The following is a 62,365-nucleotide window of genomic DNA, read 5'->3' on the forward strand; positions in this document are numbered from 1 at the left end:
GACCTTAAGCGACTGTTTGTGGTGTGTGTGCAAAAGTGGCTTCTTTCGCATTACTTTCCCATACAGCTTCTCCTTGTGCAAAGTGCGCTGAATTATTGAACGATGCACAGTGACACCATTTGCACCAAGATGATGTTTGAGGTGGTCTGTGGGCTGATTTTGGCTGTTTTCCCTATCCTTTGCCTCTTTAATATTTAATATTTAACTTGCCCGGCCGCTTCTGGCATTAATGAGTAAGTCTCATCAAAAAAACTTTTTATATTTTATAGTTCAATATCTCTAGATTAATTTTCTAATTGGGTTCTATTTTAAAAAAATGTATGCTTTTATGTGTTTTTTGTGTTTAAACTTTTGTCCACTAGGGGTCTCCCTAGGAGTCCTTTTTTAGTGATTTCGGACTCACGCCGGCCTGGCGGCTGAGTCCGAAATCTCATACTCAGCGCAGCTCCCCGCCTGTCAATTAGACAGGCGGGAGCGAGCGCTGTGTGCGCATCACTGCAGGGCACGCTCCTGACTCTGCCGGCCAGCAGCGCTGACAAGGAGAGCCGGCGCCTGCTGGCTGAGAGTCAGTTGAGCGCAGCTCTGCAAGATTTTCCGACATATATGTTATGTATATATGCATACAGCATAGAGGAAGAAGGGTGGAAGCCGCCCGGCGAGGCCTCAGATGACGTCGCGCCTGCCGGGCCACACCCACTTCCTCCCTTCTCAGATACTTCTCTCTGAGCTACCAAAGATGAATATGAAAAGGTAATTTTAAGTGGTTTTTAATTCAAATAAACGCTAGGGATAGATAGAGTTAGAGACAGGGACAGATGGGGAGGGGGATTAGGGAAAGTTTAGATTGATAATAGGTACTCTTTAAAGAGTACCTTTCATTAACTAAACTGTCCCTAATCTCCCCTCCCCATCTGTCCCTGACTATCATTTGTACCCAAAACCACCTATGAAAGGAGATTTTTTGTTCTTACCCTAAAATCCTTTTCTCAGAGGATCCATTGGGGGACACAGACCTTGGGTATATGCTGTTGTTGCTAGGAGACTTGACACTATGGTAACCAAAAAGGTTGGCTCCTCCCAGCTGGATATACCCGCCTACAGAGCCTGAGCTAATCAGTTTATTCACAGAGCAATAGGAGAGGACCGAAGGCAGAAAACCAAGACCAGACCAAGGTAAACACAGAACAAAAGTAACTGAACGCACCCTCGGACAGGTAACAAAACCAGGAACACCAAAAAAAAGGGTGGGAGCTGTGTACCCCAATGGATCCTCCGAGAAAAGGATTTTACGGTAAGAACAAAAAATCTCCTTTTCTCTATCGGTTCCATTGGGGGACACAGACCTTGGGACGTACCAAAGCCGTCCCTAGGGTGGGCACAGAAACCAGTCAAGGGGCAGGCTGGACCACCGCCGCCTGCAACACCTTACTGCCCAGACTAGCATCAGCAGATGCAAAAGTATGAACCTGGTAGAATTTTGTAAAAGTGTGCAAGGATGACCAGGTAGCCACCTTACAGACTTGTGAGGCTGAAGCCCTGTTACAGAGAGCCCAGGAAGCTCCGACAGAATGCGTGGAATGAGCTGAAACATTGAAGGGAGGGGTCTTCCCTTTACAATGGTAAGCTTCCGAAATGGCAGACCTGATCCACCCCAAAATGGTGTCCTTTGAAGCAGGTTGTCCTTTATGTCGACCGTCCGTAAGAACAAAAAAGGAGTCACATTGACGAAAGGAAGAAGTGATAGAGGGGTAGGTTGGTACAGCCCGCACCACATCCAGTTTATGGAGCAAACGCTCCTTGGGATGAGATGGAGCGGGGCAAAGGGATGGGGGGGAAGATGTCCTCATTGAGGTGGAAAGCGGAAACCACCTTAGGTAAAAAAGGTGGAACCGGACGAAAAACAACCTTGTCCAGGTGGATGATCAGAAATGGAGAGCGGCCGGAGAGAGCCGCCAACTCTGAAACCCATTGAATAGAGGTAATTGCAATAAGGACTGCCACCTTCCAGGAAAGGAGACAAAGGGAAACCTCCCTGAGGGGTTCAAAGGGAGCGCCCTGCAGGGCACCAAGGACCAAGTTCAGATCCCAAGGAGGTGTAGGGGACCTGTAAGGAGGGGCCGCGTGGGAGACTCCCTGAAGAAAAGTCTGAACATGAGAATGGAAAGGGACAAAACCTGACCTTCAGGGTGCTGAGAGCTAATCGTTGTTCCAGCCCCGACTGCAAAAAAGAAAGGAGTTGGGGAGGGAGAACACAACTGGAGAAAAAGACTTAGATTCACACCAACAAAAATAAGACCACCAGGTACGGTGGTAAATCTTCGCCCTGAGCATGGTGCGAATCCCCTGAGGTGATAAACCTCGGGCCCTCAGAACCACGGTCTCAACCGCCACGCTGTCAAATGCAGCGACAGTAAATTGGGATGGCACAGGGGACCTCGAGAGAGAAGGTCTGGACGAAGCGGGAGGCGCAGCAGTACGTCGTCCAGAAGTCTGATCACGTCGGCATACCACGCCCTCCGAGGCCAGTCCGGAGCCACGAGAATGGAGGGAACGCCTTCTGCTTTAAGCTTCCTCATGACCCTGGGAAGGAGAGGAAGTGAAGGGAACAGATAGGGCAGGGCGAAGCCCAACCAAGGAATTACCAGAGCATCCACGGCTAGAGCCCGGGGGTCCTGGGACCTCGTCACAAAGAGGGGAACCTTCTGGTTGTGGCGGGATGCAAAGAGGTCCACGTCTGGAGTGCTCTGGAGGTTGCAGATCTCCGCAAACACCTCTGGATGAAGGGACCACTCGCCGGGGGCGGCTGAGGACCAGCTGAGAAAGTCAGCTTCACTGTTGTTTACTCCCGGGAGGTGAATTGACGAGATGGCTGGAACTCTGAGTTCTGCCCAGAGAAGAATTTTGGATACTTCGGCCATCGCCGCAGAGCTGCGGGTGCCTCCCTGGCGAGTGGAGTGGAGTTGTCCGACTGTACACGAACTGGGCGGCCCTGGAGAAGGATCTCCTAATGTAACAGGCAGAGATAGATTGCCCTCAGCTCCAATATGTTGATTGGGAGAAGGGCTTCTCGGGAGAACAAAAGGCTCTGGACCGTCTGGTCCCGGAAACCCCCCCCCAACCCGAAAGGCTGGCATCCGTCATAATGACCTGCCAGTGGAGGGGCAGGAAGGAGCACCCCTGAAGAAGTAGGGGGGAGCGAAGCCACCACAGAAGGGACAGGCGAGACTTCCGAGGAAGGACAATCCTGAGATTGAGAGACAAGGGAGACCTGTTCCACCAGGATATAATCGCAAGTTGAAGGGGTCGGAAATTAAACTGAGCGAACGGAACAGCCTCCATGGCCGCCACCATCCGACCCAGGACTTCCATGCAAAAGCGAAAGGAAACCGGGGTGGGGTTCCGAAGTGTCCGAACCCCCAACAGGAGAGTCAGCAGCTTGTCCGGCGGGAGCCGAATCCGAGCAGATGTTGTGTTGAACTGGAGTCCTAGAAATATCAGGGACTGGGTGGGAGAGAGGTTGTACTTGTCCTGATTGACCATCCAGCCGAAATGAGACAAGGCCTGAAGGGTGAGACTCTCCAGATTCTGGGCTCTGGTCAGAGCCCAGATCAGGAGGTCGTTCAAGTAAGGAATCACTGAGACATCTCTGGTCCGTAGAAAGCCGATCACTGGCGCCAGGACCTTGGTGAAGACCCTCGGAACAGAGGCAAGGCCGAAGGGAAAAGCCAAAAACTGAAAATGGCAGAGGTACCGCTGGTGTCCTGGGAAGATTGGAACGTGGAGGTTGGCATCCCTGATGTCCCCTGAAGAAAGAAACTCCCCTCGATCCATGGTCGCCACGACCGGAGAGACTCCATGCGGAAATGGCGAAGGAGAAGATGCTGGTTGAGGCGCTTCAAATCCAAGATTGGGCGTACAGAAACCCCTTTCTTGGGGACCACGAAAAGGTTGGAGTAAAAACCTCAAAAACGTTTCCTTGTAGGAACCGGGACAATGACTCCCTGGATGAGGAGGGACTGTACCGCGCCCCGAAAAGCCTTTGCCAGAGAGGGGGACCGGGGGGGGGGGGGGTAAATCGGGAAAGAAAAAAGCGATCCCTGGGAAGGGAGGCAAACTCAATCCGGTAACCATTGGATACCACGTCCCTGACCCAGGAGTCCTGTAAAGGCGCGGTCCAGATGTCCCGGAAGAGGAACAGACGACCTCCCACCCGAGAAAAATATTTTGAGGTAATAAGGAACTTTCCCCCCGGGTCGCCTCTGAGATAATTTCCACTAGGCACTTACCAAAGAGCCGAGAGCCAGTAAAGGGAAGCTCTGTGAGAGACTTCTTGGGAAGCGGCATCCGCATCCCAAGCTTTAAGCCACATGGATCGATGGTGGACCACTAGGTTGCCTGTGGTAAAGGCAGCACAGCGGGCCGACTGCATGGAAGCAGAACACAGAAAGTCTCCAGCCTTGGAGACTTGGAGAGCTAAGGCAGCCAATTCCTCCGAGGGGGATCCAGGCGGATTTGAGAAGCCCAGACCGAAAGGGCTTTTGACACCCATGCAGAAGCAAATGCAGGAAGAAGTGAAGAACCTGCTGCTTCAATGGCAAATTTTGCCAAAGTCTCCACCTTTTTGTCCACCAGATCCTTTAAGGAAGCTGCGTCAGCCAATGGCAAGTTAGTCGCTTTTGATAGGCGGGAGACTGGTGGATCCACAAATGGAGGGGAGGTCCACCGAGCAATGATATCTCTTGAAACTTCTTGTCCGGATGCCTCAAGGTGGACTCCAGCAAGGCTTCAAATTCAGCTTGAGAGCTGAAAACATTGGGTGCCAGTCGGGCATGGTGAAGGGAGACTTCTGGAGTTACGTCCAAAGTTCCTGGGTCCTCTAAATGGAAGGTGTCCCATATGGCTGAGACCAATGTGTCCACCATGTTGGCCGAAACTGGTCGGTCCTCTGAGTCTGAGGCCGAGTCAGAAGCCTCCTCTACCAGTTCTCCGGGAGAGTGGGAATGGGTGGAGGCAGCCCTAGAAGAGGGAGGCACTGACCTGGTACACGGTTCCGGAAATCCAGAGTGGCGACCAGGGGAGCGACCTCTTGCAGAGGGACGCTTACAAAAAGCTGGAGCAGAGGGGCGATACTTGTGAGGGGAGCGCCTATGTCTGCTCGAAGCCTCTGGGGATGAGTCAGAGGTAACACCCCTATTACGCTTGTGAGAGCGTTTAGCATAGGGAAAGCAGGTCTCTCTGGAGGGTCGGTGTAAGGAGGACCCCTCCAAGGCAGTCACCACGGAACAGGAGACCTGTGTCAAGTCGGAAATAGACTGGGAGAGGGGGGATACCCAAACTGGAGGGATAGCAGAGTCCACAGGGTTTGGGGGAGCATCCTGGGTACAATTACCAGGAGGGTCGGGGGGGGTGGGTGCAGGCAGAACAAGTGGGTTCAGCAGAACCCGACATTTTTGCATTACAGCCCTTGCAAGTATAATAGGTGACCGGGGCTCCAGGTATCTGTCTAGAGTGAGGGACAGTTCTGAGTTCGGACATAGCAAAAAGAGAATGAAACAGTCTCACCCAGCGTCTGTGTCCCCGGCAAAAAACAGCAGCTGAGAGGAGAAGAGTGAGGAAGCGTAGGACCAATGAGAAGGAGGGGCAGGATGTGAGGTCAGAACGCGAGGTCAGGTCTCATTGGAGGAAGGACGCGCTGCTGCACGCGCATAGTGCTGATTGGCTGGAGGAGCCGGCTGATTTGCGGGCCTGTACCATATAGAAGAATATCCCGCCGAACATGGGGGGGGGCGGAGCAAAGACTGCCGGCGAGAAGGAGCCTGCGGCTATTATAATAAGAATAAAACCGTCGGCCGCGCATGGACTCAGTCCGGCCATCAAAGGCAGGAGCCGGTGGCAGCCCGACACTTAAGGGAAGCTGACAGACCCTGTGTCAGCGGTGCGTGGCCGGCGAAAGTGAAAGTAAATGTGTGCTGGTAATAGGTACCGGCGTCTGCATACAAGCAGCGCCGGTAGGAAGGGGAGAGAGGGAGAACAGTCCTACACCCCTTCCCCCGTGCAGTATACAGAAGGGTTCCCCAGATGTATAAACAGGGTCCCTATAGCAGAAAAGAGCAGTGGGCACCAGAAAGGGGTTCTCCAGCAGTTGAAAATCTTGAACCCTGAAAAAAAAAAAAAAAAAAAAAAAAAGGGGGAGAAAATACTCATCTTAGTCTGAAGAACACACCTAATGAAGTCTTCAGTCAGCTTTTAGTCACCTGCATCATGCCGGGCTGTAACAGCGAGACGAGCAAGGAAAAGTGGGGGACCCGGACCCATGAGGTACAACCCCAGGCGCTGACCATTGGTGAGAGGGGGTTGACAGTACATCCACGATGCCTGTGCCCCCTAAATCACAAATGGGGAAACAGTGAACGCTATATTCCTGAGTCCCCACCTAAAAACAGGAAAAGAAAAAGGAATAAAAAACTAAACATCCCTAATCTGGAAAATAATATATTTTTTTAACCAGGTCTGGGAAACCCCAGACCAGCGCCTGTCTACTGCAGACACTAAGCTAAAACTGATTAGCTCAGGCTCTGTATGCGGGTATATCCTGCTGGGAGGAGCGGACCTTTTTGGTTACCATAGTGTCAAGTCTCCTAGCAAAAACAGCATATACCAAAGGTCTGTATCCGCCAATGGAGCCGATAGAGAAATACCTTTTTTTCATCCCCTGTGGCTGCTAAAATTCCTGCTGTGAGCTAGGGAGGAAGGGGGCGTGGCCCGGCAGACAACTTTACCTGATGCCTGCCAGGGCGCACTTCCGCCCTTTTTCCTCTTCACACAGATTATATATATATATATATATATACACAAAAAATATAGGATGCAGCACACCACAAGTTGCAATCAGGAGTGTAGGTTTATTCCATAACGTGCAGAGGACATATATATATATATAATGCCCATTACCTTCCAGCTCCCTGCTGAAGACCTCGATCTGACTCTGGAGAGGCAGACCCGATCATCTTCAGTGCAGCCGTGAGTAAGACCTCGATCAGACTCTGGAGAGGCAGACCCGATCCTCTTCTGTGCAGCCGTGCACTACACTGACATTTGGCCAGCCCGTGTCGGCTCTCCTTGCAAGGGGGAGCAGCCTAATGACGTGGCTGGCCAGGTCAGGAGCATCCATGCTGCGGTCACAGTGCTTGCTCCTGCCTGTCTGATCCGCCTGTGCTCTTCAGTGTCCGGCTGTACTGAGATTTTGATTCATGCTGCCAGGCCGGCATGACTCCGAAATCTATGCGCCAGGGCATGTAGGAAGACCCCTAGTGGTCTTTTTTTAAAGTAAAAAAAATTATTAAAATAAATTTTTGTTTATCACATGTAATTAGAAAGTCGTTTTGATTAACAAAATAGAGAAAGTTTTTTTGATGAGAAAAACTGTGCCATTTCCTCACTATGTTTCTCCCTGACAGCTTAAATTTTTGTGATAGCTCATTATAACTTTCCCCTAAACCATAATGTTATAAAATCTTTTTTTTCTGGTCATTTGAGAGTTGTTTTGAGGCCACATGTTGCCACTCTTCGGAGTCAAAGAGAACTGCAACTTGCAATTTGCCTCCTTAACCCCTTAAGGACCGAACCCATTTTCACCTTAAGGACCCAGCCCTCTTTTGCAACTCTGACCATTGTCACTTTAACCATTTTGATTCCAAGATTGTTTTTTTGTGACATATTCTACTTCATATTAGTGGTAAATTTTCGTCAATGCTTGCATCATTTCTTGATGAAAAATGCCAAAATTTGATGAAAAATTTGAAAATTTTGAATTTTTTTTTAACTTTGAAGCTCTCTGCTTATAAGGAAATTGGACATCCCAAATAAATTTATATTTTGATTTACATATACAATATGTCTACTTTATATTTTCATCATAAAGTTGACATGTTTTTACTTTTGGAAGACATCAGAGGGCTTCAAAGTTCAGCAGCAGTTTTCAAATTTTTGACAAAATTTTCCAGGGGCCAGTTCAGTTTTGAAGTGGATTTGAAGGGCCTTCATATTAGAAATACCCCACAAATGACCCCATTATAAAAACTGCACCCCTCAAAGTATTCAAAATGACATTCAGTAAGTGTGTTAACCCTTTAGGTGTTTCACAGGAATAGCAGCAAACTGAAGGAGAAAATTCAAAATCTTCATTTTTTACACTCGCATGTTCTTGAAGACCCAGTTTTTGAATTTTTACAAGGGGTAAAAGAAGAAAAATCTTCCTAAAATTTGTAACCCAATTTCTCTCGAGTAAGGAAATACCTCATGGGGGGATTCATTAATCTATATAGAGCATTTTTAAGTGTATTTTCTCACGCAAAATCTTGCGCAATTATATTTTCTGCTTTCTTTTTGTGCGCTTCTTTTGGTGGAACTTTTTCTAACGATGTCACCCATCGAGTGTACCGTAGAGCTATTTCTCCCGTACACATCGATTTACTAATTGCGTTTTTTTTTTTGTGACGCACAAAAAGAACGCAATTTTTTTGTGCAAATATACACCACCTCGGAGGACATGTACCAAAGGGTCTATTTTCACACAGTAAGGACTGCATCTCCCATCATGGACAGACTCTGCCCATGATGGGAGTTGTAGTCCAGGGGCTGAGGTGCAGATCACAGCAGGTCATTATCCAGAGACCCTCTCCGATCCGCATTTATTAACTGTATAAACCGGCGGTACATGCAGCTACACTGCGCTGCCGCCGGCTGTTGTATACACTGTCATACTTCATAATCCCCGCCGCCGGAACACGGGAGCTCTGATTGGTCAATAGCTATCCACAAATTAGAGCTCCCGGCGGGGATTATGAATTATAAGAGCTGTATATAGGAGCCCGCGCCAGTGTAGTGTAGCCGCATGTACTGGCTGCTTGTATAGTTAATTAATGCAGATCGCAGGAGAGTGATCTGCCCCTCTGCCCTTGGACTACTACTCCCATGATGGGACAAAGCCTGTCCCATGATGGGAGTAGTTGTAGTACTGCAGCGCTGCTGAGGGATGGCACTTGCACATCCCCCGGCTGCAGGACTTTTAGGACTACTAATCCCATCATGGACAGACTCTGCCCATGATGGTCCAGGGGCTCAGGTGCAGATCGCACCGGGTCATTCTGCAGAGACCCGCATTTATTAAAGGGGTATTCCAGGCCAAAACTTTTTTATATATATCAACTGGCTCCGGAAAGTTAAACAGATTTGTAAATTACTTTGATTAAAAAATCTTAATCCTTGCAATAGTTATTAGCTTCTGAAGTTGAGTTGTTTTTTTCTGTCTAACTGCTTTCTGATGACTCACATCCCGGGAGTTGTGCAGTTCCTATGGGGATATTCTCCCATCATGCACAGCTCCCGGGACGTGATATCATCATTGAACAGTTAGACAGAAAACTTCAGAAGCTAATAACTATTGGAAGGATTAAGATTTTTTAATAGAAGTAATTTACAAATCTGTTTAACTTTCCGGAGCCAGTTGATATGTTTTAAGGCTGATTTATCAGCCTGTATTTGTGGGAGGGGCGGGATTTCGCTATAAGAACCCGCGGCAGTACCCGAGCTTGACGCCGCGGGTTCGTCACGTGATGTCAGCAAGTCAGCTGACCAGAAGTAGGATGTAGCATTAGTGCGGGTGGTGAGTATGCCTGTCGGGGCTCCCGGTCCGGCAACTACGGGCGGTGAGTATGTGGCGATGCGGAGACCGGGAGCCGGGGCAACTACATGTTACGAGCATATTCCACATTGCCCGCCGCCTCTGTTACTATGCGGGCACTCGTGACACGTGACACGCAATTAACGGCTCAGTCGGATCTGAGGTGGACTACAGGGTAAGTGTAATTTTTCATAGCAATGGTATGGATTCGGCTTGCTGCCGGCACGTTGGGAAGTTGCCACCGGGCGGGACTTCACTATATCGGTTCTTCAGTACACGGGGAGAGCTCTTATCATAAACGCCCCATAACCCATCCTGGTGTCTGCACTGGGTCATTTGGGGAAGCTGCTACGGTTGTTTAGGGTATTTACTCCCAGGAGCTGTTTCCTCATGCACAGGGGGACATGTTTTCAATGACCTATGGGGTATTGTGAGTTCATAATTGTTGGTTATCTGTACAGCATACTCAGGTCACGTGTTTACATTTAAATCCAGGGTGCAGTCACTTTGTGCAATGTGAATCGGAGTAGCACAGGGGATTGCAGTCTCATAAGTTCGGGGGTCTCCTAATCTTATTGGTATACATTAGTCGTCAGTAGCAAGCACACACACACACACACACACAAGAATAAATTTATTATATATATACACACATTTCTACAAATTGCCTTATAAGTACGCTCTTATAGTAATTCTGTGCACCTAGACGGTAATGTAGCTGGGCACACGCTTCATTATTCTATGCTATATGGTCATATAGTCGTCGGTGTACACGCTCTTATAATTCAATCTTCGTACACGGTCATATAGTTGGTCACTGCATATGTTGTTGGTCACTGCATATATCGTTGGTCACTGCATATATCGTTGGTCACTGCATATATCGTTGGTCACTGCATATATCGTTGGTCACTGCCTATATAGTTGGTCACTGCATATATAGTTGGTCACTGCATAGTTGCTTTTGTGCATACTCATAATTTGTTCGCTCCAATAATTCTGCGCATACGGCCATATAGTTGTTCTGTGCACATGCCCTCATAAGTGCTGTACACACGTTCGTAGCATTCATACTATACACACATTTGTAGGATTTATACTGTACACACGCTCGTAGGATTCATGCTGTACACATGCTTGTGGCGATTATACTGTTCACTCGCTCGTAGGATTTATACTGTACACACGCTTGTGCATACTTTTAAGATTCATGCTTGTACCATTTATACTGTACACATGCTTGTAGGATTTTTGCTGTACACACACTAGTAGGATATGCTGTACACATGCTTGTAGGATTCATACTGTACACGCGCTTGTAGGAATTGTACTGTACACACATTTGTAGATCTATAGGTTTCTCACGCTCGTAGGATTTACACTGTACATGCTTGTTGGGTTGGATTATTTGTGTGTTCATGGGGTTCATGCTGTGCGTGCGCTCGTGACATGTGTGCGGTACGTGCACTGTGGGTTTGTGAGGTTCGCGCACTCGTGGCGTTTGTGCCGCGCACATGCTCGGACAGCGCGTGGGGTGTTGCCCTGTGCGCAGGTACGTGGTCTTAATAGTTACTACATATTATAGTTACATGCATATTATTTGTCATTGGTTGTGATTGGCCACATGTGCGTTTGCTTTGATGGTGCATACACGCATAGTTGGCCTGAGTATACGGTCATCTAGTTTGGTGGTACAGCCACGCAAAGCTGTTATTCAACAGTTTCGCACATAGTCATTCTGTACATCTGTATATAGGCAGGGAGATACATGGTGTAGTTGTTACTGACACGTCTTCAGAACAATAACTCGTTACAGGTGGTGTATACCCATTTTGCCTGCCACGCCAGCAGGGGGGGGTACGTTGCATTATTGTTATCGACACGCCTTCAGCACAACAATAACACGACACATAGGTAGTGTATACCCATTATACCTGCCACGTCTGCAGGGGGATACATTACATAGCTGTTATTACTGACACGTCTTCAGAGCAATGACATTACGACACATAGGTGGCGTATACCCGTTATGCCTGCCACGTCTGCAGGGGGGTACGTCGCATAATTGTTGTTACTGACACGCCTTCAGAACAACAATAACAAGACACATAGGTGGTGTATACCCATTATACCTGCCACGTCTGCAGGGGGATACGTTGCATAGTTGTTGTTACTGACACGTCTTCAGAGCAATGACATTACGACACATAGGTGGGGTATACCCATCATGCCTGCCACGTCTGCAGGGGGATACATGGCATAATTGTTGTTACTGACACGCCTTCAGAGCAACAACGTTACGACACATAAGCGGTGATATACTCATTATTCCTGTCTGTGCGGATAAGTTGCTCTGTGTATCTGTTTATATAGTTTGTTCAGTGCATATGCTCGCTTGTGTAGTCTTTCTAGCCACACGTTTATAGTCTGTTCGGTGTACGCGCTCAAAGCTTTATACATATGCCCGTATAGTTTTGACTGTGTATATGGTCGTGAGTTGTTTGAGCATGTGGTTGTAGTGTTAGTGAGGTGCATCTGGCCTTGATGATTATGCCGGGCTCACGTTATATTTTATGGTCTGCGTGTAGATCAAGAAGTCATGCAAGGCATATATTTTTGGGGCAGGATTGTTCTATTCGGTATAGATTCATAGGTTTATTAGGTACTCGTTTCATGATATTTTGTTGTACTATGTTACGGTATTTAGACCATACACCCGTGTCTGTGATACTGCGCGGGTTTCATGGCTTTGGGAAAATCTGCACAGATAATTCCATGGGTTACCATTTTGTTAACATGGACGAAAATTATAGCTGGGGTTCGGTTTATTACTTGCTAAGTCGACAGGTCAAGCAGGCTTATGACCTGTCTCTGCTTCAGGTTGATGTCGATACTTATAGTTATGTACATTGGTTGAGGCTTTTTAAATTCGGCTGGATCAATCATATCTACAGGTCAGTCCGGGTACTACCTGACACGATTTCAGGTTGGCGTCTATGTTATTATACGTAGTGTTTTTCAGTTGTGGGGTTATGCACAGTGATATAGCTTTATTTTCCAATATGAGTTGTCACGGCTATAAGTCAATCGTGGTCACAACCTGTCTTGGTTTCAGGTGGACATCGATACTTGTAGTCATATATGTTGGTTGAGGCTTTAATTCGGCTAGATCAGTCACATCTGCAGGTCAGTCTGGGTACAACCTGACACGACTTTGGGTTGGCGATAATATTTTGTATACATTATGTTTCTTCAGTGGCTGGGTTATGCTACAGGGATAGCTTTATGTTTCCATTCTTAATTGCCATGTCTATAGGTGTATTATGGTTACGACCTGTTTTGGTTCAGGGTGGCGGTCATACTGTTAGTTACAGATTTGGTTGAATCTTTTATTCATGTTCCGGCCTGTCTCGTTTACGGATTGGTTCAGTTGCGACCTGACACAACTTCAGGTCGACGGCAACGTCATCATGTGTCCATATGTTTACTTAGCACTAGGGACATAGCTTGGTTCTGTGTGCTCAGTTTTGTTTGTCTTGACTTAGGTTGACGATGATAGTGGTCACATGTTGGTTGAGTCTCATCATCATGTTGCTGCATAAGTGGTTTCATTGCCGTTAACGTCCACAGGTTGGTTACAGTGGTAATCTGACATGATTAGGTTGGTGATTACGTAGTCTTTTGTGTATACACGTTGTTAGCACTTGAAGTTGTGTATACGGGCATAGGGCTGTTCTCTGGGACTTTTCACGTCTGCAGCTCATTGAGAGCTTCCAACGTGTAGCCTAGAATACTTTCACAATGTTTTACATTAGATACTTAAAGGATGTCTCATGTGCCATTTTATTCCTATTTGCATTTATCGGGTTTTGCCACTCTTCTTTGCATCCAGCATAATTCTATCAAAGTATTTCTGTCAGGTATCCAGCATAATATCACGTGGTCTTGCTCTGACGGGGCGTCATTGTTTGCATTCCATGCCATCAAATCTGCCCTGGTGAGTGCACAAGAGGGTGGTTCGCAAGCCCTCCAACCGTCGGCTGGGTTAGTTGCTTGGTTAGTTGACGCTTTAGGTAGTTCCCCATTGGGACATCAGGACAGCTTAACATCAGAGGCTGCGTTGTCCTTCAGTTGTCATGGTTTCCTAAGGTTTAGGGGAATTACATGCAGGTGCATGGCCGTAGTTACAATAACTTTGCAGGGATGCGAATAGTTACGTATTGATAATGTATAGCAGATGAAGGTTATTGTCAGGTTATCATCGTTCGGTATTCTCCCGTGTCCCACAAGTGTTACTCAGCTCGAGTATTGCAAGCTTCGCTTCCACATGTCAAGGATCCAACAGGATCAGCCGTTGTCATTGTTAGGGGGCGGCACTCACTGATAAGTTGTCTAACATGTACGTATTCTTGTTAAATTCTTTATAGCGATTCGTCCACTATATCTGGTCATTCCCGTAGCATTGAGGCTGTTGCACCAATGTCACATTGTGGTGTGCCAGCATAGGTGGTTAGGAAATAGGGGTGCTGGGAAGTCTGTGTTATGTGCACTGTACCCCCATTCCGTAGTATGTATGGCACGATGCATTGCAGTCATTGGCCACAGGGTTATTGTGTGGGTTGATAGCGCTTTGTTCTCATTATGAGTTTTGCCCTCTATTTTTCAGGTGTACTCCTACGCGGCAGTATATGGCATAACTCAGACTGCCTAGATAGGTTACAGGATGTAGTAGGGAATAGGAGTTTAGTTAGAGGTTAGTTAGGTAGGCTCGCTATACGATTGAGCACCGACCACAAGTTTTAAGGCTGATTTATCAGCCTGTATTTGTGGGAGGGGCGGGATTTCGCTATAAGAACCCGCGGCAGTACCCGAGCTTGACGCCGCGGGTTCGTCACGTCCCACCCAACCCTCCCTCAATATCATTCTCACTTCATGATTGTCATTACACATCAGGGTATGCCCTCTATTTTTCAGGTGTACTCCTACGCGGCAGTATATGGCATAACTCAGACTGCCTAGATAGGTTACAGGATGTAGTAGGGAATAGGAGTTTAGTTAGAGGTTAGTTAGGTAGGCTCGCTATACGATTGAGCACCGACCACAAAAATTATATATATATATATATATATATATATATATATATATAGAAAAAAAAAAAAAGAGTTTTTGCCTGGAATACCCCTTTAACCCCTTAACGCCGCGATCCCACATCGCGTCGGTCACGGCGCTCATCAACGGCCGGGACCCGCGGCTAATACCACACATCGCCGATCGCGGCGATGTGCGGTATTAACCCTTTAGAAGCGGCGGTCCCTTTAGAAGCTGACCGCCGCTTCTAAAGTGAAAGTGAAAGTGACCCGGCTGCTCAGTCGGGCTGTTCGGGACCGCCGCGGTGAAATCGCGGCATCCCGAACAGCTGACAGGACACCGGGAGGGCCCTTACCTGCCTCCTCGGTGCCTGAGATCCAGGCAGGAGCAGTCAAGCGCCGATAACACTGATCACAGGAGTGTTAATACATGCCTGTGATCTGTGTAAAAGATCAGTGTGTGCAGTGTTATAGGCCCCTATGGGACCTATAACACTGAAAACAAAATGTAAAAAAAAAAGTGTTAATAAAGGTCATTTAACCCCTTCCCTAATAAAAGTTTGAATCACCCCCCTTTTCCCATTAAAAAAATAAAACAGTGTAAAAAAAAAAAATAAACATATGTGGTATCGCCGCGTGCGTAAATGTCCGAACTATAAACATATATCATTAATTAAACCGCACAGTCAATGGCGTACGCGCAAAAAAATTCCAAAGTCCAAAAAAGCGTATTTTGGTCACTTTTTATACCATTAAAAATGAATAAAAAGTGATAAAAAAGTCCGATCAAAACAAAAATCATAACGATAAAAACTTCAGATCACGGCGCAAAAAATGAGTCCTCATACCGCCCTGTATGTGGAAAAATAAAAAAGTTATTGGGGTCAGAAGATGACATTTTTAAACATATAAATTTTCCTGCATGTAGTTATGATTTTTTCCAGAAGTGCGACAAAATCAAACCTATATAAGTAGGGTATCATTTTAACCGTATGGACCTACAGAATAATGATAAGGTGTAATTTTTACCGAAATATGCACTGCGTAGAAACGGAAGCCCCCAAAAGTTACAAAATGGCGTTTTTTCTTCGATTTTGTCGCACAATGATTTTTTTTCCGTTTCGCCGTGTATTTTTGGGTAAAATGACTAATGTCACTGCAAAGTAGAATTGTCGACGCAAAAAATAAGCCATAATATGGATTTTTAGGTGGAAAATTGAAAGGGTTATGATTTTTAAAAGGTAAGGAGGAAAAAACGAAAGTGAAAAAACGGAAAAACCCTGAGTCCTTAAGGGGTTAAGATAACAAGCCGGCAGTACATGCGTCTACACTGCGTTGCCACCAGCTTCTATATACACCGCTCATAATTCATAATCCCCGCTGTCGGGAGAGGGGAGCTCTAATTGGTCAATAGCTACTCACCAATCAGAGCTCCCGTGTTCCGGCAGGGATTATGAATTATGACAGTGTATATAGAAGCCGTCAGCAGCGCAGTGGAGACGCATGTAAGGCCGGGTTGTATAGTTAATACATGCGTATCGCAACAGATCTCCAGAGAATGATCTCCTGCGATCCACATTTAAGTTAAAAAGCTAAAAAGCCGGCGGTACATGCAGCTACACTGCGCTCCTATATACACTGTAATAATTCCTAATCGCATAAATCAATAGCTATCCACCAATCAGAGCTCCTGTGTTCCGGCGGCGATTATGAATTATGTCTGTGTAGGTGCGTTTCCGACGGCTTTTTAACTTAAATGCGAATCGCAACAGATCATTCTCTGGAGATCTGTTGCGATCCGCATTTATTAACTATACAAACCGGCGGTACACTGCGCTCCAGCGCTCTTATATACACTGTCATAATTCATAATCCCCACCGGAACAAGGGAGCTCTGATTGGTGGATAGCTATTGACCAGAGCTCCAGTCTCCCGGCGGCGGGGATTATGAATTATCACAGTGTATATAGGAGTCGGTGGCAGCGCAGTGTAAACGCATGTGCCGCCGGCTTGTTATCTTAATAAATGCGGATCGCAGTGAGTCTCTGCAGAATGACCCGGTGCGATCTGAACCTCAGCCCCTGGACTAAAACTCCCATCATGGGCAGAGTCTGTCCATGATGGGAGTAGTAGTCCTAAAAGTCCCGCAGCCGGGGAAAGTGCAAGTGACATCCCTCAGCGCTGCGGTACTACAACTAATCCCATCATGGGACAGGCTCTTTTCCATGATAGGAGTAGTAGTCCAAGGGCAGAGGGTCAGATCTCTGTTCACATTATGCGTTTTGCATAATGGGAACAGAGCCTTTCTGGCAGTGTGTTCCCAAACAGGGAGACTCCAGCTGTTGCTTAACTACAGCCCCCCATTATGGGAGTTGTAGTTTAGCAACAATTGGAGGCTCCCTGTTTAGGAACACGCTGCATTATGTGCGCTCTTCCCAGGGGAGAGCAAAAAAAAATTTACTAACCCATGTTTCTTGTTTTTCTTTTATTATCATTTCAGATACGTGAATGCGGAGGACTACGTCCGATTCGGTGGACTTCGACGATGACCAGCGTTTTTTTTATTTCAATAAAATGGTTAACGAGGGCTGTGGGTGAGTTTTTTTTATTTTTTTTATAAATTTTTTTCAATGTGTCTTGTTTTTTTTTTTATAATTGAATTTTCAGGGTTAGTAGTGGAAGCCGTCTTATAGACAGAATCCATTACTAAGCAGGGGCTTAGCATTAGCCCCAAAATCAGCTAGCGCTAACCCCCAATTATTACCCCCGTACCCACCGCCACAGGGGTTTCGGGAAGAGCGTCAAAAATGGCGTTCCTGGGCTTAGGAGGTAAGATGCTGGCGTTATTTAGGCTGGGGAGGGCCAGTAACAATGGTCCTCGCCCACCCTGGTAACGTCAGGCTGTTGCTGCTTGGTTGGTATCTGGCTGATACTGAAAATCGGGGGAACCCTATGCTTTTTTTTTTTTTTTTTATAAATAAAAAAAAGTTCCCTAATTTTTTTCAGTATCAGCCAGATACCAACCAAACAGCAACAGCCTGACGTTACCAGGGTGGGCAAGGACCATTGTTATTAGCCCTCCCCAGCCTAAATAACGCGAGCCTGTTACTGCCTAGGCCCAGAAGCGCCATTTTTGGCACTCCGGGCCTGTTGATGCCAGCTCTTCCTGGAACCCCTGTGGCGGTGGGTAATAATTGGGGGTTAGCGCTAGCTGGTTTGGGGGCTAATGCTAATCCCTAGCCTAGCAATAGATTCTGAAAATTCAATTATAAAAAAACACAACACATTGAGAATTTTTTTATTTAATAGCCATCGTTAAACCTTTTATTGACATAAAAAAAAGGCTGTTCATCGTCGCAATCCACAAAATCTGACATAGTCCTCTGCATTCACAAATCTAAATTTCGAAGAAAAAAAAAAAGAAAAAAAGGTTTAGTAAATTTTTTTGTTTCCACACACCAGCAAAAATACAAGAAAAAAAAACACACAAGAAAAACTGACAAAACGCAGGAAAAAGCTGGGACAGTTTTTCTGGCGTTTTTTATGATGGAAAAAAAAACACAATGGAATCCTGACCTCAAAGCAATAGAACAAAATCCTTACGTCCACTTTTCCTGTGAGGTAGGGAAGGAGTGTAGGGTAGAGCGAGGGGGGGGGTTCCATATTTGCACAAGATTCATCAAAGTAGTGCACAGCCTTAGTAAATTCTGAGCAAGAGTGTACAATAGACAAGAAGTGTAAAGGGGTAGAACTGTGTCTACAATAGACACATATTGATGAATTCCCCCCCCCCCCCCCAATATGTGTATGTTAAGTGCTCTGAAGGGCCCAGAAGGGAAGGAGCGACAATGGTATTTTGGAGAGGGAGTTTTTCTGAAATGTTTTTTTTGGGGGGGGGACTGTCACATTTAGGAAGCCCCTATGGTGCCAGAACAGCAAAAAAAAAATAAAAATAAAAAATAAAACACATGGCATACTATTTTGAAAACTACACCCCCTCAAGGCATGTAACTAGGGGAATACTGAGCCTTAACACCCGACAGGTGTTTGACGACTTTTCGTTAAAGTTGGATGTGTACTTTTTTTTCCCCTCACTAAAATGCAAATTTTCCCCAAAATTTTACATTTTTACAAGGGGTAATAGGAGAACATGCCCCCAAAAAATTGTAACCCCATTTCTTCTGAGTATGGAAATACCCCATGTTATGACGTAAAATGCTCTGCGGGAGAACTACAATGCTCAGAAGAGAAGGAGTCACATTTGCCTTTTGGAAAGGAAATTTTGCTGAAATAATTTTTTGGGGGGTATGTTGCATTTAGGGAGCCCCTATGGTGCCAGAACAGCAAAAAAAAAAAAAAAAAAAAAAAAAAAAAAAACACATGGCATACTATTTTGGAAACTACACCCCTCAAGGAACATAACAAGGGGTACAGTGAGCCTTAAAACCTCATAGGTGTTTGACGACTTTTCGTTAAAGTCGGATGTGTAAATAAAAAAAAAATACAAAATGTATTCACTAAAATGCAGTATTTTCCCCAAAATTGAAAATTTTTACAAGGGTTAAATAGGAGAAAATGCCCCCCAAAATTTGTAACCCCATTTCTTCTGAGTATGGAAATACCCCATGTGTGGACATCAAGTGCTCTGATGGAGCACTACAATGCTCGAAGAGAAGGAGCGCCATTGGGCTTTTGTAGAGAGAATTTGGTTGGAATAGAAGTCGGGGGGCATGTGCGTTTACAAAGACCCTGTGGTGCCAGAACAGTGGACCCCCCCACATGTGACCCCATTTTGGAAACTACACCCCTCACAGAATTTAATAAGGGGTGCAGTGAGCATTTACACCCCACTGGTGTTTGACAGGTCTTTGGAACAGTGGGCTGAGCAAATGAAAAATTACATTTTTCATTTTCACGGACCACTGTTCCAAAAATCTGTCAGACACCTGTTGGGCATAAATGCTCAAAGCACCCCTTATTACATTATGTGAGGGGTGTAGTTTCCAAAATTGGTCACATTGTTCTGGCACTATGGGGGCTGTGTAAACACACGTGGCCTTCAATTCCGGACAAATTTTCACTCTAAAAGCCCAATGGCGCTCCTTCTCTTCTGAGCATTGTAGCGCGCCAGCAGAGCACTTTACATCCACATATGGGGTACGTTCTTACTCAGAAGAAATGGGGCTACAAATTTTAGGGGGCTTTTTTTTCCTATTTTCCCTTGTAAAAATAAAAAAAATTTAGGGTAAAAGCAGCATTTTAGTTAAAAAAAAAAAATGTTCTTCATTTTCTCATCCAACTTTAACGAAAATTCATCACTATACCCCTTGTTACGTTCCTTGAGGGGTGTAGTTTCCAAAATGGGGTCACACGTGGGTATTTATTTTTTTGCGTGTGTCAGAACCGCTGTAAAATCAGCCACCCCTGTGCAAATCACCAATTTAGGCCTCAAATGTACATAGTGCGCTCTCACTCCTGAGCCATGTTGTAACATAGTAACATAGTTCATAAGGTTGAAAAAAGACCAAAGTCCATCAAGTTCAACCTATATCCCTAATGAGTCCCTACTGAGTTGATCCAGAGGTAGGCAAAAAACCCTCATACTAGTGGTAAAAATTCCTTCCCGACTCCAATATGGAGTCAGAATAAATCCCTGGATCAACGTTCTGACCCTATAGATCTAAAATCCATAACCTGTAATGTTATTACTCTCCAAAAATGCATCCAGACCCCTTTTGAACTCTTTCACAGAGTTCCCCATGACCACCTCCTCAGGCAGAGAATTCCACAGTCTCACTGCTCTTACAGTAAAGAACCCCCGTCTGTGCTGGTGTAGAAACCCTCTTTCCTCTAAACGTAGAGGATGCCCCCTTGTTATAGATACAGTCCTGGGTATAAATAGATCATGCGAGAGATCACTGTACGGTCCCCTGATATATTTATACATAGTTATTAGGTCTCCCCTAAGCCTTCTTTTTTCTAAACTAAATAACCCTTATTCTGATAATCTTTCTGGGTACTGTAGTTCTCCCATTCCCCGTATTACTCTGGTTGCCCGTCTGTGAACCCTCTCCAGCTCCACTATATCTTTCTTGTACACTGGTGCCCAGTGCTGTACACAGTATTCCATGTGTGGTCTGACTAGTGATTTGTACAGCGGTAGGATTATTTCCTTGTCGTGGGCATCTATGCCCCTATTGATGCACCTTATGATTTTATTTGAATTGGCAGCAGCTGCCCGACACTGGTCTCTATAGCTAATTTTACTATTAACTAAGACTCCCAAGTCCTTTCCCATGTCAGTTGTCCCAAGCGTTTTCCCATTTAATACATAATCCCAGCCCGGATTTTTCTTCCCCATGTGCATTACTTCACATTTATCAGTGTTGAACCTCATCTGCAACTTCCCAGCCCAAACCTTCAACCTATCCAGAACCATTTGTAATAGTGCACTGTCCTCTATAGTGTTTACCGCTTTACAGAGTTTAGTATCATCTGCAAAGATTGCTACTTTACTATTCAACCCCTCTACAAGGTCATTAATGAATATATTAAATAGAACAGGACCCAAGACGGACCCCTGTGGTACCCAACTAGTAACAGTCACCCAATCAGGATAAGTACCATTAATAACCACCCTCTGTTTCCTATCACTGAGCCAGTTACTTACTCACTTGCACACATTCTCTCCCAGCCTCATCCTTCTCATTTTATGCACCAACCTTTTATGTGGAACTGTATCAAATGCTTTGGAAAAATCCAGATATTCGACATCCAGTGATTCACCCTGGTCCAGTCTGGAGCTCACCTACTCATAAAAGCTGATCAGGTTAGTCTGACAGGGCCGGTCCCTCAAAAATCCATGCCGATATGGGGTCATGCATTTATTTTTATTAAGATACTCCAGAATTGCATCCCTTAGAAAAACCTCAAACAATTTACATACAACAGAGGTCAAACTAACAGGTCTATAATTCCCAGGGTCACCTTTTGATCCCTTTTTAAATATTGGTACCTCATTTGCCATGCGCCAGTCCTGGGGAACAGTCCCTGTTACTATAGAGTCCCTGAATATTAAAAATAGGGGTCTGTCTATCACATTACTTAATTCCTTTAGAACACAGGGGTGAATGCCATTTGGACCTGGTGATTTGTCTATTTTGATTTTTTGTAGGCGGCACTGTACCTCTTCCTGGGTTAGACAGGTGACTTGTACTGGCGAGTTTACCTTATCTCGCTGTATTTCACCTGGCATTTCATTTTCCTCGGTGAACACAGTGGAGAAGAATTTGTTTAATATATTTGCTTTTTTCTGATCCCCATTTATAATTTCTTCCTCGTCATTTTTTAAAGGGCCCACACTTTCATTTTTGATCTTTTTTTTCTATTTATATAAAGAACATTTTGGGGTTAGTTTTACTCTCTTTGGCAATGAGTCTTTCTGTCTCTATTTTTGCAGTTTTTATCTGTTGTTTTTAGTAGTTTAAATGCTTTATTTTTGTCATTTATTGCCCCCTTAACATTTTTGTTCCTCCATATTGGTTTTCTTTTATTTCTGACCCTTTTATTCAAATAAGGTATATACATCTTGCAGTGAAAATTTAAGATATTTTTAAAATTCTCCCATTTAGTGTCAGTATTCATGTTTTTGAGGACATTATCCCATTTTATATTGTTAAGGGCTTCACTGAGTTTATCGAACTTTGCCTTCCTGAAGTTCATTGTTTTTGTGGCCCCTTGAGATATTCCATTATTGAAGAACAAGTTATAATGTATTATATTATGATCACTATTTCCTAGGTATCCTTCTACTTGCACATTAGTTACTCTATCAGGTCTGCTGGTTAATATTAAGTCTAGTAGGGCACCCCCTCTGGTCGGGCCCTGCACCATTTGGGACAGATAATTGTCTTTAGCTATAGTTAGAAACCTGTTTCCTTTATGAGATTCACAGGTCTCAGTCTCCCAATTTATATCAGGATAGTTAAAGTCCCATCACATCATTTTGATTTTCTGCCTTGTTTATTTGCCTCAGTAATTGATCTTCTTCCTCTTCCATTATATTTGGTGGCTTATAGCAAACCCCTATCAGGATTTTTTTATTTTTATCTACATATATTTCTACCCATAATGATTTTACATTATCGCTTCCCTCCCCTATATCCTCCCGTAGTGCAGCCTTCAGACTCTATTTCACATACAGACAAACGCCTCCCCCTTTCCGTTTTGTTCGATCCTTCCTGAATAGATTATAACCCTGTATGTTGACCGCCCAGTCACAGCTATCGTCCAACCAAGTCTCTGTTATACCCACTATGTCATAATTCTCCTCAGACATCAACCACTCCAGTTCGTCAGTTTTATTGGTCAGACTTCTGGCATTAGTCATCATACAATTCAATGGTATATGTTTTTTCTTCCTATGAAGCCTATCCCTATTAATTATTCTAACCCCTCCACCGCTCCACCCCCAGGTACATTACTTAGTCCCCCCCTCTCTATCTACACTATCTTCCCCCTCTATGTTGTAGGTTCCCTCCCCCTAGTTTAAACACTCCTCCACCCTTCTAGCCATCTTCTCCCCATTGAGGTGCAGCCCGTCCCTACGGTAGAGCTGGTAACTGGCAGCGAAGTCAGCCCAGTTCTCCATGAACCCAAACCCCTCCTTCCTACACCAGCTTCTGAGCCACTTGTTTACCTCCCTGATCTCCCGCTGCTTCTCTGGTGTGGCTCGTGGAACAGGTAATATTTCAGAAAATACTACATTGGAGGTCCTTGCCTTAAGCTTGCGGCCTAAGTCCCTGAAATCATTTTTAAAGGACACTCCACCTACCTCTCACTTTGTCATTTGTGCCAATTTGTACGATGACTGCTGGACCCTCTCCAGCCCCACCCAGCAACCTGTCAACCCGATCTGCAATGTGCCGAACTCGAGCGCCAGGAAGACAACACACTGTTCGGCGATCCAGGTCTTTGTGACAGATCGCCCTGCCTGTCCCCTAATAATTGAGTACCCCACTACCAGTACCTGTCTGGCCTGCCCTGCACTCCTCCTTCCCTCCTTACTGTGCGCAAGCAGAGCATTTTACGCCCACATATTGGGTATTTCTGTAATCAGGAGAAATTGCGTTACAAGTTTTGGGGGTCTTTTTTTCCTTTTACCTCTTAAAATAAAAAGTATGGGGGCAACACCAGCATGTTAGTGTAAATTTTTTTATTTTGTTTTTTTTTTTTTACACTGACAGGCTGGTCAAGACCCCAACTTTTCCTTTTCAGAAGGGGTAAAAGAAGAAAAAGCCCCCAAATATTTGTAGTGCAATTACTCCTGAGTACAAAAATACCCCATATGTGGCCCTACACTGTTTCCTTGAAATACGACAGGGCTCCGAAGTGAGAGAGCGTAATGCGCATTTGAGGACTATATTAGGGAGCGCATAGGGGTATTCTACACCAGTAATTCCCAAACAGGATGCCTCCAGCTGTTACTAAATTCCCAGCATGCCTGGACAGTCAGTGGCTGTCCGGAAATGCTGGGAGTTGTTGTTTTACAACAGCTGGAGGCTCCGTTTGGAAACACTGCCATACAATACATTTTTCATTTTTATTGGGGGGGGGGGGGGGGGGGGGGGAGACAGTGTAAGGGGGTGTATATGTAGTGTTTTACCCTTTATTATGTGTTAGTGTAGTGATTTTAGGGTACATTCACACAGGCAGATTTACTGCTAGTTTCCCGCAAGGAGTTTGCGCTGTGGCGGAAAACTTGCTGCAGCTCAAACTTGAAGCAGGAAACTCACTGTAAACCTACACGTGTGAATGTACATTCACATGGGGGGGGGAGGGGGGGGGCAAACATCCAGCTGTTGCAAAACTACAACTCTCAGCATGCACTGACAGACTGTGCATGCTGGGAGTTGTAGTTTTGCTACAGCTGGAAGCACACTGGGTGGAAAACCTTCAGTTAGGTTCTATTACCTAACTCAGTATGTTCCAACCAGTGTGCCTCCAGCTGTTGCAAAACTACAACTCCCAGCAAGTACTGATTGCCGAAGGGCATGTTGGGAGATGTAGTTATACAACAGCTGGAGGTACGCAACTACAACTCCTAGCATGGCGAGAGCCATTTGCTGTTCGTGCATGCTGGGGGGTTGTAGTTTTGCAAGATCTAGAGGGCCACAGTTTAGAGACCACTGCACAGTGATCTCCAAACTGTAGCCCTCCAGCTGTTGCAAAACTACAAATCCCAGCATGCCCACACAGCAGTTTGCTGTTTGGGCTTGCTGGGATTTGTAGTTTTGTCAACATCTGGAGGGCTAGAGTTGAGAGAAAAACTGTAGCCCTCCAGATGTTGCTAGGCAACTCACCGGCTTCCGTAGGATCGCCGGTAAGGGACCTCTGCCGCCGCCGGTCACAGGGCGTTACCCCGTTTTGCCCACATTACCGTCGGTAGGCAGAGCGGGGAAACTGAACTTTAACCCCCCGCCCCCCGATCTGCTATTGGTAAATCGCTCCTGACCCCTGCCACCTAACCCCTATCCCTTCAAGGGGACCGGGGGTGTCTTGGACACCCCCGATCCCCCTTATTTTCTGGGTCACCGGGTCACTGGAGACCCGTAATCGACGCAGAACGCCAGTCTGAATTGACCGGCGATTTGCAGCGATCGCCCACATGGGGGGTCTGGGCGATATGCCGGGATGGCTGCTGTTAGATAACAGCAGCCGTCACGATCACCCTGTCCGCTAAGATGCGCTAAGCAACGCTGTACATTTACGGCACGTCCTTAAGGGGTTAAATACCTTTTCTCATGATTGGATGCATCAATGAAGTTCAAGGTATAAATGGGCACTGTCAGATATAAAAACATTTTATATGTTGTACATCTTGGCAAAACAGTTTTTCTAATTTAGTTTTTTAAAAAGTTTTCAAATTTTATTAAAGAAAACTGCCTTTGAAAATCCCACCACTAGGGGTCCCCATACCTCCTGGGACACTGATGAGTCCCACAGCAGCATGAGTGTGTCCAAGGGTCATGGACACAAGATGGGTGATTGACAAGAGTGCAGGAGGAACACAGCCTACAGCAACACTGCTGTAACACAGAGTTTTACCAAATACGTGCCTCCAGCTGTTGCAAAACTTCCACTCGAAGCATGCTTGGACAGTCAAAGGATGTCTGGGCATTCTGGAAGTTCTAGTTTTGCAAAAGTTGTAGGCACACAGCTGAAGGCAACACTGCTGCAAAAAAAGAGTTATCAAAACACTGTCCCTCCAACTATTCCAAAACTACAAGACCCAGCATTACAGGACTCGCAAAGGATGATACACATGAATGACATAGAAATATATAGAAAATGTATGCATAAAAAAACACTATACTTTTAGCACTAAACCTTTGCACTAATTTAATGTAAGTTATACACTCACCATATTGTATTTGGGGGTAGAACAGGCAATCTCTAATATTCATTGTCTGTGTACAGCATAAAAGGGTTAGGGTTACGGAGAAGGGCTGCCAGGTTCCCTCTGACAGCAGTGAGTCAGCAGAGTGAGGAGTCAAGAGGACCAGATTATAATATAAGACATCCCCCCAACTTTGGATCTTATCGAAGGAAAGTCCCAACAAAGCAAAAATAGTACTGGTAAAAACTAAGATCACAACACCCTGTATACGGAAAAAGAAAAGTGTTATAGGCCAGACACTATGCTCTCCTGCAATCCAGTGTGACCACAGCCATACACTGTACACTACTACAACCCAGTGTGACTGCAGCAATACACTGTACACTACTACAACCCAGTGTGACTGCAGCCATACACTGTACACTACTACAACCCAGTGTGACCGCAGCCATACACTGTACACTACTACAACCCAGAGTGAATGCAGCCATACACTGTGCACTACTACAACCCAGTGTGTCCACAGCCATACACTGTACACTACTACAACCCAGTGTGATCGCAGCCATACACTGTACACTACTAAAACCCAGTGTGACCGCAGCCATACACTGTACACTACTACAACCCAGTGTGACCACAGCCATACACTGTTCACTACTACAACCCAGTGTGACCGCAGCAATACACTGTACACTACTACAACCTAGTGCGACTGCAGCCATACACTGTATACTACTACAACCCAGAGTGACGGCAGCCATACACTGTATACTACTACAACCCAGTGTGACCACAGCCATACACTGTGCACTACTACAACCCAGTGTGACCGCAGCCATACACTGTACACTACTACAACCCAGTGTGACCGCAGCCATACACTGTACACTACTACAACCCAGTGTGACCGCAGCCATACACTGTACACTACTACAACCCAGTGTGACCGCAGCCATACACTGTACACTACTACAACCCAGTGTGACCGCAGCCATACACTGTACACTACTACAACCCAGTGTGACCGCAGCCATACACTGTACACTACTACAACCCAGTGTGATTGCAGCCATACACTGTACACTACTACAACCCAGTGTGATTGCAGCCATACACTGTACACTACTACAACCCAGTGTGACCGCAGCCATACACTGTGCACTACTACAACCCAGTGTGACCGCAGCCATACACTGTGCACTACTACAACCCAGTGTGACCGCAGCCATACACTGTACACTACAACCCAGTGTGACCGCAGCTATACACTGTACACTACAACCCAGTGTGACCGCAGCTATACACTGTACACTACAACCCAGTGTGACCGCAGCTATACACTGTACACTACTACAACCCAGTGTGACCGCAGCTATACACTGTACACTACTACAACCCAGTGTGACCGCAGCTATACACTGTACACTACTACAACCCAGTGTGACCGCAGCCATACACTGTACACTACTACAACCCAGTGTGACCGCAGCCATACACTGTACACTACTACAACCCAGTGTGACCGCAGCCATACACTGTACACTACAACCCAGTGTGACCGCAGCTATACACTGTACACTACTACAACCCAGTGTGACCGCAGCTATACACTGTACACTACTACAACCCAGTGTGACCGCAGCTATACACTGTACACTACTACAACCCAGTGTGACCGCAGCTATACACTGTACACTACTACAACCCAGTGTGACCGCAGCCATACACTGTACACTACTACAACCCAGTGTGACCGCAGCCATACACTGTACACTACTACAACCCAGTGTGACCGCAGCCATACACTGTACACTACTACAACCCAGTGTGACCGCAGCCATACACTGTACACTACTACAACCCAGTGTGACCGCAGCCATACACTGTACAATACTACAACCCAGTGTGACCGCAGCCATACACTGTACACTACTACAAACCAGTGTGACTGCAGCCATACACTGTACACTACTACAAACCAGTGTGACTACAGCCATACACTGTACACTACTACAACCCAGTGTGATTGCAGCCATACACTGTACACTACTACAACCCAGTGTGACCGCAGCCATACACTGTACACTACTACAACCCAGTGTGACCGCAGCCATACACTGTACACTACTACAACCCAGTGTGATTGCAGCCATACACTGTACACTACTACAACCCAGTGTGATTGCAGCCATACACTGTACACTACTACAACCCAGTGTGATTGCAGCCATACACTGTACACTACTACAACCCAGTGTGACCGCAGCCATACACTGTGCACTACTACAACCCAGTGTGACCGCAGCCATACACTGTGCACTACTACAACCCAGTGTGACCGCAGCCATACACTGTACACTACAACCCAGTGTGACCGCAGCTATACACTGTACACTACAACCCAGTGTGACCGCAGCCATACACTGTACACTACAACCCAGTGTGACCGCAGCTACACTGTACACTACTACAACCCAGTGTGACCGCAGCTATACACTGTACACTACTACAACCCAGTGTGACCGCAGCTATACACTGTACACTACTACAACCCAGTGTGACCGCAGCCATACACTGTACACTACTACAACCCAGTGTGACCGCAGCCATACACTGTACACTACTACAACCCAGTGTGACCGCAGCCATACACTGTACACTACAACCCAGTGTGACCGCAGCTATACACTGTACACTACTACAACCCAGTGTGACCGCAGCTATACACTGTACACTACTACAACCCAGTGTGACCGCAGCTATACACTGTACACTACTACAACCCAGTGTGACCGCAGCTATACACTGTACACTACTACAACCCAGTGTGACCGCAGCCATACACTGTACACTACTACAACCCAGTGTGACCGCAGCCATACACTGTACACTACTACAACCCAGTGTGACCGCAGCCATACACTGTACACTACTACAACCCAGTGTGACCGCAGCCATACACTGTACACTACTACAACCCAGTGTGACCGCAGCCATACACTGTACAATACTACAACCCAGTGTGACCGCAGCCATACACTGTACACTACTACAAACCAGTGTGACTGCAGCCATACACTGTACACTACTACAAACCAGTGTGACTGCAGCCATACACTGTACACTACTACAACCCAGTGTGTACACTACTACAACCTAGTGTGACCATAGCTGTACACTGTGCACCACTTCAACCAATGCAAACACAACCAGACACTACTACATTACTACAGCCCAGCGTGACCTCAGCTGTACGCTACTACATTACTACAACCCAGACCAGCTGATTCAGTCGCACTATCCCGCCCCCTTCCTCCTCCATAAAACTACATATACCGGCATTCCTTTCCGTGATGGTGACACGTCACACAAAACATCGGGGGCAGGCTTCACCCTTTGAGTGCGTAGAGAACTACATTTCCCGGCGTGCTTTGCCTTTACCATCCAATAGATTCGCAGCGGTGGTGAGAGGGGAGGCTTCTGATTGGCTGACGGGGAACATCCGGATTTTCTAAAGGAAGTGAGTGACGTTTTGTACTCAAGCTGGAACCGGAGGAGGAGAATGGCTGCGCAGGGAGGAGGTGAGTTGTTTGGGGGCTCTGGGGGAGCAAGTGTTTGCTTTTGGGGCGGCATAGGGCTCGGGTTCCCTTCACGTACCGGTATATAGGGCTGACATAGGCTATATACGGTGGGAGGCAATGCTGCCCCTGTTATTACAGTCATCTCCTGGTATCACATCTCCTTCATGTCCTCAGCTGCTTTCTTCATCACAGTCACTTTTCAGGTCAGTGTTTCACAGTCAGGGTGCCTCCTGCTCTTGCTAAACTACAACTCCCAGCATGCCCAGACAGCCGTCTGCGTGCTGGGAGTTGTAGTTTCACAACAATTGAGGGCATCTTGAGTGGTAAACCCTGTCCTAAATAATAGAACTACAGGTAATTGGGCTAATGGGAGCTGAAGTTGGCGCTGGTGCTGTATCTATGGCAACTAGATGACCCCTTAAGGCCAATAGAAATTGTGTACAAGGGTCATTATGGACACTGTGGTGCTATCAGTGCTTAATATCTGTTGTTGACGTATTTACTATGAATCTCTCCATGACCCCCACAACTAGGCACATGGATGTCCTAGAGCAGTGGTCTTCAACCTGCGGACCTCCAGATGTAGCAAAACTACAACTCCCAGCATGCCCGGACAGCCAACGGCTGTCCGGGCATGCTGGGAGTTGTAGTTTGCTACATCTGGAGGTCCGCAGGTTGAAGACCACTGTCCTAGAACACATCTGACTGAAACCTCCCTCCATGAGCCTAAGGGGATACCAACTAACATATATTGTCTATGGTGGATCAGGCTCATCCCCATGGGCGGCCATTCACATATATTGCTACATTACAGCTAGGCCGAGATGAGACCATCCCACCCTATAGCATTGGTTTCCAACCTGTGGATCACCAGCTGATGCGAAACTACAACTCCCAGCATGCTCTAGTTGCCTGTAGAGCTGGAGAGCCGCAGGTTGGTGATCACTACTACTATAACTTCCTAACACAGGTGAGGCTGGGATCAGTGTTCTGTCTCCATGTCAATGTTTTGGTTCCAATCTGTATGCAACAACCAATAAAATCATGTATAAGCTGCCTTGTGCTTTTTGTTTTAATGTAAGTAAATAAAAAAAATAGCATTCAGCAGCAACTTTTATTTAATTTAATTTTTTTGCATCAGTTTATATTATAGTTTCTATGCTTTTTTTTTATAAAACATCAACTTTAAACTAAAATGCTGTGTGAACCTGGCCTGATCCTAAGCTGCAAACTATACAAGGCAACATCTAGTGACATAGTTATGGGGGTAGACTCCTAGGCTCCCACCTTCTTCAAGATAACACGATCATAGAGGTTCTGTCACTTTCGGTTAGTGTTTCTGAATCAGGATGCCTCCAGCCTTTGCAAAACTACTACACCCAACATACTCGGACAGCCAGAGGCTGTCCGGGCATGCTGGGAGTTGTAGTTTTGCAACAGCAGGAGGCATCCCGGTTGGGAAACGCAGCTATAGACAAACCTGGCTGGGTTCATGCTGTGGTTTTGTTTACTTTTAATGTATGTTTTATACTATTGAAAAGGATAAAAAGTATATACTGTACTGCTGTATGCTACATTTTTCTTCATATATATATATATATATATATATATATATATATAATTATTATTATTTAAAAAATAAAAAAAAGTGTATGCAATAAGCATGACTGACTACACCACTATACAGCAGAATTAAACGTAATGACCAGGTGATAGTGAAAAGGAAACATAAAGCGTTTCATGCAGCCGACAAGTCAGAGATCTTGTGATACACCTTTGATCTTGTATCAAGCCTCGAAATTGAAAATAAATTCCCTTTGGAGCTGCTCATAGATCGATGCTTCCGGGTCTTCCCCAGTTGAGAGTCCTAAAGCTTTGTTCACATACGTTACACAAGCTGATAACTGAGCTTGGCGGAGTGTGTGACACCAGACGCCATTGGATGCCAACAGGTCCCATTCACTTTGTTGGGGTCTGTCGGGTTTCTGTTTGTTATACGTTATTTTGCACGATTTTAGCGGAGAAAAACTGACATGCAGGATTTTTTTTTTTTTTTTTTTTTTCCTGATAAAGTCCCAACAGTCCCAGTCATTGGGGTACTCTGGTGGAACACAATTGTTTCATATCAACTGGCTCCAGAGAGTTGAACAGATTTGTAAATTAGAAAAAATTATACAGGTATGTGCAGCTCACAACTAATACGCACCGAGGTCAAACTGGGCAAGCAACTATACCTTAATTGCTAGAAAAGGGAAAACAAAAAAATATACAATGTAGCCCGGACCTTCTAGGTGAGTAAATGAAAATGGATATACGTGGATCGTGCTTCAATAATAATCAATATTTATTATAAAATATAAATAAGATTCGGCACTTCTCACAGGGCCCTTGTGAGAAGAACATGCATATAAAAAGGCAACCTAACAATGTATTTAGGCATATAGTAATTAAAACTATAAACCTGGCATAGGATAATAAAATAGCAGAGTAAGATCTGTACCATACAAATATATTAAAGAGTTGCTCTTCTGGGTATTTAGGGTAGATATGTCCCTTTTAGATACAGTAGCGAACAGTCTGTAATATTAGAAATTGTTACCGGTCTGTAAATGGTAACTCAGGCGATGGGTATTGCTCCCGCAATGGCTGAGTGTCCGTGGTGTGCACAGTCCTCTGTGCGGCGCTTCCAATCGTGAGCCTGGTCCAGTATTATCTGAGCGCGGTGGCAGTCGCTGTCGGCTGAGGCGCTGGCAGGCGCCGAAGATCGCAATGATGTCCGGGGACTGCTGGCGTGCGCTGGAGTTGGTATTCCTCACCGCTTTGCTGGTTGGTGAACAGGACCATGTACTGGAGGGCTGGAAGTTCGCCTCGTGTTGCCGGCGTCTGACGTCAGCTGTAGTCAGAGCCAGGATGGTGGTACATTGTTAGGTTGCCTTTTTATATGCATGTTCTTCTCACAAGGGCCCTGTGAGAAGTGACGAATCTTATTTATATTTTATAATAAATATTGATTATTATTGAAGCACGATCCACGTATATCTATTTTCATTTACTCACCTAGAAGGTCCGGGCTACATTGTATATTTTTTAGATTTGTAAATTACTTCTTTTAAAAAAATAAAAAATTAAAAATATAAATATATATATATATCCTTCCAATACTTATCAGCTGCTGTATGCTACAGAGGAAGTTGTGTAGTTCTTTCCAGTCTGACCACAGTGCTCTCTGCTGACACCTCTGCCCATGTCAGTAACTGTCCAGAGTACAAGCAAATCCTCATACCAAACCTCTCCTGCTCTGAATAGTTCCTGACATGGACAGGGGTGGCAACAGCAGATTTAATAGAAGTAATTTACAAATCTGTTTAACTTTCTCACACAAGTTGATTTGTAACAATAATAATATATTATTAATGGACTACCCCTTTACTGCTGATGTGAACAGACCCTTAGGCTATTATTGTTTCAGGTCTACAGAAAAATCCATGGAGCCTTTATTCTGGAGGTTACTGATAATCTGTTCTACTGGTGTGCCCAGCTATTCTCTGTGTGTCTCTTTGAGGATTCTAAATATAGGAAGTGTGCACGGGGGACAAGCAGGGCTCCCGGCTCACACATCACAGGATGATTGACAGGCCAGGAGCCTCTGCAGAGCCCTACTTGTCCGGTAGTTGGTTTTGCAACAGCTGGAGGCACCCTGGTTGAGAAACTTCCACTGGGTTTTCCAGCCATATCATCAAAATCGCTCTCCTTTATAGAGGAAGCAAATGCCATTGAGACCAATGCACGTAAACCTGGGCTTTAGAGACCGGTCACAGCTTGATGTGGCTCATGTGAATGATCCTTACTAAAGGTGATAGACCTAGAAGTGAATTTGTAGCATCCGCAGAGGTTGTTGCTTTCTTATTCCCATATCTATCCCCTAATGCTATAGCCTAATGCCTAAAAATGCCCCTATGCATTTGAAGTCGTGTGACTGGTTTCATGAGTCTTCCCTGATGGCAAATGCAGAGTTAGTGTACCTTTCAAAAAAAAAAAAAAATTGTATATAACGTAGATAATATTCTATGTATATTTTTAATATACATTGGTTAAAATGTGTTTTTATTTTTGTCCCTACAACTATTCTGTGTGCCCCTGGGCTCTGCGCACTGAGGCTCTGACACCCACGGCTCACACAGAGTGACAAGCTAGGAGTCTGCACAGAACCCTACTTGTCCTGCCCACACTTTCTGTATTTGGTCTCCTTACAGAGACACGGGCAATAGCAGCAGGGACATTGTTTTTTTTTTTTTTTTTTTTTTTTTTTTTTTTTACCCAAAAATATACACACTTTTAACCAATGTACATTACAAATATATCTAATGGTTTTATTTACATTATGACATTTTTTTTAACAGGTATACTTTAAAGGGGTACTCCGGCCCTGAGACATCTTATCCCCTATCCAAAGGATTGGGGATAAGATGTCTCACTGCGGCGGGGTGCTGCCACTGGGGACCCCCACAATCTTGTATTCCCATCCACCTGTTTGAGCTGCATGCCGCGGTGCCAGCTCACAAACAGCTGGGCGGGTCCCCTGCGGTGAGACATCTTATCCCCTATCCTTTGGATAGGGGATACGATGTCTCAGGGCTGGAGTACCCCTTTAAGTATGTTGAATTTAAAGCAGACCACCAATGCAGAATAGTCCTTTTTCTAAATAACCTTTTATTTTAAATTTGGCCCCTAAATGCCTTTAACATACACAACCCAAAAGAATCGCACACCTTTGTGTATAAATAACAAAAACCATAATCTTTATTGGTAAACAGAAATACTCACATCTGTAGATAGGAAGGGCATACAAACAAATAAAGTTAGGGGAAGAAGGGTTGGGGGAAAAAACCCTCCCTACAACCAGAAGGGTCTTGAAATCCCAGTAACACAGTCCCCACTAAAGAATAAACATGCATAATCATACAACCAGGTGTCGGGCTATGCATAGAAATATGTGGTTGTATAATAGCAATACATGTATCCAAATTACAATCCTGCCGCTATAACTTTATTAATGGTCATGTGGTCTAAGCCCTCCTATCTACCTAGTACCCAAAAACCTGTGATATGGTGGAGGCCAGACGGTAGTAGGGAAAAACCTGGGGATGGGCGCCGCTCACCTAAGACTGCACATGTTCCATTATTTGGTGTTTTTGTCATTTATATGCAAAGGTATGTGCCTTTATGGTATTATTTGTTGTTTCTTATGGGTTGTGTATGCTTTATATTATCACAGGAGCACCCTATCTTTGAATTACATGGACTGAGCCCACCATTTTGTTGTTTGATAGATGCCTCAATATAGGCGCTATTCTTCCCACACTCTGGGAATTTAGTAGACCGAGCTTTCTGTTCTGTCTCCTTAGCACCCGTCTCTAGCACGAGACCCTGTATAACGTGATTCTATGGTACTGGGTCTCGTGCTGCTAACTTGAGCACAAATATTCCTCGTCCAAATCAGCTTGAATTCTAGCCGTGTGAGCCTTCCCTAATCTACTTGTGCTTTTCATTAAAACCCAATCCAGAAACATTCTTGTGACTCCCATTGCTGTTAATTGGTGAAAATGACATCCCCATATAAAGAGGTCTAGAAATAGCTGACTGTTTTCTGCCACCAGCTGCCTCTCTTGCCTCCCCATAGACTTGCACAGTCAACATGCTTATTCATGTGGGAAGAGGTAGACTAGACGCTCTGGTTTCCCCTGACATTGCTATTACATATCTGCCATAAGCATATATTTGTATACTTGGGGGGATGGAACATCGGGGTGTGATTGATAAAAAGGGCACCCCCACAGTCATGAAATGTCTTCTACAGAGTGGTCTATCCAGGCCCTGTCAAACAACTACAGAAAGCCATGGGTTCATGTGAATCTGATCTGCTGTATAACTGCTACAATAAGTTATTGTTCTCTCATTCGCACGGTTGGTGTTTTTTTTTTTGTTTTTGTTTTGTTCTTGTTTTAGAAATAGCCAAGTTTTTACAAACTCAAAATGGAATCCCTTCGTCCAGTCCAGTCAGTAGTGGGATGGATCCTTACCATGCCTGCAGCATTCTCCAGCAGCTTAAAGCGATGTACGATGAAGGCCAGCTGACCGATATTGTTGTAGAAGTGGATCACGGGAAACATTTTTCTTGCCACCGGAACGTACTTGCAGCAATCAGTCCATACTTCAGGTATAATGACATATTGCTATGTAGGAAAAGGCCACGCTAAAGCAGTCAGTGTCTATTTTAGTGGCCGTATTCCTGTGGACAAAGATTTGTGAGCAACAAAATATCCAGGCGTTATCCTAAAGGTGTCCACAAAATGTCAGGCCATCTAAGGCCTCTTTCACGCTATAAAATTAATCAGTTAAAAGATCAGTTATAAACGTCCATTAGAAAAGCTTTAAAAACGGATGTTAAATGTCTGTTACAAAATCCCGTTCAAGTCTATGGGATTTTTTTTATCTGTTATGACCCGTTATAGCCCGTCATGAATAACGGACGTTAGTTGTGACGGAAAAAAAAGGCACATGCACAAATTTTTCTTCCGTCAAAAGAAACCGGTAAATTAACGGCTGTTCTTTTTAACGTTGAAGTATATGGCAAACGGATGAGCCTTTATGTCATCCGTTTGCACCTGGTTTATAATATTCGTTATTACTTCTGAGCATGCTCATAAGAGGTGACATCAGCAGACTCCTGCAGTGCTGAGGGACTACTACTACTCCCATCATGGAACAGACTTGTTACCATGATGGGAGTAGTAATTCCCCGGCTGCGGGAGTCTGCCGGTGGCTGGGGAGGCTACATTAGTGTTTGTACTACAACCCCCATCATGGAACAGACTCTGTTCCATGATGGGGGTTGTATTACAGGGGCTGAGGGATTGATCGCTCTGGGTTTCACTTCTGAGACCCAATGCGATTAGAAGTTATTAAACGGGAGCAGGCGGCAAGATCCGCAACCCTGCGATGTACAATGTATTTACTTTCATTTTTAAATTCCCTGCCGGGAGCCCTGAATGGCTGGTACTGAGGAGCCATTCAGGGCTCCCGGCGGGGTTTTCAAATAGAAGTGCTGCGGTGGGGAAAGATATATATATATATATATATATATATATATATATATATATATATATATATATATTATATTATATATTATTATATATTATATATTATTATATATTATATATTATATATTATATATTATATATTATATATTATATATTATATATTATATATTATATATTATATATTATATATTATATATTATATTATATTATATTATAATATATATATATATATATATATATATATATATATTATATTATATTATATTTATATATATTATATTATATTATATTTATATATATTATATTTATATATATATATATATTATATTTATATATATATATATATATATATATATATTATATTATATTTATATATATATATATTATATTATATTTATATATATATTATATTATATTATATTTATATATATATTATATTATATTTATATATATATATTATATTATATTATATTAATATATATATATATATATATTATATTATATTATATTTATATATATATATATATATATTATATTATATTATATTTATATATATTATATTATATTATATTATATTTATATATATATATATTATATTATATTCATTCATTCGCTGGGGGGGGGGGGGTAATATGTCTGGCCCCCACAGTGCTTCTATATATCTTGCCCCTGCAGCGCCTGTATATATGTTCCTACCACAGTGTGGTGTGGTCTGACAGAGAAAATAAATTTAAAAAGAAAAGTACTTCCTCAGTATTATACAGCAGATGATAAGTACTGGAAGGATTAAGTAATTTGATAATCTTTTAAACGTTCTGGCACCAGTTAATTAAAAAAAAAATTTCAGTGGAGTATTCCTTTAGGGTAGGGTCATATGTAACGGATCCGCAGCGTATTTTACACTGCAGATCCACCGGTGACTTGACCCATTTTGTGCCTCTAGCTGTTGCCACCCCCGTTCCCCCGCCTCGCTCCACCTATGGCCTGCTTGCAGCGGCAATCCACCACTACGAGCAGGAACACAGAGGGAATGCGAGCAGCTGCGATGTCTGAGTACACTGCACATTACTTTATAATGACATGTACTTTGCACATGGCCTCAACTCGGACATAGTGTAGAAGCCGTGATATCGGAGTACACTACACCGCAATGTCAGAGTGCACTCGCCTACTCGCAGGCCCCCTGTGTGGCTGCTTGTAGCAGCGCATTTCCTCTGCGAGCAGGCCAGGGGTGGAGCGAGGCAGGGGAACAGGGGTGGAAAACGCTGAAGACACAAAATGGGTCGGGTCACTAGTGGATCTGCCCCGTAAAATACACTGCAGATCCGTTACGTGTGACTCTACCCTTAAAGAAAATCTGTCATTAGAATCACCCGCACTAAACCTGTTACACAGGCTTGTAGTGCGGGTGATCCTGATTAAAACGCTCCTTACCTGGTTAAAAATGGTTCAGCGCTTCTTAAGATATCTATATTTTTAGTTTTCTGTTATTCCCTGGCTTGGGACTCAGTGGGAGGTGTTATCATCTCGGACTCGGCCACACGTCATTCTAGCTGGGCGGAGCTGCCGCCCGGCTCATGATTATTCATGACCTTATCCTCGTAGTCTAATTCCTTTTTCCTAGGTCTGGTGGGGAGGGCCGCGAGGATAAGTTCATGAATATTCATGAGCCGGGCGGCAGCTCCGCCCAGCTAGAATGACGTGTGGCCGAGTCCCAGATGATAAGACCTCCCACTGAGTCCCAAGCCAGGGAATAACAGAAAACTAAAAATATAGATATCTTTAGAACCACTGAACCATTTTTAACCAGGTAAGAAGCGTTTTAATCAGGATCACCCGCACTACAAGCCTGTGTAACAGGTTTAGTGCGGGTGATTCTGATGACAGATTTCCTTTAAAGGCTATTAGACGTAAGCCTTAATTTTACCTTTTTAAGGCACAGTATTGATCATTTGGAGTTGGCAGACAGACTCGGGATACATGCACTTAGTGTTGTGCCTAGTAGAGAGCATAGACTATCTCAGTCCTGCCTCAAGTTCCTGCGTTCGGTACTGATCTGTCTGCTGCTACAAATGGGATTTCCTTAACAGGCAGAAAACATCAGTTTGAAGAGAAGTGAAACGCCTACTGGCCAAGATTTTAGAACAGTTTTTCAGGACAAAGGAGTCATTTATGGTAAATAAAGTGATATCCAAATATGTCACACTGCGGAATTTAAGCGCTGCGGAATCTGTAGGCGCTATATAAATAAATAAATATTAGGAATCCTATAGTCTTTCAGATGGAGGAAAATTGTTTGGAAAGACAGTGACAGTTTAAAGGGAAATTCACAAGAGCATCACCAGTACTAACCTGCTTATACAGGGTAAAATGCAGGTCAGGCTGATTCTAAGACAAGTTGCCCATTTCCAAATCTTTTGCACTGTTTCTAAGATATATACAAAACTTCTAATATGTCATCTTCTGCCTCCATCAGCCCTGTCATACCGTCTCCTTTGTAAATATGTATTTATTTGGCACATGCGCACTTGATGGCAACTGGCCTTATGTGAGGCTATGACGACGTGCTGAAGGGGAAAATGCATATTTACGAAGGAGGGGTGTAGCACAGAGCTGATGCACCAAGAGGGATTGTATATATCTTTGGAAAGGCCTAACTGATTTAGGAAAGGCAACCTGAGTTAGAATCTGCATCACCCACACTAGTTTCCTGTATAAACAGGTAAGTGATGCTCCTATCAGTTTCCCTTTAACTTAATTTCTGTGGGACATGATTTTAATCCAGTCCTGCATGCTTTATGCCAATGTGCTGTTACTGTCTGTAGGATTTACCTTTTTATCTGTCTGATTGGCCTTTTAATGAATAGGAGAATAAAAAGATTGGAGCACTCACCCGGTCCTGAGGAACAACAAATTTATTTATTACATTACAGCTTCATATCGTTCCGATACATGCAGGAGAGCGGACGGATGCAGGGGGTAGGGGGTTGGGTGACGATCCGTATCGTGCAGTTAGCGCTTTGTCAGGAGCGCTTCGTCGGGCCAGATGAAGCGCTGATTGCGCGATACGGACCGTCGCCCAACCCACTTCCCCTCTGCATCCGTCCGCTCTCCTGCATGTATCGGAACGATATGAATTTGTAATGCAAAAAAGAAATTTGTTGTTCCTCAGGACCGGGTGAGTGCTCCATTCTTTTTATTCTCCTCCTATTAGATATGACTTGGACTCTACATGTGAGCACCGGAATGGTTCTTGTACCAGAGGAGTGTAGCGGCAGATGAATTAGCGGAGTAGCAGTGCCTGGTATTATCTATTGCGGATTGCTTCTAATCAATAGCTTTTCTCTTCTCATTGCAGATCTATGTTCACTAGCGGCCTTACAGAGAGCACACAAAAAGAGGTCCGGTTAGTGGGAATTGAAGCAGATTCAATGCAGCTTGTACTGAACTATGCATACACCTCCAGAGTCCAGCTGACTGAGGCCAATGTCCAGGCTCTGTTCACTGCAGCTAGCATCTTCCAGATTCCTTCCCTCCAGGACCAGTGCGCTCAATACATGATCAGCCGATTGGATCCACAGAACTGTATAGGTGTATTTATTTTTGCCGATCACTATGGTCACCAGGAACTTAAGGACAAGTCTCAAGAATACATTCGTAAAAAGTTTTTGTACGTCACCAAAGAGCAGGAATTTTTGCACCTGAGGAAAGATCAGCTCATAGGTATACTGAACAGTGACGACCTGGACGTGGATAAAGAAGAACATGTTTACGACAGCATTATCAGTTGGTTTGAGCATGACCAATCCGAAAGAGAAATGCATCTTCCAGAGATATTTGCCAAATGTATCCGTATGCCTCTTATGGAAGAACAATTTGTGGAAAAGATCCCTCCTATGTTTGCACGGGCAATGCCTAAAAACCATATACAAAAGGGAAAGATTAGTGCCAATTGCTGTAACCGGCGTCTCGGCATGACCGCTTCAGAAATGATTATCTGCTTTGAAGCCGCTAGCAAACACTCAGGGAAGAAGCAAACTGTGCCTTGTCTGGACACACTCACAGGAAAAGTCTATAAACTATGCAAACCCCCTGGTGATTTACGAGAAGTTGGTATCCTTGTGACACCAGATAATGAACTTTACATTGCGGGGGGCTACAAACCAAGTAACAACGATGTCTGCATAGACCATAGAGCTGAAAGTGATTTCTGGTTATATGACCATTCAAATAATAGGTGGCTGGCTAAGGCGCCTCTACTCAGAGCCCGAATAGGTTGCAAACTGGTTCATTGCTGTGGTAAGCAATATGCAATAGGGGGACGCGTTTACGAAGGGGATGGCCGCAATCCCCTAAAGTCCGTTGAATGCTATGATGTTAGAGACAACTGTTGGACCGCTGTGAGTTTAATGCCTGTGGCAATGGAGTTTCATAGTGCTGTGGAATATAAGGACAAGATATACATTCTACAGGGTAAGATATATAAAGATAAAAAGTTAGTGGGAAGGAGGTGGGGGGGGGGGCTGTTTACTTAAGCTCCAGGATACATACACTTCAGCCACTTACTATTGATGTAAAGTAGGGATCGACCGATTATCGTTTTTTTAGGGACGATAATCGGTGGAGGTTAGGGCCGATAGCTGATAACTTATACCGGAATATCGGTATAAGTTATCGGCTATTTATTCCCCCGCGACACCGCTGCAGATCATTGATTTAAAGCGGGTGCTTTAAATCAATGCACTGCAGTGGCTTTGGCGGTGCCATAGGCCGCTGCCGCCACCCGCTTCTCTCCCCCTGCCTGTCCTGGGGTCCGATGGCTGCTCGGGCTTGCTGGGAGTTGTAGTTTTGAAACATCTGGAGGTCCGCAGGTTGAAGACCACTGTATCAGACATTGACAAGCGCTGATGATGAAGGTGGGGGGGGGGGGGTGGCTGATGACATGGGGTGATGATGAAGGGGGGGTGGTTGATGACATGGGGTGATGATGAAGGGGGGGGGTGGCTTGTGACATGGGCTGATGATGAAGGGGGGGGGGATGATAAGGGGATGATGAAGGGGGGGGGGATGATAAGGGGATGATGAAGGGGGGGGGGATGATAAGGGGATGATGAAGGGGGGGGGGATGATAAGGGGATGATGAAGGGGGGGGGGGGATGATAAGGGGATGATGAAGGGGGGGGGGATGATAAGGGGATGATGAAGGGGGGGGGGATGATAAGGGGATGATGAAGGGGGGGGGGATGATAAGGGGATGATGAAGGGGGGGGGGATGATAAGGGGATGATGAAGGGGGGGGGGATGATAAGGGGATGATGAAGGGGGGGGGATGATAAGGGGATGATGAAGGGGGGGGGATGATAAGGGGATGATGAAGGGGGGGGGGGGGATGATAAGGGGATGATGAAGGGGGGGGGGATGATGATGAGGGTGTTAATGAAGGGGGTCTGGATGATGACAGGGGGGGATGATGTATTTCCCACCCTAGGCTTATACTCGAGTCAATAACTTTTCCTGGGATTTTGGAGTGAAATTAGGGGCCTCGACTTATACACGAGTATATACGGTATTTCAAGGAAACAGTTTAGGGCCACATATGGGGTATTTCCGTACTCGGGAGAAATTACACTACAAATTTTGGGGGGCTTTTTCTCCTTTTACCCCTTATGAAAAGGAAAAGTTGGGGGCTACACCAGCTTGTTAGTGTAAATTTTTTTTTTTTTTTTTTTTTTTTTTTACACTAACATGCTGGTGTTGCTCCATACTTTTTATTTTCACAAGCGTTAAAAGGAAAAACAAAATTTGTAACGCAATTTCTCCTGAGTACGGAAATACCCCATATGTGGGTGTAAAATGATCTGCGGACGGACAAGGCTCAGGCTCACTATGTACATTTGAAGCCTAAATTAGTGATTTGCACAGGGGTGGCTGATTTTACAGCGGTTCTGACATAAACGCCAAAAAATAAATACCCACATGTGACCTCATTTTGGAAACTACACCCCTCACGGAACGTAACAAAGGGTATAGTGAGCCTTAACACTCCACAGGTGTTTAATGAAAATTCTTCAAAGTTGGATGGAAAAATAAGAAAAAAAACTTTTTTCACTAAAATGCTGGTGTTCCCCTAAACTTTTCATTTTCACAAGCCCTCTACTGCGCCTGCAGAACACTTGACATACACATATGTGGTATTTTCTTACTCGAGAGAAATTGGGTTACACAGTTTAGGAAGATTTCTCTCCTTTTACACCTTGTAAAAATTCAATAACTGGGTCTACAAGAACATGTGAGTGTAAAAAATGAAGATTTTGAATTTTCTCCTTCAGTTTGCTGCTATTCCTGTGAAACACCTAAAAGGTTAACAAACCTTTTGAATGTAATTTTGAATACTTTGAATTAGTTTTTATAATGGAGTCATTTGTGGGGTATTTCTAATATGAAGACCCTTCAAATCCACTTAAAACCTGAACTGGTCCCTGAAAAATTTCGATTTTGAAAATTTTGTGAAAAATTTGAAAATTTCTGCTATACTTTGAAGCCCTCTGATGTCCTCCAAAAGTAAAAACATGTCAACTTTATGATGGAAACATAAAGTAGACATATTGCATATGTGAATCAATATATAATTTATTTGGAATATTAATTTTCCTTACAAGCAGAGAGCTTCAAAGTAAAAAAAAATGCTAAATTTTCAATTTTTTTCATAAAATTTTGGAATTTTTCACCAAGAAAGGATGCAAATATCGACAACATTTTACCACTAACGTAAAGTAGAATATGTAAAAAAAAAACTATCTCGGAATCCGAATGAAAGGTAAAAGCATCCCAGAGTTATTAATGTTAAAAGTTAGTGGTCAGATGTGCAAAAAAATAGCCATGTCCTACAGTGAAAATTGGCTGGGTCCTTAAAGGGGTTCTCCAGTGCTTAAACATCTTATCCCCTATCCAAATGATAGGGGATAAGATGCCTGATCGCGGGAATCCCGCCGCTGCGGACCCCCCGGGATCATGCACGCGGCACCCCGTGTGTAATCAGTCCCCGGAGCGTGTTCGCTCCGGGACTGATTACCGGCGACTACAGGGCGGGCGGCGTGTGACGACACGCTCCGCCCCGCAATGCAAGCCTACGGGAGGGGGGCGTGACAGCTATCACGCCCCCTCCCATAGGCTTGCATTGAGGGGCGGAGCGTGATGTCACACGCCGCCCGCCCTGTAGTCGCCGGTAATCAGTCCTGGAGCGAACACGCTCCGGGGACTGATTACAAATGGGGTGAAGATTGTCATCTTCTGACCCCTATAACTTTTTTATTTTTCCACTTACGGGGCGGTATGAGGGCTCAATTTTTAAACCGTGATCTGAATATTTTACCATTTTTGTTTTGATCTGACTTTTTGATATTTTTTCATTTATTTTTTTATTTAATTTTTTTTTATGGTATAAAAAGTGACCAAAAACACACTATTTCGGACTTTGGAATTTTTTGGCGTGTACGCCATTGACCATGCAGTTTAACCCCTTAAGGACTCAGGGTTTTTCAGTTTTTGCACTTCTGTTTTTTCCTCCTTGCCTTTTAAAAATCATAACCCTTTAAATTTTCCACCTAAAAATCCATATTATGGCTTATTTTTTGCTTCAGCAATTCTACTTTGCAGTGACATTTAGTAATTTTACCCAAAAATTCAAACGGCAAAACGGAAGAAGAAAAAATCATGGTGCGACAAAATCAAAGAAAAAACGCCATTTTGTAAATTTTGGGGGCTTCCGTTTCTACGCAGTGCATATTTCGGTAAAAATGACACTTTATCATTATTCTGTAGGTCCATACGGTTAAAATGATACCCTACTTATATAGGTTTGATTTTGTCGCACTTCTGGAAAAAATCATAACTACATGCAGGAAAATGTATACGTTTAAAAATGTCATCTTCTGACCCCTATAACTTTTTTATTTTTCCACGTACAGGGCGGTATGAGGACTCATTTTTTGCGCCATGATCTGAAGTTTTTATCGTTACGATTTTTGTTTTTATCCGACTTTTTGATCACTTTTTGTTCATTTTTTAATGGTATAAAAAGTGACCAAAATGCGCTTTTTTGAAATGTGGAATTTTTTTACGTGTACGCCATTGACCGTGCGGTTTAATTAACGATATTTTTTTTATAGTTCGGACATTTACGCACGCGGCGATACCACATATGTTTATTTTTTTTACACTGTTATTTTTTTTTATGGGAAAAGGGGGGTGATTCAAACTTTTATTAGGGAAGGGGTTAAATGACCTTTAACACTTTTTTAAAACTTTTTTTTGCAGTGTTATAGGTCCCATAGGGACCTATAACATTGCACACACTGATCTATTACACAGATCACTGGCGTGTATTAACACGCCTGTGATCAGTGTTATCGGCGCTTGACTGCTCCTGCCTGGATCTCAGGCACGGAGCAGTCATTCGCCGATCGGACACCGAGGAGGCAGATAAGGGCCCTCCCGGTGTCCTGTAAGCTGTTCAGGATGCCGCGATTTCACCATGGCGGTCCCGAATAGCCCGACTGACTAGCCGGAATAGTTTCACTTTTACTTTAGAAGCGGCGGTCAGCTTTGACCGCCGCTTCTAAAGGGTTAATACCGCACATTTCCGCGATCGGCGATGTGTGGTATTAGCCGCGGGTCCCGCCTGTTGAGCGCCGGGACCGACGCGGTGGTCACAGCACGACCCTGCTTCATATCGCGCGAGCCGGCGCAGGACGTAAATATACGTCCTGCGTCGTTAAGGGGTTAATGATATATATTTTATAGTCCGGACATTTACGCACGCAATAATGATGCCACATATGTTTTTTTATTTACATTTATTTATTTATTTTTTTGCAAAGTTATAGGGAACTATAACATGCAGTACATTGATTTCAATACACTGATCCCTGCCATTGCATTGCAATGTATTTATCAGTGTTATCGGCAGTTGATTGCTCAAGCCTGGATTTCAGGCCTGGACCAATCAATCGCCGATTGGACAAGCAGGAGGCAGGTAAGGCACACTGTGATTGTTATGAAAGAGTTAATGCCGGACATCTACCTGAATGGCGATGTCCGGCATTAGCCACGGGTCCTGGCTGCTGATAGCAGCCGGGGGCCGTGCATTTATGATGCGAGTTCAGCTCCTGAGCTCGCATCATAACCCTCCCGTACCGCTGCGCCGTTTATAAACTGTGTTTTGCAGCAAGGGGTTAAGGAAGGGGCTCCTTCCCTGTATGTTACACTGTATCTTCTACTCTAAAATGCTACAGAGTTTCAGGGAAATTAATAGAGATGATCAAAGTTACAATTATTCGATTTGTCACAAACTTTTCAGCTCGGCAGTTGCTGACTTTAGCCTGCATAAATGAGTTCAGCTTTCAGATGTTCCGGTGGCTGGAAAAGGTGGATACAGTCCTAGGAGAGAGTCTCCAGCCACCGGAGCACCTGAAAGCTGAACTAATTTTGTGTTGCATGGTATGAAATCAGCAGACAAAAGACAACATCAGAGAACAGGCAAAAAAGATTTGATCAGAATAATGGACACAGGGAGAATAGGAATGTAAGTGTAGGAAAAAACCTTGATCATGGGTATAGGTATTAGACACTAGTTTAAATCCCCTGCCCTGGGGAGGCGCTCACACTTCCTCATTGGCTAGGCTAGCTGTGTCTCTGTTAATCATCCCTGCGACATGTGGGGCTGTAGTCGGGACAAAGAATGATGCCATGCCTGAGCCGTGGATCGACTGGAGTCTGTGCAACCAGGACCCGGAATGATGTAACTGTAGCCTCTCCCTGTATTGTGCTGCCTGTGGCTCAGGCAGCATGAAACTGATGACAGGTTTCCTTTTATGCTGTTTGAACCACAAGTCATTAGAGTGGGCCCTGGCATCTTCTCCCCACCACACAAGTAGTTGTTTCCCTGTTTGGGTATATGGAGAGATCAATCAGTCATGGTTGGTTGGGCAGGGAGAAGGCATCGGCGACCACCATGATGACTTTTGGTTTGAGAAGCATGAGATTGATAACCGGTTACTTTTAAGATAGTCTATATGCTTTGCTCAAAGGTCTGCTTCAAACTCCATTCCTAGGAATGCTGAAGCATTAGAGACTGTGGCATCTGCTTGGTCACGCAGTAAAACATATTGGCACCCCCAAAACACAGTCACAGGTTTGAATGGTTTATCATGGCAGTGGTGGACCTAACAACAATTCTACTTGAATTTGCTCTGTGTGAGACTATATGGCTTTGCCGGAGCCTGAACCTAATGGGCTGTCAGTGGAAGACTGACAGGCATTGTACCCTGTTTTACAGAAGTAATGCAGTGTATTATGGGAGTACACAAAGGCTTGCTGTGTCCTTAAGGGGGTTAAATGCTTTAATTGAACAACTTCAGTGTCTGGATGACCTTATTCAACCTATACTGAGCAGCTAAGAAAAGAAGGGGAGTCGGCAAATCTTTGGGCTAGAAAGTGTTCTTGATTCCTCTGCCAAAAAAAGCTTAAATCGTCATCTAAATCTTTGTAGTTACATGTAGAAAATAAATGTAGTAAAGTAAATGTGTGTGTGTGTGTGTGTCCCTTCTAGCTGTAATGATGGTAGGCAATGATAGTAATTTGTTGACTTCTATTCTACTGCTGGAGGGGTGTGTGTGTGTGTGTGTGTGTGTGTGTGTGTATATATGTGTGTGTATATATATATATGTATAGGATATATAATATTTATACAGTATCCAATCACTGGATGCTACAACCACCTAACATATTATGGAATTGGCATGCTAAGTGGTTGTTTATTCAGACACCCAGAAAAACTTTAAAGGGGGTTGTCCATATTATAAATTTTTTTTTTTTTAAACTAATGTTGAGCCTACCTGATAAAACAATAACTGTTCACTCCACTCCTGTGTAGCCTCTGCTATCAGGATGCCCTGTCTCCACTGACTGCCTGCTTCCCAGAGCTGTCGCAAGTGGCAGGTGTGACGTCACAGCACTGCTCAGCCAATCACTGGCCATAGTGGTGTCAGTGATTGACAAGTGACACACTCGGTTCCCCTGAATGCAAATGTCTTCCGCTATAGATACTTGGGGCTATGAAGCAGTGGAGGAAAGCTTATTTAAAAATTATTTTTTTGTTTGTTTATAAGGGGCGTACAGGTACGCCTTTGCTCCCTGGTACTTAAGGACGCCCTGTACGCCCATGGGAATTGGCGGGGACCAGACCGGGGTGACTGATATCTATCAGCAGGCACCCCGCGCAAATGCCCAGGGGGGTCATCAGACCCCCGCCCCACCCTTCCCCCCCCCCCCCATATCGGCGCAAATCGCAAGTGAATTCACACTTGCGATTTGCGTGATTCCGGGTCATTACGGGTCTATGGTGACCCGGAATATAAGGGGGATCGCGGGTGTCTAAGACACCCACAATCCCCCTGAAAAGATAGGAGTGAGGTGGCACGGGTGCCACCCCTCCTATCCCTGCTATTGGTGGTCTAGACGCGACCACCAATAGCAGATCCGGGGGGGGGGGGTCAACTTTCGTTTTCCCCCATCCTGCCCACCCGCAATAGGCGGGGCAGGACGGAGAAACGACATAGGTCCACTTACCCATCTGCGGAGGCTGCGGGCGACGATCGGCGTCAGAGATCGGCGGGCGGCGATGTCGTGCAGCAAGCTCCCTGGATCCGATAGAAGCTGGTAAGTTGCCTAGCAACATCTGGAGGGCTGCAGTCCGAGACCACTATATAGTGGTCTCTATACTGTAGCACTCCAGATGTTGCAAAACTACAACTCCCAGCATGCCCAGACAGCTGTTTGGGCATGCTGGGAGTTGTAGTTTTGCAACAGCTGGACAGCTACAGTTTGAGAATACTATATGATAGTCTCTGAACTATAGCCCTCCAGATCTTGCAAAACTACAACTCCTAGCATGCCCACACAACTGTTTGCTGTCTGGGCTTGCTGAGATTTGTAGTTTTGCAGCATGTGGAGGGCCACAGTTTGCAGTGGTCTCTATACTGTAGCTCTCCAGATGCTGCAACACTGCAAATCCCAGCATGCTGGGAGTTATAGTTGCGATTCCCTCCAGCTGTTGCATAACTACATCTCCCAGCATGCCCTTCGGTGATCAGTACATGCTGGCAGTTGTAGTTTTGCAACAGCTGGAGGCACACTGGTTGGAAAATATTGAGTTAGATAACAGAACTAACTGAAGGTTTTCCAACCAGTGTGCCTCCAGCTGTTGCAAAAGTACAACTCCAAGCATGCACGGTCTGTCAGTACATGCTGGGAGTTGTAGTTTTGAAACAGCTGTACCCTGTACATTCACACGGGCTGGCTTACAGTAAGTTTTCTGCTTCAAGTATGAGCTGTCGCCACAGCGCAAACTCCTAGCAGGGAACTCGCTGTAAACCTCCGCCAGTGTCAATGTACCCTAAAAACTCTATGCTAACACGTAATAAAGGGTAAAACACTACATACACTACATATACACCCCTTACACGGTCTCCCTGTAAAACGTATTTTACAGCAGTGTTTCCAAAATGGAGCCTCCAGCTGTTGCTAAAAAACAACTATTAGCAACAGCTGGAGGCACCCTGTTAGGGGTATTCTACGCCAGTGATTCCCAATGTCCACCCCTATGCAATCCCTAATTTAGTCCTCAATAGCGCATGGCGCTCTCTCACTTCGGTGCCCTGTCGTATTTCAAGGAAACAGTTTAGGGCCACATATGGGGTATCTCCGTACTCGGGAGAAATTACACTACAAATTTTGGGGGGCCTTTTCTCCTTTTACCCTTTATGAAAAGGAAAAGTTGGGGTCTACACCAGCCTGTTAGTGTAAAAAAAAATTTTTTTTTTACACTAACATGCTGGTGTTGCCCTTTACTTTATTTTCACAAGAGGTAAAAGGGGAAAAAAAGACCCCCAAAATTTAACGCAATTTCTCCCGAGTATGGAAATACCCCAGATGTGGGCGTAAAATGATCTGTGGGCGCACAATAAGGCTAAGGAGTGAGAGTGCACTATGTACATTTGAAGCCTAAATTGGTAATTTGCACAGGGGTGGCTAATTTTACAGCAGTTCTGACATAAACGCAAAAAAAATAAAATACTGACATGTGACCCCATTTTGCAAACTACACCCCTCACGGAATGTAACAAGGGGTATAGTGAGCATTAACACCCCACAGGTGTTTGAAAATTTTTCGTTAAAGTTGGATGGGAAAATGAGAAAAAAATAATTTTCACTAAAATGCTGGTGTTACCCTAAATTTTTCATTTTCACAAGGGGAAATAGGAAAAAAGCCCCCCAAAATTTGTAACCCCAAATGTGGATGTTAAGTGCTCGGCGGGCGAACTACAATGCTCGGAAGAGAAGGAGCGCCATTGGGATTTTGAAGAGAAAATGTGTCCGGAATTGAAGGTCACGTGTGTTTACAAAGCCCCCATAGTGCCAGAACAATGGACCCCCAACATGTGACCCCATTTTGGAAACTACACCCCTCATGGAATGTAATAAGGGGTGCAGTGAGCATTTACGCCCCACAGGTGTCTGACAGATTTTTGGAACAGTGGTCCGTGAAAATGAAAAATTAAATTTTTCATTTGCTCAGCCCACTGTTCCAATGATCTGTCAAATGCCAGTGGGGTGTAAATACTCACTGCACCCCTTATTAAATTATGTGAGGGGTGTAGTTTCCAAAATAGGGTCAGATGTGGGGGGTCCACTGTTCTGGCACCCCGGGGGGCTTTGTAAACGCACATGGCCCCTGACTACCATTCCAAACAAATTCACTCTTCAAAAGCTCAATGGTGCTCCTCCTCTTCTGAGCATTGTAGTTCGACCGCAGGGCACTTGACGTCCACACATGTTGTATTTCCATACTCAGAAGAAATGGGGTTACAAATTTTGGGGGAATTTTCTAGGGATCGACCGATTATCGGTATGGCCGATAATCACGATTTTGGGCATTATCAGTATCGGCAATTACCTTGCCGATAATGCCCCGCCCACCACACCGCGACCGCCCCCTCCCCTGACCCGCCGCACCGCGACCGCCCCCCCCCCCCCCCGACCCACCGGTATGATTTTTGCCCATACCGCTATACCGACCGGGCCCCTCCCCCCACCCTCCGAGTCAATAAAAAAAATAAACTTACCCGTAATGGGGGTGGTTTGGGCCATCCATCCTTCCTTCCTGTAGTGTCCGGCGCCATTCCGGGTGGAGGGTGCACCGGTCCGGGCTGTCCTTCTCCGGGGGTCCTCTTCTCCACTCCGGGCAGGCTCCGGCCTAGTACGCTGCATCGACGCCGCTACACCGTGACGTCAGGTGCGTCGCTGCGCACGGGCGTCACTGCGTAGCGGCGTCTATGCAGCGTACTAGGCCGGAGCCTGCCCGGAGTGGAGAAGATGACCCCCGGAGAAGGACAGCCTGGACCAGTGCACCCGGAATGCCGCCAGACACTACAGGAAGGATGGATGGCCCGGACCACCCTGACAGGTAGGGGAGAGAAGCGGGTGGTGGCGGCGGCGGCCTATGGCACCGCAAAAGCCACTGCAGTGCATTGATTTAAAGCGCCCGCTTTAAATCAATGCTCTGCAGCGGTGTCGAGGGGGGATAAATAGCCGATAACTTATACCGGAATATCGATATGTTATCGGCTATCGGCCCTAAACTCCACCGATTATCGGTATCGGCCCTAAAAAAACGATATCGGTCGATCCCTGGTATTTTCTGCTATTAACCCTTGCAAAAATGTGAAATTTGGGAGGAAACACATTTTAGTGAAATTTTTTTATTTTAATTTTTTTAACATATGCAAAAGTTGTGAAACCCCTGTGGGGTATTAAGGCTCACTTTATTCCTTGTTACATTCCTCAAGGGGTCTAGTTTCCAAAATGGTATGCCATGTTGTTTTTTTATTTTTTTTTATTTTTTGCTGTTCTGGCACCATAGGGGCTTCCTAAATGTGACATGCCCCCCGACCAAAATTTGCTCTCAAAAAGCCAAATATGACGCCTTCTCTTCTGAGCATTGTATTTCGCCCATAGTGCACTTCAGGTCAACTTATGGGGTACCTCCATACTCAGAAGAGATGGGGTTACAAATTTTGGGGGGTATTTTTAAATAGCCGATAACTTATACCGGAATATCGGTATAAGTTATCGGCCCTAAACTCCACCGATTATCGGTATCGGCTCTAAAAAAAACAATACCGGTCGATCCCTAGTATTTTCTGCTACTAACCCTTGCAAAAATGTGAAATTTGGGGGGAAACACACATTTTAGTGAAAACATTTATTTTTTATTTTTTTACATATGCAAAAGTCCTGATACACCTGTGGGGTATTGAGGCTCACTTAATTCCTTGTTACGTTCCTCAAGGGGTCTAGTTTCCAAAATGGTATGCCATGTGTTTTTTTTTTTTTGCTGTTCTGGCACCATAGGGGCTTCCTAAATGCAACATGCCCCCCAAAAACCATTTCAGATAAACGTACTCTCCAAAATCCCCTTGTCGCTCCTTCGCTTCTGAGCCGTCTACTGCGCCCGCCGAACACTTTACGTAGACATATGAGGTATGTGTTTACTCGAGAGAAATTGGGCTGCAAATAAAAGTATAAATTTTCTCCTTTTACCCCTTGTAGACCCAATTTTTGAATTTTTACAAGAACATGCAAGTGTAAAAAATAAAGATTGTGAATTTTCTCCTTCACTTTGCTGCTATTCCTGTGAAAACGCTGACTGAATGTCATTTTGAATACTTTGGGGGGGTGCAGTTTTTATAATGGGGTCTTTTATGGGGTATTTCTAATATGAAGACCCTTCAAATCCACTTCAAACCTGAACTGGTCCCTGAAAAATAGTGTTTGAAAATGTTGTCAAAAATTGGAAAATTGCTGCTGAACTTTGAAGCCCTCTGGTGTCTTCCAAAAGTAAAAACTTGTCAATTTTATGATGCAAACATAAAGTAGACCATATTGTATTGGTGAATAAAATTTTTTTTATTTGGGATATCCATTTTCCTTACAAGCAGAGAGCTTCAAAGTTAGAAAAATGTAAAATTTTCAATTTTTTTCATCAGATTTTGGGATTTTTCACCAAGAAAGGATGCAAGTTACCACAAAAATTTTCAACCATGTTAAAGTAGAATATGTCACGAAAAAACTATCTCAGAATCAGAATGATAACTAAAAGCATTCCAGAGTTATTAATGTTTAAAGTGACAGTGGTCAGATGTTCATAAAACGCTCTGGTCCTAAGGTGAAAAATGGCTTGGTCCTTAAGGGGTTAACATAGGTTGGCTTTGAGAAAATGGAGTAAGTTTTCCAAGATGATACTGCATCATTGAATTTATTTCCCATGCACACTTAAATGTAAAGTAAATGTTAAGGTATGATCACAATCTCCTCTGATCTTTTACCTGATGCATCACCCCATATTATAAGTGAGTGATTGAAAAATGTGACAGATCTTGGTATCTGCATCATCTCTTTGGCTCTTTGCACATTAATATTTCATCACTCACTATAATTTTCATTGTCGCCCCACTGTAACCATGTTTTCTCCTGTTAAGCGTTAGTGATGGGTTTTATTTGGCTTTTTTATTTAAGCTTTTTCAATTTTCATAGCATATTGCTTTGTTTCCTATCCTGACAGTTTGACCTCTTCCTTGGTTTACTGGTATGATTTATTTCAGTTATTAATTTTTTATTTTTTTTAAGGTAGGAACAGCCAACCTCTCTTGCTGCATTTGGAATTTCTTAATCTTTTTAGTTGTTTCAATTATATGTAAAAATAAACAGACAAAAGGGGACGCTGCTTTTGCCTAGGGAAATTTTAGCATAAAAATTGGTTGATAAACCCCTTATCTCAAGGTGTTGGGCTAAGGGCTCAACACCTCATATAGTATATATGAAGAGAAATGCTATAACCCAGACCACTTGAAGGGATGGCTGTGAGTTGATAAATAGCATTCTGCAGGAGTACAGTAATAAAATTCTGTACAGCTCTTGAAGGCTTCGGACATCATGTTTCGAGAGATTCCTTCTCTTGATCAGGTCAGTCTGGACCTGACGAAGAGAGAATTATTCTCTTAAATGCAATGTTCGAATAAAACTTATCATTCCTTTATTTTATCCAGTGTCCGCGATCCAATTCTTGGGGCACCAATACTCCAAGCACCATGCAAGAGCGAGGCTTTATTACTGTACTACTACAGAACGTGATTCATCATGGTTTCAATTGCCACATAGGGAGAACTAGTACCCATCTAACTGCTTCTCAGCATAATTTCAAAAACTATTTGAGTTAAAGAAAAATGGTCATCTGCACTCCGGAGATCTGTCCCGCGGTAATGAATATAAATATGAATATTCATTGCCATGGGTCATGTGAGAGCTGCGTGCAATTGAGCACTCACGTGACCTGCGACAATGAATATTCAAATTGAGCCAGCTGGCCCAGCTTCAGCACGCCATTCATGAAAGAAGATCTTCGGAGGGACAGATCTCCGGAGTGCAGGTACGTATTTAAACCATTAACCCCTCATCAGTCTCCTGTTCTCCCACACTATAACCCAATGTATTGGGTTTAGTGTGAGTGAACAGATGACAATTTTCCTTTAAATCATAGAGAAACCAACATGGCCGCACATCCACAACTTGTTCTAACAGGTTGCTAGTGTACCTTTTGATCAAATTGTGCAAACTGACACCAAGCCCCACTGCTGCCTAACCAAACAGCAGGAGATTGCTTAGGCGTTTCTACCTAGTATTTTACCAGCCCTCTGGCAAGGAGCATATGGTAGGTTTTCACACTAGTGTGGTGCTTTGCAGCAGCTATTGTTGCTGTGGTGCTTTGTGTGGTGGTGTGGCTCAGAGCTCGTGGCTTGGTGGGGCTGCCTAACCACTGTATCATTCCCCCCCCCCCCCCGTGGGCTTGGTGTTGCAGTGCTATGCCAGTTTTAGTTCAGGGACCACTTTTCTGGTGGCCTTGACAATACAAGTGGGTTTGCACGTTTTGATCAAGAGGTACACTTAATTAATACTTGTTAGTTTTTTAAATTATGCTGAGAAGCAAATAGATCATAGTACAAGTTGTGGATATGTGGCCATGTTCGTTTTTCTCTATTTTTGTAGTACCTGTTTAATTAGACTAATAAGAGAACAAAGGCACTCACCCGGCTTGGTGAATAAACTTCTTCTTTAATGCAGACTGTGCATATTTACAGCAGGATAGCACAGTCTGCATTAAAGAAGTTTATTCACCAAGCTGGGTGAGTGCCTTTGTTCTCTTATTCGTTGAATTGTATCTAGACACTGCGTTTCTCCCACAAATGAGCATCACCCGATCTGCTGGTATTCCTACAGTCTGCACTCCCATAAAGACTGATAGAATTTATTAGCGTGCAGTGCCTGCATCTTTTTTTTATTCTTACCCTATTCCTGTTTAATTAGATGTGTGATAGTCAAAATAATGTGTATAGGTAATGGTCATCAGGTTAAAGAGCTGCAGGTGCTGTCATCCAGAAAAAAAATTGACATACAAGCATTACTCATTCCATTGTCTTATCTATGATTTTTGTATTTGTTATAAAGTAAAACATCTGGAAAACTGCAATTGTGGGAATAATTTTTTTTTTTTCCAGGGTTGTATAACCTTAACTTTATTCATCACTCTTACTTTCAATAAAATTGGCTTTTCGTTTTTTGCTTTTAATATAGGAGATGTGTTTTTGTGCTATGATCCACCAAAAGATTACTGGTGTTACCTGACTCCCATGACTGTCCCAAGAGTCCAGGGGATGGCGGCTGTATACAAAGATTCCATCTACTATGTAGCTGGCATCCGAGGCAACCATCGCGTGCTCACCGTGGAGGCTTATGACATTGAGCAGAATCGTTGGACTAGAAAGAAAGATCTTCCATGTGAGCAGTCTTCGAACCCATACATTAAACTTTTAGTCCTGAAGGGTAAACTCCACCTGTTTGTTCGTGCGACCCAAGTCAGCGTTGAAGAATTTGTGTTCCGAACCAGTAGGAAGAATTCCCTCTATCAATACGATGAGATCTCTGACAGCTGGAAAAAAGTATACGAGACTCCAGAGAGGCTGTGGGACTTGGGCCGTCATTTCGAATGTGTAGTTGCTAAACTTTATCCCCAGTGTCTTCAGAAAGTTTTATAGACTTCAGACAGCTTTTAACTTGCTGCCAATGGGAAGAAAGACCATTTAAAACAAACAAAACTCTATTTGTCAGTATTTAATGTCTGTGGACAGCTTCCTGTACTTGTGGATGGGTGCTTTCAAGGTTGCAGTATGAGTTGCCGTAGGATCGCAGCTAGTTTTTAAGTTTCTCACCACTGTATTTCAGTGAAACCTGAGTTTACAAAGTGCAATTATCAGCATTGTTTTCATGGTGTACATGTAATCATGTCATTCTGTCGTCTTATTTTGTAGGTAGGAATTGTTTAAAATAACTTATTGATTGCTTTAGAGGAACCAAGATATCTATGCACTAGAGCACGGGCAAACCTACGACTTAAGAGCTGGTAGAGAATGCGGGCACTAGAGGTTTGAATGCCTTTGATGCCTGAACTTTTTAAGGGGCAGTTCCACTTGATTTTATCCTAATATATTTTTTTTACTCTATTTAAGAAACCTTGTGTACTGTTTAAGTTTTTGAAGCTTATATGTATATAATTTTTTTTTTAAAGTTTTTCCACTGCTCATATTTCTGGTGTCCAACTTTTTGGTCTTTTTTTTTTTTGGAATGGTGGAAAAGTTTTTTTTTGCTGTCCCTTTTTATAAGTCGTTTAGGTTTGCTATGGAATGAACTCGGTAAGAATGGTCGTCTGCATTATATTTATACAAACTTTTATTTTTATTTTTATTTTTTTCTTCTATATGATGCAGAGGATGTTACATGTTGGAGTGCCTTCATCGCTACATCGTGGCACAAACTGTCAGTGGTACTGCATCTTTTAAAGTTTGAAGAATTAATACGGGTAATATCTGAGGCAATATCACTAGGCTTTGTGTCTTTCTCCCTTCTAACCCCTTCTGATTTATTTATAACTCCAGAAAAAAGCAAAACACTAGCGATCAAACTTTGCTGTTTTAATGCTTCTTTCAGTATTGGTTTAACTTTGTAGAGATTACTATATATATATATATATATTTTTTTTTTTTTTATTTGCTCACTTTTTGGAAAAAGCACATGTTATAGCAGATTTTTATTTGTTCACATGCTTTAATTTTTGTATTTTAAATGGTGCTATCTTTAGAAATGGGGGAAAAAAAGTAAAACTAGAAGACCAAATCTAGAATAATTGATTTTATCTTTTGAGTACTGTAAGTAGGCTGTGGTAGTTTATAGGGCTGTATTTGGAGGTTTAAGTGATTACTCCAGACATTATTATTATTTTTTTTTTAAAGCTTAACTTAATGCAATCATGTATATACTACTATTCCTAGAACACGTTCAGAGGACCCGTGCAGATTTTAACAGCTTTTTGTAAATTACTGGGTACTCTTCCTTTAGGTAAACCTGACAGATATTTGTTGTGAAATTTTGTTTTCTTACCTATTGAATCTAAGGGATCCCCACTTACTTTGTTTCTGTTGCTGATATATCTTGAATTATTGAGCATGGGCGTATGAACTGCTGAAAGTCCATTTTATTTTTTTTTTTTTTTTAGAGACCCAGATGTATAAATACTTAAATGCCCTAAAAAAAAAAATCAACCCAAAAAGTTAGGTGCCAGTCACAGATTTTTGGCTCTGGATTCTTCATGAAAGATCTGTGATCTTCATTATACTTGTCCTCCTTATTCGAATGAACTGTTTTGCTTCTGGTGCTGTGTAAATGGCATTTACTCATTTCCCGACCGCAAATCCTTGAAGTGTATATAGCCTAAAGTCTGCCTTAACAACTTTCTGTAAAAACACCATGCCCATCGATCACTTCTATATCTCGCTAAGGACTTTGATACATATATACTTACGTGGCTGACCAGGACTTTAGTTTTAGTGACCATTTTTAAGTTTCTAAATTAATCCTTGGTTTATCATGATTAATACTTTGTTTAGTAACTCATTTTTATGAAATGCACACATAGCATTATCCTAAATAATTGTAAATTGATACTACAGTCTATATAAAAGAGTGTATATTGCAACTGACTATCTGACCCTATAGGTTTGTGCTAGAAGGGGTGTTTCTTGGGCGTTTCGAAGAGGAGCCTTCTAAACCCAAATACCCATTGCTGCACACTAAAAGCACATCATGATTGCAGTGCAAGTACCCCCTAGAGGTACTCCTTGAGGTAAACATACCATAAGTTAAGAACCTAGGTGCTAGGAGAGGCCAGTCTCTAACTTGTCTCCAGATCTGCTCTCAAATATACAATGTTGTGCTTACCGCACCTATTACACCCTACAGTCCTTTCGGAACTTTGTCTTTCTAATGCTTGGATTAAGAAGTCTTTTTTTGGAGTTCACGTGTTTAAACAAGAAGTGATCTACTCACTTGAAATTTAGTTGGTACTCACACCTGTACCCCTGGTGATGTTGACTGGATAAACCTGTTTGTCTCCAGCAGCTACATTGTTGTGTTTAGAGTTTATCTAGGAAATTCTTGAGTGGTTGTCCAATAAAGCACCACATGGTGAATATAGTTGAAACCCAGCCACCCCCCCCCCCTCCTCTGCAAAACTGATTACTCAAATAAGAAGAAAAAAAACTTGTTTCCATGGCTCCAGCTAGAAAATGAACTGGTTGTGTCCATGTGTAGGATATGTCACCGGAGCATCCATGACTCATTGCTAAATATTACTGTTGAATGCAACTGTTGTGAGACTTGCAATCCAGTCACATACTGTACCACTTACACCCTAGAAGTCAAGAAAAATAAGCGTCCTACTCAATGATTGCTTTATTTTCTGATAATTAGATAATTACTTTGGGGGAGGAAAAAGTTTGGTATCTTTCTAAAATGGGAACACTAGCTAACCCAGTTTGTTTGGCATGGGCTTCTTCTCAAGCGTATTCGACTACATTTTGACCTTGTCCATACAATCTAAGCTTTATTCTTACAAACTACACCTTCTATATAAAAGGTTTCTGGAAGTGAACTGAGGCAGACTAAAGCATTGTACTTGAAAAACCTATTATCCTAGAAATGATCAACTGGAATTTTTCAACTCTAAATTGCAATATAAGCTTAAAGAGCAATAAGCCGTGAAAATATTATGCCCAATTTATATGTATATACTTGAGTGAATAATGCAGGTGCACACCTTTTTATCAATGTTGCGGGCGGGAGGGGGGTAATTGGTGTTTTCTTAGATTTTTTTTTTTTTTAATATATGTGCATATTATAGAATATATATTTTATTGCTAAATGCCCATGTCTTGCACAAACAATACTGTGAAAAAAGCCTTGACAAATCACATACCTCATCTGTTTTCTTTAGAACATTACAAATGCATGTACAAATTTTTTTCATGTGTGTTTTTCTTGTTTTTTACTTCGACTTTTAAGGGTTGTATGAGGCTAGAAAAAACATGGCTGTTTTTCTTCTGGTATTGTAGCTCATCCTCATTGAATTCAAAGGTCTTAACAGTCTAATCTTATGGAGCATCTTGTCTCATCTCCATATAGGATCTGTATTGACAGCAATGTAAAATTTTTGTAAATGTTTTTGGAAGCACCTCTGCTCCCACCCCTCTGTTTCCTGTGTAAAGTGTAATCCTCTCTAGAATGTTATGTGTTTTATGATATCCATTTCTGGTTGTTTTAGAAAAGCCTTTTGCTTTTGGACAATCTTTATAATTTGTTGGCATCACTCTTCCATTGAGAGTACTTAAATTTGTGGTGGGGACTACTTGATATATTGGATTGTTGAACAAATCTCACCATTGCCCCCCACTGGGTTTTGATCCACCAATGGCTGTCTGGAAATACATGTGAAGATATAAAATGGTATAAACGTCCTAGGTTGAAATTGGAAAGATATGCAACTTCCAAATTTCTTATTTTTATTTTTTAAATGTAGTATTCATCCAATAATTATCTGAATGCTATGATCATTAATGTGGGTTTGGCATTTCTTAAATATGAAAAACTATTTAAAAGAAAAAAAGCAAACTTCCAGTAGAAGTGTGTGTGGTGTGGGAGTCCGTTTGCGCCCCCCCCCCAATTTGTATTGTGGATAGTTTTGGTCTTTTGTTATCTGCTTTCTCGAATAGCTATTAAACAAATTTGAAAGTGATGTTCAGGGTGTGGTGGGGGATTGTCTTTGGCTGTCTTATGTCTTACCTGGAGTACTGTAATGTGAAGATGTTGAGGTTAGGGTATTTGGTCTCCTGGCCTCCCTTCTGAGTCGAAAACTACCTTTTTGAACTACAAGGTGTCTGTATTGAAGGGGTACTCCGGTGGGGGGGGGGGGGGGGGGGGGGGGGGGATTCAAATCAACTGGCTCCAGAAAATTAAACAGATTTGTAAATTACTTCTTTTTAAAAATATCAACCCTTCTAGTACTTATCAGCTGCCTAAACTACAGATATACTACAGAGAAATTTGTGAATTTTTTTCCAGTCTGACAACAGTGCTCTCTGCTGACACCTCTGTACGTGTCAGGAACTCCAGAGCTGGAGAGGTATTCAATGGGGATATGCTTCTAATCTGGACAGTGCCTGACACGGACAGAGGTGTCGGCAGAGAGCACTGTTGTCAGGCTGGAAAAAAATTCACAAATGTCTCTGTATTATACAGCAGCTGATAAGTACTGGAAGGTTTCAGATTTTTTAATAGAAGTTATTTACAAATCTGTTTAACTTTCTGGCACTAGTTGATTTAAAAACATTTGTTTTCCACTTGTTTCCACCGGAGTTCCCCTTTAATGTATTCGCTTTTATGGGACAATATGGAAGGCAATATTAATATTGGATACAAAGATGCACTGCTCCTAGAAGGGTCAAGCCAGGTTGCCTTTTAATTTCTATACACTGATGGCCTGCTGATGAGATTTTTTTGGGATGTGTAGTAATTTAATATTTTCTTGCTGAAAATGGTAATTCCTGCTATGAAAATTGGACAACACGTCTTTAAAGGGGTACTCCGGCTCGAAGACATCCTATCCCCTATCCAAAGCATAATGGATAAGATGTCAAATTGAGGGGGTCCCGCCGCTGGGGACCCCGCTATCTCGCATGCAGTGCTCAGTGCTGAAGCCTGCCGGGTCACTACTATGGGGCCGGAGTATTGTGATGTCACGACTCCGCCCCCGTGTGACATCACGCCCCGTCCCCGCAATGAAAGTTTATGGGAGGGGGCCACTCCCCCTCCCATAGACTTGCAATGCGGGGGCGTGGTGTGACATCACTGACGTAATTTATTTCTGCTCCCTTTTGCAGCTGCTGGGTAGAGCTGACACACTAGAGTTCAGTGCAGAGAGCTGAGGGGGGGTGTAGGCCATTACAGTCCATCTCACACTGAACTGCTTTTGGCTGTGTGTAGCAAAGTGAGAGAGGAAGTTCTCCCCTGCAGGGTTTTAGATGTCACTTCTGCTGGGGAATGCCACTTCTAAGTCTGTGGAACGCACAGATATTGAGTGGAAGATACAGAACAATATCAAGGTAGAAAAACCTATAAAATAATAAACCAACCCCTAACTTTATTTTTATCATGAGAGGAGATTGAACTGTGGGGATTAAAAATAAATAAAAAGTATCAAGCTCATAACAGGTACTCTTTAAGGGTTCCCTACCACTTGATATGATTTTTAATGTGAGCAAAACTTGCTCTTTTAGTAAGAATAGCTTTTAGGCAAAAGGATTGCTGTGGATGAAAGTCCTTTAGTCATATTAAAATAAAATAATTTAGATATTTTGTATGTGCAACCTACTGTTTTTGACCATTTCAGGATAATGTTGCAAAATACGCAGTTTTATTTATTTTTCTTTACAAATGAATTGGAAGTAGCCTATATCGCCTACTGAAATATTATGAACTGGTTTTCAGTAATTGCAGATTTTAATTGTATAATTTTTATGGTTTGGGGAGGAAAAGCATACAAAATATTGTATCCATTTTTTGATTGGAATTTTTTAATACAAGTTTTTATCTGATAAATCTTTGCTCCTGAGGAGTTCAGAAGAAATTAGTCTACTAGAGAAACGACCTAAGTAATTTAAAAAAACAAAACTAGATTTTCTAGTCCTGATTCTATTTTACTTTAAATTTATAACTTCACCATAAAGAAAAGTCTTCTAACTCTATTGCAGATCCTTTGTGATGCTGTGCCGAGTAATCTGCGCAATAACGTGAAGTACCACATTTTGTAAAGTCAACTTTTTGATCTAATGTATTTGGCTTTTGTCCTTAACAAATAACTTTACATACTTCTGAGTTGTGTGTACTGTCCTGTGCTCAGGTATGTTAGCAAGTACTGTAGTGCAGTAACGACAAATGTGTTTTATTTTATTTTA

General features: G+C 43.6%; 1 protein-coding gene across 1 annotated transcript; it reads left to right on the forward strand.

Moving 5' to 3' along the window:
• Nucleotides 1-29,462: 29,462 nt before the first annotated feature.
• On the forward strand, nucleotides 29,463-60,324 carry KBTBD8 (kelch repeat and BTB domain containing 8; the record flags this gene model as incomplete). Its single annotated transcript, XM_056524564.1, is given in 4 exon segments — nucleotides 29,463-29,751; nucleotides 35,758-35,968; nucleotides 40,210-41,324; nucleotides 55,599-60,324. Coding segments are annotated over 4 exon segments (1,806 nt in total). The 5' UTR covers nucleotides 29,463-29,732.
• Between the last annotated feature and the right edge of the window lie 2,041 nt (nucleotides 60,325-62,365).

This window comes from Hyla sarda, chromosome 6 (assembly GCF_029499605.1).
Source record: "Hyla sarda isolate aHylSar1 chromosome 6, aHylSar1.hap1, whole genome shotgun sequence".
Lineage (NCBI taxonomy): Eukaryota > Metazoa > Chordata > Amphibia > Anura > Hylidae > Hyla > Hyla sarda.